The following is a 72,089-nucleotide window of genomic DNA, read 5'->3' as shown; positions in this document are numbered from 1 at the left end:
TGTGATTATGTGTGTGGTATATATGTGGTATGTACATTGTGTGTGTCCTACATATGTTATATGCATATTGTGTGTGTTGGGTATGTGTGGTCTGTTTAGGGATTATGTGTCATATATGAATTGTGTGTGTTGTGTGTGCAGCATGTGTAAGTGTGGTGTATGTGTAATATGTGTGGTATATGTGAGGTGTGTTGTGGTATGCACCTGGAGTGAGTGTGGTAGATGTGTTGTGTGTGGTGCATATGTGGTGTTTGTTTGGTGTATGTGTCATCCTTATCTCTCCTCTTATTCTGAATTGCAGCCTTGCTGGATAGAGAAATTTGTCTGCAGATTTTTCCCATTCAGCACTTTGAATATATCATGCCACTCCCTTCTGGCTTGGGAAGTTGCTGCTGAAAAAAATCCGCTGATAGCCTTATGGAATTTCCCTCGTATGTTACTGTCTTCTTCTGTTTTGCTGCTTTTAAGATTTTTCTTCATTGCTATATATTTTTTAATTTTTTTTCTTTATTTTTGAAAGAGACAGGGACGGGGGAGGGGCAGAGGGAGAGGAAGAGAGAATCTTAAGCAAGCTCCATGCTCAGCGTGGAGCCCAACGTGGGGCTTGATCACAGGACCCGGAGATCGTGACCTGAGCCAAAATCGGGAGCTGGATGCTTAACCAACTGAGCCACCCAGGCACCCGACCACTATATTTTGCCAAATGAATCACAATATGTCTCGGTGTTGGCCTGCCTTTGTTGATTTTGTTGGGGGTTCTCTGTGCCTCCTGGATCTGGATATCTGTTTCCTTCCCCAGATTAGGGATGTTTTCATCTATTATTCCTTTAAATAAAGTTACTGCCCCCTTTTCTCTCTCTTCTTCTTCTGGGATTCTTATAATATTACATTTGATGGAGTCACTGAGTTCCCTAAGTTTCTTCTTTTGCATAATTCTTTTTTCTATCTCTTGTTCGGCTTGATTACTTTCCATTATTCTGTCTTCTAGGTCATTAATTTGTTCCTCTGTGTTTTCCAGCCTGCTGTTAATTCCATCAAGTGTGTTTCTCATTTTGTTTATTGAACATTTTATGTCTGTTATGTTATTCATTATCTATGTGTTAAGGGTCTCACTCATGTCTTCCAGTCTTTTCTCAAGTCCAGTGAATATCCTTATAATCATTACTTTAAATTGTCTATCAGACATGATACTCGTATCTGTTTTGTTTAGGTCTCTGGCTGTCGCCTTGTGTGGGTCTTTCATTGGGGATAAACTACTCTGTCTTCTCATTTTGTCTAAGTCTCTGTGCCTGTTTCTGTGCATTAGGAAAGTCAGCTAGATCTCCTGTTCTTGAGGGTAATAGCCTTAAGTAGAAGAGAACCTGTAGAGGCCTGCCACGTAGTATCCCCTGTTCCCCAAGACCTGGCACTTCTGGGAGTGTCTCCAATGTATGTTGCATGTGCTCTGCTGTTTTGTCTTGGCTGCTTTAGCCTTTAGACCAGTCATCTGGAGATATTCTCTTTGCCTTTTGTGAAGTGTTTGGTCCCTGACCTAAATGTGCATTTTAACTGGGTGTGCCCTGCTCTGTTTGTGAAATGAGATCTGTCACTACTGCTACTGAACTGAGGGTAAGCAAAACACCCATGTCAGGGGACAGGGTTCGTGCAGGGGTTTGGGCAGGTCTCCTGTGGGATTGGGTCTGCCACACTAAGACAGGGATGCATGACTGAGGAGGGGGGGTGTCTCATCAAAGTGCACAGTGGCGGGGCTTGTTATAAACATGTTAGGTAATGAGTGTGGGCATTTATTTGATTTTTGCAGGTGGCCCTGTGCATTGGCTGACAGGTAGGAGAGGGGAATGGAGCCAGCTAGTTCCTTTGTTCCTGGAAGGCTGTCTCTGAGATATGCTTTGAGTTGCATGAATAACCTCCTCAGTGTGTGCTCCAGGCATTCCTCAGATCCCTGTTGCCATGTTGTATGGCCATGGGATATTTGCCTGCCTTCTCTGCAAGAGCACAAAATACCCTCTAGGCTCTCCCTGAGCCAAACCTATGGACATTTAGAACACCAGCTTTAAGCCCAGCTGGTTGCCAGAACTCACAAAATTTGGTCCCTCTCACTTTTCAAGCCAGTTGCTATGGGAATTCATTTTTCCTGTGTGCTCCCCTGTGTGTTTTCTATCTCTTACCCTTCTCTGGGACCATGGCTCACTCCCCACTGCAGCGGCCATGATCTATTTCTCTCCCAAACCATGTCTCCGTGCTCCTTCCTTCTTCAACATGGCCTCCTCTCTACCTTCACTTGTGGAGTTTGTTCTTTCAGACTTCAGGTCGATTTCTAGGGTATTTAGAAATGATTTGATAGTTATCTGGTTGTATTCCTGGGAAGAGGTGAGTCAGGGGCCTTGTACTCCACTACCATCTTCCAACCAACCTCAATAAGGTGGATTGAGATGGAACATACCTCCACATAGTAAAAGCCACGTATGAAAACCTCACATTTCTTTAATTGTATTGTTGGATTTTTGGTCTTGACTTGTATAAGTTCTTTACGTATTTTGGATACTATCTCTATATCAGATATGTCACTTGTAAATATCTTCTTTCATTCAGATGTCTGTCTTTTAGTCTTGTTCGTTGTTTCCTTTGGTGAGCAGAATCTTTTCTATTTTTATTTAGTCCCAACAGGTTACTTTTGCTTTTGTTTTCCTTGCCTCGGGAGACATACTAGTTATACTAGAAAGACGTCGTTATGGCCATTGTCAGTGAGATTACTGCCTGTGCTCTCTTCTAGGATTTTTGTGAGTTCGGGTCTCACATTTAGGTCTTTAATCCATTTTGAGCTCATTTTTGTGCATGGTCTAAAAATGTGGTCCAGTTTTATTCTTTTTTTTAAATTTTTTAAAAATTTTATTATGTTATGTTAGGCACCATACAATACATCATCAGTTTTTGATGTGGTGATCCACGATCCATTGTTTTCGTATAACACCCAGTGCTCCATGCAGTATGTGCCCTCCGTAATACCCATCACCGGGCTAACCAATCCCCCCTCCCCCCTCCCCTCTAAAACCCTGTTTGTTTCTCAGAGTCCATAGTCTCTCGTGGTTTATCTCTCCCTCCGATTTCCACCCCCCTTCATTTTTCCTTTCCTTCTCCTAATGTCCTCCATGCTATTCCTTATGTTCCACAAAGAATTGAAACCATATGATAATTGACTTTCCCTGCTTGACTTATTTCACTTAGCATAATCTCCTCCAGTCCCATCCATGTTGATGTAAAAGTTGGGTATTCATCCTTTCTGATGGCTGAGGAATATTCCACTGTATATATGGACCACATCTTCTTTATCCATTCATCTGTTGAAGGGCATCTCGGCTCTTTCCACAGTTTGGCTATTGTGGACATTGCTGCTATGAACACTGGGGTGCGTATGGCCCTTCTTTTCACTACATCTGTGTCTTTGGGGTAAATACCCAGGAGTGCAATTGCTGGGTCATAGGGTAGCTCTGTTTTTAATTTTTTGAGGAACCTCCACACTGTTTCATTCTTTTGCATGTAGTTGCCCAGTTCTCACGACACCATTTGTTAAAGAGATTTTCTTTTTCCCTTTGCATATTCTCACCTCTTTTGTCAAAGATTAATTGACCATAGAATTGTGGTCAATTAATCTGCATTCAGTGGAATACTATTCAGCCATAAAGAAAATAATAAAGCCTTGCCATTTGCAAGAACATTTCTGGATCTGGGGAGAATAATGCTAAGCAAAATAAGCCAGTCAGGAAAAAGGCAAATACCATGCAATTTCACTCATATGTGGAATTTAGGAAACAAAAGAAACAAACAGAGGGTAAAATTATAGCCAATCAAAAAGCAGACTCTTAATTATAGAGAACAAACTTATGGGTACCAGAAGGGAGGTCGGTAGTGGGGATGGGTGAAATAGGGGAAGAGGATTGAGAATACACTTACCTTGATGAGCATGAGTAATATATGGAATTGTTGAGTCATTATATCATATACCAAAAGCTAATATAGTGCAGTGTATTAACTACACTGTAAACCAAATCAAATCAAATCAATTCAATTCAAACAAATATAAACCACACAGATAACATCATACCCAATGGTGAAAACCTGAAAGCTTCTCCTCTGAGATTAGGAGGAACACAAGAATGCCCACTCTCACCACTTATATTCAGTATATACTGCAAATCCTAGCTGTAGCAATCAGATGAGAGAAAGAAATAAAAGGCATCCGTATTGGTGAAGAAGAAGTTAAAATGTCACTATTTGGAGATAACATGATACTATACATAGACAACCCTAATGACTCCACCAGAAAACTGTTGGAAGTAATAAACGAATTCAGTGCATTGGCAGGATACAAAGCTAATACATAAAAGTTGGTTGCATTTCTATACACTAGTAACAAAATTGCAGAAAGACAAATAAAAAACAAATTTCATGTACAATTTTGACAAGGAAAAATAAAATACCTAGGAATAAACTTAACCAAGTAGGTGAACTTCATATACTCTCCAATATATAAAACCTTGATGAAAGAAACTATAGACATCATAAGCAAAGGGAAAGATATTCCATGCTGATGGGTTGGAAGAATTAATATTGTAAAAAATGTCTTTACTAGCCAAAGCAAACTGTGGAATCAAGATATCCTACAAAGATATAAAATATCCACTTCAAGAAATACTACCAACCTGTACTACAAAATAAAATGGTACTGGAACAAAAATAGATGCATAGATCATTAGAACAGAATAGAAAACCCAGAAATAAACACATATTTATATGGTCAATTAATCTATGACAAAGGGAGCAAGAATACACCCAGGGGAAAATCCAGTCTCTTCAATAAATTCTGCTGGGAAAACTGGATAACCACATGTAAAAGAACGAAAGTGGAAAACTTTCTTACACCATAAACAAAAACAAACTCAAAATGGATTACAGAACTAAATGTAAGATTTGAAATCATAAAACGTCTAGAAGAAAACAGGCAGGAGTAACTGTTTTTTAAATTTAATTTTATTTTATTGTGTTATGTTAGTCCCCATAAAATACATCATTAGTTTTTGCAGTAGTAACTTTTATGTTGTTTTTTTAAACATAATATTATTTAAAATTGCAGTATAGTTAACATACAGTGTCGTATTAGTTTCAGGCTTACAATAAAGTGATTCAGCAATTCCATACAGCACCCAGTGCTCATCAGGACAAATGCACTCCTTAATCCCATTGCCATTTTTACCCATCCCCCGCCACCTTCCCTCCTGTAACCATCTGTTTGTTCTCTGTTTAAGAGTCTGATTCTTGGTTTGCTTCCCACTCCATTTTTTTTTCCTTTACTCATTTTTGTTTGTTTGTCTTTCAAATTCCACATATGAGTGAGACCATACGGCATTTATTTTCCTTGAAACTCACTTGTTTCACTTAGCATTATACACTCTGGATCCACCTATGTCACTGCAAATGACATGAGTACATTCTTTTTGAAAGCTGAATAAGATTCCATTGCAAATATACCATATCTTCTTTATCCATTCATCTACTGATGGACACTTGCACTGCTTCCATGATTTGGCTATTGTAGATAATGCCGCTATTAATGTATGGGTGCATGTATCACTTTGGATTAGTGTTTTTGTATTTTGAGGTAAATACCCAGTAGTGCAATTGCTGGATCATAGGGTAGTTCTATTTTTAACTTTTTCAGCAACCTCCATACTGTTTTCCAGGGTGGCAGCACCAGTTTTGATTCCCAACAACAGCACAAAGTGTTCCTTTTTCTCCACATCCTCACCAACACTTGGTTTCTCGTATTGTTAATTTTAGCCATTCTGACAGACGGGAGGTGGTATCTCACTGTAGTTTTGATTTGCATTTCCCTGATCATGAGTGAGGCTGAGCATGTTTTCATGTGTCTCTTGGCCATTGGCATGTCTTGCTTGGAGAAATGTCTTTATATATCTTTTGTCTTTTATTTTTTAATTGGGTTATTTGTGTTCTGAGTGTTGAGTTTTATAAGTTCTTTATATATTTTGGATACTAACCTTATACTGGATATGTCATTTGGAAATACCTTCTCTCATTCAGCAGGTTGCCTTTTAGTTTTGTTGATTGTTTCCTTCATTGTAAAGAAGCTTTTAATTTTGATGTAACCCAATAGTTTATTTGCTTCCCCCCCCCCGCTTGCCTCAAGAGACATATCTAGAAAAAAGTGGCTACAGCCAATGTCAGTGAGGGTACTGCCTCTACTCTCTTCTACGATTTCTATGCACTCAGGTCTCAGATTTAAGTCTTTCAGGCATTTTGAGTTTATTTTTGTATATGGTGTAAGAAAGGGGTCCAGTTTCGTTCTTTTGCATGTAACTGTCCAGTTTTCCCAACATTAGCTGAAGAGACTTTTTCCTTTGCATAATCTTTCTGGCTTTGTGGAAGATTAATTGACCATATAATTGTGGGTTCATTTCTGGATTTACTATTCTATTCCATTGATCTACATGTCTATTTTATACTAGTACCATACTGTTTTGATTACTACAGCTTTGTCATATAACTTGAAGTTCCAAATTGTGATACCTCCAGCTTTGCTTCTTGTTTTCAAAATTGTGTTGGCTATTTGGAGTCTTTTGTGGTTCCATATAAATTGTAGGCATATGCAGTACTGTCATGTGGTTGAAGATAAACAATGTTTCCTAATGTAAGTCCTCTGAAAATGTCCACACTATACATAGATATGAGTATAGTGGGATTTTTTTTTTTCAGTGTTAGGGGTTTTTAGCAGATTGAAAAATTAAAATAAATCTTACTATCTACAAAAAAAATTGTAGGATTTTTGGTTACAGTTTTGTGGAAAACATTGTTGCCGTTTCGATAAGGGTTGCAATTAATCTGTAGAGTCCTTTGGCTAGTATAGACATTTTAACAATATCTGTTCTTCCAAACCATGAGCATGGAATGTCTTCCCATTTCTCTGTGTCACCTTCAATTTCTTTCATCAGAGTTTTATAGTTTTCAGAATACAGGTCTTTTATCCCTTTGGTTAGGTCTAATCCTAGTTATTTTATTATATATCATGCTATTTCAAAGGGGATTTTCTTTTTAATTTCTCCGTCTGCAGCTTCATTATTAGTGTACATAAATGCAATGGATTTCTGTACATTCATGTTGTGTCTTGAAACTTTTCTAAATTCATTTATCAGTTGTAGTGCTTTTTGGTGAACTCTTTTAGAGTTTTCTATGTATAGTATCATGACATCTGCAAATAGTGGAAGTTTTATTTCTTCCTTACTGATTTGGATGCCTTTTATTTCTTTTTGTTGTTTGATTGCTGTGCCTCGGACTTCCAGGGCTATGTTGAACAAAAGCGGTGAGAGTGGACATCCTTGACTTGTTCCCAACCTTAGGGAGAAAGGTCTCAGTTTTTCCCCATTGAGTATGATGTTCGTTGTGGGTTTTTCATGTATGGCCTTAATAATGTTGAGGTATGCTCCCTCTAAAGCTACTTTGTTGAGGGTTTTTGTCATGAATCGTTGTTGTACTTTGTCAAATGCCTTTTCTGCATCTATTGAGATGATCATATCTTTTTTTTTTATCGTTTCTCTTAACGTATTACATTGATTGACTTGTGAATATTGAACTACCCTTGCATCCCAGGAATAAATCCTACTTGATACTGGTTAATTATTTTTTAATGTATTGTTGGATTCTGTTTACTAGTATTTGGTTGAGGATTTTTGTGTCTCTGTTCATCAGAGATATTGGACTGTAGTTACGTTTCTTTTCTTTTCTTTTCCTTTCTATTCTTTTCTTTTCTTATGTGGTTTCTCCATCTAGTTTTGGTTTCAGGGTGATACTTGCCTCATAGAATGAATTTGGAAGTTTTCCTTCTTCTATTTCTTGGAATAGATTGAGTAGAATAGGTATAACTCTTCTTTAAATGCTGGGTGATATTTGGCTATGAAGCTTTCTGGTCCTGGACTTTTATATTTGGGGATTTTTTTTTGGATTGCTGATTCAATCTCCTTGCTGGTGATTGGTCTGTTCAAATTTTCTATGTCTTCTGGCTTCAGTTTTCTTAGGTTATTGTATCTAGGACTTTACCCATTTCTTCTAGGATGTCTAATTTGTTGGCAAATAGTTTTTCATAATATTCTCTCACAGTTGTTTGTAATTCTGTGGTGTTCATTGTTTTTTCTTCTTCATTGGTGATTTCTTTTTGAGTCCTTTCTCTTTTTTTGATTTTCATGATTCTAGCTAGAAGTTTATCAGTGCTCTTGATCTTTTCAAAGAACAAATTTGTGGTTTCATTGATGTGTTCTATTGTTTTTGTTTGTTTGTTTGTAATCATTTATTTCTGCCCTTATCTATTATTTCCTTCCTTTTGCTCGTTTTGTGTTTTGTTTACTGTTCCTTTTCTAGTTCCATTAGTTGTAAGATTAGGTTATTTGAGATTTTTCTTTGTTTGTTTCTTGAAATAAGTCTGTATTGCTTTAAACTTCCCTCTTAGAGCTGCTTTTGCTGCATCCCAAAGATTTTGGACCGCTGTGGTTTTATTTTCATTTGTTTCCATGGAAATTTCAATTACTTCTTTGATTTCTTGTTTTAACCATTTTTACTTTAGTAGTCTGTTATTTAATCTCCTTGTATTTGTTGTTTTTCTGGATTTTTTTTCTTGTGGTTGATTTCTAATCTCATAGCGTTATGGTGAGAAAAGATACACGGTATGACCTCAATTATTTTGAATTTGTTGAGGCTTTTTTTGTTTTGTTTTGTTTTTACCTAATATGTGATCTACTCTGGAGAGTATTCTGTGAGCATTTGAGATGAATGTGTATTGTGTTGTTTTAGGGTGGAATGTTCTGAAGATATCTGTTATATCCATCTGGTCCAGTGAGCCATTTAAAACCACTGTTTCCTTGTTGATTTTCTGTTTGGATGATCTGTCCACTGATGTAAGTGGTGTGTTAAAATCCCCTAATATTATTATAGTGCTACCAATTAGTTCCTTTATGTTTGTTATTAAAAGTTTTATGTATCTGACTGCTCCCATGTCAGCTGCATATATCTTTACAATTGGTAGATCTTCTTGTTAGGTAGTCCCCTTTATTAATAAATAGGGACCTTCTTTGTCTCTTTTTACAGATTGTTTTTTTTTCAATTCTATTTTGTCTGATACATGTATTGCTATTCTGGCTTTCTTTTGACATCCATTTCCATGATTAAGTATTTTTCCATCCCCTCACTTTCAATCTGCAGGTGGCTTTAGGTCTTAAATGAGTCTCTTGTAGGCCACATATAGATTATTTTTTATCCACTCTGTCACCCCATATCTTTTCATTGGAATATTTCGTCCATTCATATTCAAAGTGCTTATAGATAGACATGTGGCTTTTGCCATTCTGTTACTCGTTTTGTGGTCGTTTATGTGGTCTTTCTCTGACCCTTTTTTGTTTTTCTCTCTTTCATGGTTTGCTGGTTTTCTTTCAGTGATATACTTGGTTTTCTTATGTGTATTTTTTCTGTATCTATTACTGTTTATTTGTCTTCTGCATATAGCAGTGTATATTAAGTTTGAACTTAATATTTACTATTCTCCCATCCACATTTCAGATATTTGGTATCATATTTTATATCCTTTTATTTTGTGATTTCCTAACTGATTTTGTTTTGGTTTGTTTTTGCATTTGTGTTTCTTATTTTTTTGACTTTTACGTATGGTTTTTGTTTTCCACCCACAGAATCCCCATTACCATTTCTTGTAGCACTTGTTTAGTCACGTGGATTCTTTTAACTTTTGTTTGTCTGGGAAACTCTTTATTTAACCTTCTATTCTGAATGATAGCCTTGCTGGATAAAGTATTTTTGGCCGCAGAGTTTTTGCTCTTGACCCTTTGAATATATCATGCCATTCCCTTCTGGCCTGTGAAGTTTCGGCTGAAAAATCATCTGATAGCCTTATGTGGTTTCCTTTGTGTGTAACTGTGCTCTTTTCTCTTGCAACCTTTAACATTCTTTCTTTATCGGCTATTTTTGCCCACCTTAATTACTATGTGTCATGGACTTTGGTTGAATTTGTTGGGAGCTCTCTGTGCTTCAATCTGTATCTCTGCTTCCCTTCCCAAATTTGGGAAGTTTTCAGCTCTCATTTCTTGAAATACATTTTCTGTCCTCCTTTCTCTCTTCTCTTTCTGGGATCTTTATATTGTGAATGGTATTACGCTTCAAGGAGTCACTGAGTTCTCTAAGTCCATTCTCCTTATGTAGTATTTCCTCATCTCTTACCTCTTCAGCTTGATTGCTTTCCAGTACGCTGTCCTCCAGTTCACTGATAAGTTCCCCTGCTTCCTGTAACCTACTACTTGCTCCATCTGTTGCACTTTTAACCTCATTTATTGAGTTCTCTGTTTCTGATATGTTATTTTTTATCTCTTTGTCAAGGGCCTCACTGATGTCCTCCATGCTTTTCTGAAGTCCAGTGAGTATTTTGTGATCATTACTTGACATTCTACATGTGTCAGGGTTATTACTTATTTCTCTTTTGTTCAGCTCTCCTACTGTGATTTTATCTTGTTCTTTTATTTGGGACGTGTTTCTCTATTTCCTCATTTTGTTTACCTCTCTATACCTGTTTCTGCGTGTTCGGAAGGTCACCTATACCTTCTGCTCTTGAAAGTAGGGGCTTTATGAAGGAGAGGTCCTGTAGTGTCCTGCCGCACAATGTACCCCACTCACCTGAACCTGGCTCTTCAGGGGAGTCTCCTATGTGTGTTACTTGCATCCTTCTATTGTGTCTGAGTTGTCTTCTTTCAGTCCAGATGTCTGCACTGACTTTGCTGTTTGGGGTCTGTGCTTGCTGTCTGTGATGTTAGTGAGATGCACACAGGCTGGATCTGAGGGGCTGTGACTACAGAGGGGCTGGGGGCAGAATGATCTTGTTAACAAAATTTGCACTGAGCCACCAGGCTAGGCCAGATCCCCCACAGCTGGGTGAGCACGCAGCAGACAGTTGTGGTAGCTGGAGGTGCATAGCATCTGTGCACACAGCAGCTGGGTGGGGCATGTGTGGCATCATAAAAAAAAAAAAAAAACAAAAAAAACCTCTGCATTTAGTCATGGAGTTTGTTCTGGCAGTCTTTGGGGTGATATCTGGTTGTAAATGTGGCACATGGTGAGCTTGGTTTCCTCCTACTCTGCATCTTCCCAAGCCTCTGGTGGTAATACTTTTATATAGGCGATCACAACATTTTGTGAGCTATCCCTACCCAGGCAAGGGAAATAAAAGCAAAAACAAAGTATTGGGAAGACGGGAAAATAAAAACTTTTGCACAGCGAATGAAACCATCAACAAAATGCAAAGACAAGCCACTGAGTGGGAGAAGATATTTGCAAACAATATATCCAGTAAGGGGTTTATATCCAAAATATAGAAATAACTTTAAAAACTCAACACCAAAAAAATCCGTTAAAAAATAGGCACAGGGCATGAATCCACCTTTTTTTTTTTCCTGAAAAGATAATACAGAGGGGCAACAGACATCCATGTAAGTCACTCAACATCACTAATCATCAGAGATATGAAAATCAAAACACAATGAGTTATTTCCTGACACCTGTCAGAATGAGTAGAATCAAAAGGACCAAAAACAACCACTGTTGGTGAGGATTTGTGGGAAAAGGAACCCTTCTACATTGTTGGTGATTGGTGCAGCCACTGTAGAAAATAGCATAGAGCTTCCTCACAAATTAAAATTAGAAATGGCATATGATCTAGTAATTCCACTACTGGGTATTATTTAAAGAGAATTAAAATATATATGCACTTCTATGTTTATTGCAGCATTATTTACCATAGCCAAGATATGAAAGCAGCCTGTGTCCACTGATAGACAAATGGATAAAGAAGATATCCATATACAATGGAGCATAGCTCAGGCATTAAATAATTATAATAATAATAAGATTTGCCATTTGTGACACCATGGATGTACCAAGAGGTGGGTAGGTAAAATTAGTCAGAGAAAGACAAATACCATATGATTTCACTTACATGTGGAATAAAAAAAATAACTTGAATAAACAAGCAGACAGACAAAAAGCAGAAACAGGCCCATATATTCAGGCAACAATGATGATTGCCAGAGGGGCATGGGGTGGGGGGAGTGGGCAAAATGGGTTAAGGAGAGTGAGCGATGCAGCCTTCCAGATGTGAAATAAGTAAGTACTGGGAAAGAAAGGTATAGCACAGGGAATACTGTCAATGGTATTATAATAGCATGGTACGGTGACAGATGGTATCTACACATGTGGTGAACATAGCATAAAGTATAAACTCTATACATCCCTTTGTTGTACACCTGAAACAAATGTATTATTATGTGCCAACTCTACTTCAATAAAAACAAACAAATAACTCATAGCATTTCTGTACGCTAAGAACAAATCACCTGAAAAGGAAACAAAGAGAATGATTCCACTCACAACACCATCAGAAACAGTATTTAGAAATAAACTTAACCAAGGTAGTGAAAGAGCTCTACACTGAAAACCAAAGACATTGATGAAAGAAATTTTAAAAAGACCCCCCCCCCAATGGAAAGGTATCCCGTGTTCATGGAACAGAAGGATTAATATTGTTATAATGTCAATACTACCAAATAATATCTATGGATTCAATGCAACCCCTATCAAAATTCTGATGGCATTATTTTTTTACAGTAGAAGACACACTCTTAAAATTTATATGGAACTACCAAAGACCCTGAATAGCCAAAGAATCCTGAAAAAGATCAAAGTGAGAGACATCACACTTTCTCATTTCAAGCTATACTAAAAGATGTTGAAATCAAGACTTTATGGTACTGGCCTAAAAACAGACACACAGATCAATGGAACGGAATTCAGAGGCCAGAAATAAACCCAAACATATTCGGTCAACCAATATTTGACTAGGGAGCCAAGAATACTCAAAGAAAAGATACTCTCTCCAATAAACCACTCTTGGGAAATGTCATATTCACATGTAAAGGAAAGAAACTAGACCCTTGTCTTACACCACCCACACAATTTAACGCAAAGTGGATTAAAGGCTTAAATGGAAAACCTGAAAATATGAATCTCCTAGAAGTAACCATAGGGGGGAAAAATCCTCAACATGTGTCATGGCAATGAGTCTTTGGGGGTGTGTTACCTAAAGGACAAGCAACAAAATCAAAATTAAATGAGTGGGACTACCTCAAAATAAAATGCTTCTGCAGAGCAATAGAAACAATAAAAACAAAGTGAAGTGACAACCTACAAAATGGGAAAAATATATTCGCAAAGCATATATCTGAAAAAGGTTAATATCCAAAATATATAAAGAATAACTACAACTCAATATCAAAACAACAAATTATCCAATGTAAAAATGGGCAAAAGACCTGAATGAACCTTTATCCAAAGAAGATATATAAATGGTCAAAAAGCACATGAAAAGATGCTCAACATCATTAGTCATTCGGGAAATGGTGATCAAAACCACAATGAGATATCACCTCACACCTATTAGAATGTCCATCATCAAAAAGATAAGATATAACAAATGCTGGCATGGATATGGAGAAAAGGGAACCTTTGTGTACTGCTGGTGGGTTAACCGGTACAGCCACTATGGAAAGCAGAATGGAGGATCTGCAATAATTTAGAAATAGAACTACAGTATTGTCCAGCCATCCTGCTTTTGAAAATATGTTGAAAGGAAATGAAAACACTAATTCAAAATGGTATACACAGTTTCATGTTTATAGTAGCATTATTTACAACAGCTAAAATATAGAAACAGCTTAGGTGGCCATCAATGGATGAATTGATAAAGAAATTATCATATTATATATGATATATACATATCATATCACATATCACATATATATCATGATATATATGACATTTGTGTAATATATGTGTGTGTGTATGTGTGTGTATATATATACTATGATATATATCACATATATTATATGTGTATACAACATGATACATGCAATGATATATATACACACACTGCCCAAGGGACCAGTTCCTATCTCACCACAAATGGAGTGCTGATAGGACCGGTTTGACTAGTATGCCTTGGGGGGGCGTGTTACGGGGTGGAGAACAAAGGAAAAGAATCATGATTTTTTGCAGTTGGAATGGTTTCTGTGAAACTGAGAAGGCTCAGAATCTGAGGCCACTCTCCAAGGAAGGATGGTAGGAAAGGTAGAATGTTTTCAACATCCTTAAATTTCAGTGTGCAGCCCAAGGGACCAGTTTTCAGCACACCTAACTGGGGAGTGTGGACAGAACTGGAGGAGTTTCAGGGCAGCAGCTAAATACAAAGAGAAAGGAGTAGGCAATGTGTGGTGCCTATCACAGCTGTATGAGAAAAGAAAAAGGCTCAGAACTCAAGGCTTCTACACAGGGCAAGAAGGAGAGGTGTGGAGTGTGCCTCCAATATCCCGGCCCCATTATTATGGCAGTCAGACGTCAGAGAGAGCAAGAGATTATGGGCTCCTGAGAAAGGAAAGAAAGCAGTATATCCTTCCAGTTGAGGATCTATACACACAGGTCCAGAGCAGAGACAATCATAAAAGAAATTAGAGGTCTCCTAGTATGTAATAGAATAGAAACCAAACTAATGAATGAAGTTCTTTGCATGTCAATGCAAGTCCATAAAGACTGGGGCAGGTAGCTGTTTCATCAAAGATGCACACAACATTGGTAAGTAATAATCAACACAAAGAACAGGGAAACATGACACAATCAGAAGAACGAAATAGACCTCCAGTAACCAACCTTAAGGAAATGAAGAGTCGTGAATTACTTCACAAAAAAATAAAAATAAAATATGTGTTCTAAAGAAGTTCAGTAAGTTACAGGAGAACACAGACAACTAAATGAAATCAGGAAAAGAATACATGAACAAAATGACGATATCAACTAGGAGATACAAAGTACAAGAAAGTTTAAGAAAGAAAAGAACAAAATAAATTCTAGAACTGAAGAAGACAAAACAATGAACTGAAAAGTTAATAGAGAAGTTTCAACAGCCAACTTTTTAAAAATAAATAAATAAATTCAATTAGTCAACATATAGTATATCATTAGTTTTTGATGTAGTGTTCAGTGGTTCATCAGTTGCGTGTAACACCCAGTGCTCATCACATCATATGCCCTCCTTAATGCCCATCACCCAGTTACTCCATTCCTCCACCCACCTCCCTTTCCGCATCCCTCAGTTTGTTTCCCAGAGTCAAGAGTCTCTCATGGTTTGTCTCCCTCTCTGATTTCTTCCCATTCAGTTTTCCCTCCCTTCCCCTATGGTCCTCTGCACTATTCCTTATAGACCACATATGAGTGAAACCATATGAAAATTGTCTTTCTCTGATTGACTTATTTCACTCAGCATAATCCCCTCCAGTTCCATCCATGTCGTTGTAAATGGTAGGTATTCATTCTTTCTGATGGCTGAGTAATATTCCATTGCATATATGAACCACAACTTCTTTATCCATTCATCTACTGAAGAACATCTCGGCTCCTTCCACAACAACCAACTTAATCAGAAGAAAAATCAGCAAATTTGAAGACAGGTCATTTGAACTTATCCACTCAGAGGAGCACAAAGAAGAAAGAATCAAAGAGTGAGCAAAATGTATGTGACTAATGGGATACCACCAGCGCAAACAGTATACATACTACAGAGATCCCAGATGGGGAAGAGAGAGTCAGAAAGATTCTGTAAGGAACTAATGACTAAAAACTTCCCAAATCAGTGGAGGAAAAAGGGCATTGAGATTCAAGAAGCCCAAAAGTCCTCAAATAAGATGAACTTAAAACATACACAAAGATATAATTAAACTGTTAAAAGTCCAAGTCAAAGAGAATTTTGAAAGCATCAAGAGAAATGTGATCTATCATGCACAAGGGACCCCCATAAAATTTTTGGTGGGTTTCTCAGCAGACACGTTGTAAGCCAGAAGGTGTGTTATGATACAGTCAAAGAGCTGAAAGAAAATAAGCTGCCGACCACAAACAGTATACCTGACTAAACTATCCATCATAAATGAAGGAGAGTAAGACTTCCCCAGACACACAAAAAAAGAGGGAGTTAGTCTACTAGACCTGCTTTACAAGAAATACTTAAGGGAGTTAAAGTTGAAAGAAAAGGATGTTACACAGGAACATGAAAACATTTGAAAATATAAAACTCATCGGTAAAAGTAAATATATGGGCATATTCAGAAAACTGTAAAATTTGAGTGGTGGTTTGTTAATCACAAGTTATTCTGCTAAAAATTAAAATACAAAATAGTAGTAATAACAATAACCGCAAAAATTTGTTAAAAGAGGAACATATAGAAATATGTAAATTGTGGCATCTATTACATAGAGTTTAGGGGGGATAAAAGTTCAGTGTTTGTATGCAACTGAAGTTAAGATGTTATCAGCTTAAAATAGACTGCTATAACAGGAGATATACTATTATGTAAGCCTCATGGTAACCCAAAGAAAGTAAGTACAGAATATACATGAAAGGAAAAGGTGAATAAATCAAAGTATATCACTAAAAAAAGATGAACAGATCGCAAAGGAATACAGCAAGAGAGGAAAAGCAGGAGAAAGGAACTACAAGGTTGATGGAAAACAACTAACAAAGTGACAATACTAAGTCCTTACCTATCAATACTAACTATAATCCTAAATTATTAAATGCCCAAAGAAACACATAGATCATGGAACGGATAAAAATCATAAAACAAACAAACAAACAAATTCCACAAGATCCCATTGTATGTTGCCTACAAGAGACCCATTTAGATTTAAGAACACATGGGAGCTGAAAGTGTAGGGATGGGAAAAGATATTCCATGCAAATGGTAAACAAAAGAGACCAGAGATGATTGCAATTACATCACACAAATTAGTCTTTAAGTAAAAAATGATGACAAGAGACACAGAAAGATCATTATGTAATGAAAAATGGAATAATTCACCAGGAAAATACAATAATTAAAAATACATATGCACCACATATTTTGTGCTAGAGTACCTAAATATATCAAACAAACACTGACAGATCTGAAAGAAGAAATAGGCAGCGATACAATAATAGTAGAAAATTTCAATTTCTCACTTTCAACAATGGATAGACTAGGCAGCGAGAAAATCAACCCAGAAAGAACAAATGGACGAAAGAGAAACACAAAGAATATGCCACAAAACAGCAGCAGAACATACATTCTTCTCAAACATAGAATATTTACAGAACACATCACATGTTAGGTCACATAGGAAGTCTTAAAATATTTAAAGAGAAAAATCATACCAAGTACGTTTTGTGACCACAAAAGAATGAAACTAGTAATCAATAACAGGAGGAACAGTGGAAAATTCACAAACATGTGGAAGTTAAGCAATGCAGTCCTGCACAAAAAACGAGTCCAAAAAGAAATCAAAAGGGAAATCAGAAAAAAAACTACTGCAACAAATAAAAACGCAACATACCAAAACTTATGAAATGTTACAAAAGAAGTTCTTGCCATTTGCAACGACATGAATGGAGCTAGAGATTATGATGCTAAGTGAAATCAGTCAGAGAAAGACAAATATTATATGATTTCACTCATATTTGGAATTTAAGAAACAAAAAAATGAGGAAAGGAAAAACAAATGAGAGAGAGAAACCAAGAAACAGACTATAGAGAACAAACTGATGGTTACCAGAAGGGAAATGGGTGGGGAGATGGGTGAAATAGGTAATGGGGATTAAGGAGTGCACTTGTTGTGATGAGCACTGGGTGGTGTATGGAATTGTTGAATCACTGTATTGTAAAACTGAAACTAATATAACGCTGTATGTTAACTATGCTAGAATTAAAATAAAATAAAGTAAAATAAGATGAAATGAAATGAAATGACAGAAGTTCTTTTTTTAAGATTTTATTTATTTATCTGAAAGAGACAGAGAGAGAGAGCATGAGAGAGAGTGAGCACGTGCACGCACGTGCACGAGAGAGAGAGAGAGAGAGAGAGAGAGAGGGCAGGAGCAGGGGGGAGGGGTAGAGGGAGAGGAAGACTCCCCGCTGAGCAGGGAGCCCGAAGTGGAACTCTATCCTAGGACCCTGGGATCATGACCTGAGCCAAAGGCAGATGCTTAATGACTGAGCCACCCAGGCACCCAAAATGACAGAAGTTCTAAGAAGGAGGTTTATAGCAATAAATGCCTACATTTAAAAATAAGAGAAATGTCAAATAAAGAACCTGAATTTACATCACACAGAACTAGAAAAAGAAGAACAAATTAAGTCCAAGGTTATAAGAAGAAAGGAAACATTAGAGCAGAAATAAATAAAGTGGAGAGTAGAAAAGCAAAAGAAAAAAGTCAATGAAACCAGGTTTTCATCTTTTGAAGAGATAAAGCAAATTGACACAATAGGTAGACTAACAACAAGAACAACAAAACAAAGAAGACTCAAATAAAATAAGAAATGGAAAAGGAAACATTACAACTGATGCCACAGAAATATAAAGCATCAGAAAAGAATACTGTACTATGAACTATGAAAGAAACATACAACTTACCAAGGCTGAATCAGGAAGAGATAACATATCTGAACAGAACGATAACAAGTAAGGAGACTGAATCAGCACTCAAAAACTTGCCAACACAATGACATTAGCTAGATAGTAGAATAGAAGGACCTCTGTTTATATCCTCCCTCAGCAACAGGAATTTGATAGGCATTCAGGGAGAAAAGTGCATTTGTGAGAGCTTTGGCATAAAAGAAGGAGATTGTGAAGTTCAGGTAGAGTCCAAGACCAAGGAGACCTACTCTGAGAAGTCAGACCTGCCCCCAGCTGTCTGAAATTCTAACTATGATGTTGGTTACTGATCTGGAAATAGATCCATACCCTTGTAGACTCAGCTACAGCCCTGTTTGGCATTGGTACTGCCACCAGCACCATAAGCCAAGGGTCCTGGGTGGAGTCAGGCTCACCAGTGTTTACAGTAATAAGCCAGAAGACTTTGGGCCTGGCAGTGTAACCTGAAGTGGCCTGTGACCCAGCTCTAGGCCCTCATGGCTGCAGTTCAAGGGTCCCTGGAGGTAAGCCCACTCAACTCAATCTGACTACAGATCCTGAAATGGTCCTGTAACTAGGCACCAGCCTCTCCCAGCTGTGGTCAAGGAGAACTCCTGCCTGTCCAAGGATGTGATGGGAGCCACACCTACCTGATCACCTGGTGATAAGCCCACAGTCAAAAGACCTAACTTCAGGCCCTGAGGTGAACGCTTGTCCCAGTGCCACCCTAGTGAACAAAGTCCTGGAGGTGCTCCAGTCCACCTAGGGACCAGACAGGTTTTATGCCTGCCTGAGTCTCTGGTAAGAAGCCTGCAAAGTGAGAACCCACTGCAGATGCAGCAACAACCTCATGACTCAGCAACAACACAACTGTGATTCCAGAGGTAATATCATCTGCCCAGAGAACTAATAGGATAAACCTTTACCTGCCAAAAGCAATCTGTAAAGACTGGAAGAAGTGTTTTCTCCTTCAAATACGCAGATACCAATGACATGGATCATGAAGAATCAGGCAAATAAGACATCATCAAGGGAAAAATCATAAAGATCCAGTAAGTGGACTCAAAGAAATGAAGATCTATGAATTGCCTGACAAATAATTCAAAATAACCTTTAAAAACCCCTCAACAGAATGGAAAATGATGCAGATTGATAATTAAATGAAATCAGGAAAAGAATGTATGAACAAACTGAGATTTTTAACAAAGAAATAGAAACCATAAAAAGAATCAAGCACTAATCCTGGAGTTGAAGAATACATGGACAGAACTAAAAAAAAAAAAAAAAAAAAAAAAAAATCAATACACATCTTCATTGGCAAACAGCATCATACAAAACAGAGACAGACAACTGGAAGGAATGAAATTAGTTGGTTAAAGGAATGAAAAAAAATGAAAAAGTGAAGGAAGCTTCCATGAATTGTGGGACACCATCAAGTGTACGAATATTTTCACCATGGGAGGGAAAAAGGAGAATGAGGGGGGTGTCAGAAAGCTTATTTATAGAAATAATAGCTCAAATTTCCAGAATATATGGATAGATATGGACATCCAGGTACATGAAGCTCAGAGGACAACAAGTACAATCAACCTGGATAAGATTACCTGAGATATATTGTAGTCAATGTGTTAAAAATTTGATTTACAAAAGTAGAAATTAAAAAAAAAAAAGTAAGAGAAAAATAATTCATCACATGCAAGGGAAAACACATACATCCATCAGTGCATTTCTCAGCAGAACCTTTGAAGACTAGGAGGGAATGGGATGATATACACAAGAAGGGGAAAAAATGATATATTAATAAAAAATACTGCCAACCAAGAATCCTATACCTAGAAATATTGTCTTCCAGAAATGAGGAGAGATAAAGACTTTCTCAGACAAACAAAAGCTGAGGGATTTCATCACCATTAGATCTGCCTTATGAGAAACACTAAAGTCAGTTCTTCAAGTTGAAAGGAAAAGATGCTAAGTAAAAACATAAAAACTACAAAACATAAAATGTACTAAAATTATGAAAACGTAAACCTCTAAAAGTCACTGGTAAGGTAAAATATAGAGTCAAATTAAAAATACTCTAATACACTAATGATGCTGCTTAAGTCACATTTATCTCTAGTATAAAAGTTAAAAGACAACAGAATTAAAAATAACCATACTTAAAATAGTTTGTTAATGTATGCTCAACTTAAAAAGATATAAAGTGTGATATCAATAGTAGGAAATGTGGGGAGAGGAGAAGTAAAAGTGTAGCTCTATTTTATGCTATTGGAGATAAGTGTTTATCAGCTTAAAATAGACTGTTATATTTATAAGATGTTCAAAGCGGGCCTCATGTTAACCACAAAAGAAAAAATCTAGTAGATATACAGAGGTAAAGAAAAAATAATAACAGTGTATCACTATAAAAGCCAAAGAGGAAGACAGCAAGAGAGGTGGTGGTGGGGGGAGAAGGTCAAAACTGTCAGAAAATTAATGAAAAAAATGTCAATGGCAAGTCCTTACTTATCAGTACTTACAATAAAGGTAAATGAATTACATCATCCAATCAAAAGACACAGTGTGAATGAATGGATTAAAAAATAAAGTTTCAACAATATGGTGTGCACAGAAGACCCACTTGAAGGACAGCCATGGCCTGAAAGTGAAGGGATGGACAAATGCAAATAGAAACCAATAGAGAGCAGGAATGGCTATCCTTTCATCAGATAAAATAGACTTTCAGTCAAAATCAGTGACAAGAGACAGAGAAGGTCCCTATATACTTATAAAGGTGTCCATTTATCAATAGGATATAACGACTGTGACCTGGAGGATATTATGCTAAGTGAAATTAGCCATATAAAGACAAATAGTACACGATTTCACTTATATGTGCAATCATAAAAGGTGGTACTCATAGAATCAGAGCATAGAAAAACAGTTACCAGGCACTGGGCAGAGGGATAGGGGAAAGAGGCCAAAGTTGGTCAAAGGGTACAAAATTTCAATTATATGATAAATATGCTCTATGGATATAATGTACAGCATACTGACCAGAGTTAGTAACATTGTACTGTATCCTTGAAATTTCCTAGAATATACTTTACATGTTCTCACCATACTGAAAAAAGATAATCATGTGAGGTGATAGATGTATTAATTAGCTTGCCCATGGTAATCATTTCACAATGTATATATGTATATCAAACCATCACATTGTACACCTTATATATATATATATACACTTTTAATGTGTTACTTATACCTTGGAAAACTGGTGGGGGGAAAAAGAAGTACCCAACAATGAAAGCCAAGAACAAGATGGCTTCACTGGGGAATTCCACGAAACATTTAAAGAAAAATATAATACCTATTCTTCCAAAACTCCTCTAAAAATGGAGATTAGGAACCACTCTGAAACTCATTTTTTGAGGCCAACATTGCGCTGACACCAAAAACACTACGAGAAGATAAACCTACAGGCCATTACCCCTGATGAAAATAGATGCGAAAATCCTCAACAAAATACTAGCAAATGAAACTCAGCAGCACATTAAAAAGATCATACAGTACGACTAAAGGAGATTTATCCCTGGAATGCAAGAATGGTTCATCTTGTGCAAATCAATTAATGTGATACATCACATTAACAGAATGAAAAGTGAAAATCATATAATTATGCCAATAAATAATGCAAAAGCATTTGTTGAAATTCAGCACCCTTTCATGATAAAAATTCTTAACAGAATAGATTTAGAAAGATTGCATTTCAAACATAATAAAGGCTATGCATGACACACACTATTATAATAGTTTCAGGTGCACAACATAGTGATTGGACAATTCTATACTTTGTGCAATACTCACTACAATCAGTGTAGTTATCATCTGTCATCATTAAGCATTATTATAATATTATTAACTATATTCCCCATGACGCATTTTCTGTGTTTGTGACTTATTTATTTTATAACTGGAAGTTTGTGTCTCTTAATCCCCTTCATCTTTTTCACTCACCTTCCCACTACCCCAACCCCCAGCAACCACAAGTTTGTTTTCTGTATTTATGAGTCTTTTTCTAGTTTTGTCTATTTGCTTGCTTGTTCATTTATTTTGTTTTCTAGAGTCCACATATAAGTGAAATCATCTTTCCCTGGATGATTTATTTCACTTAGCATAATACCCTCTAGGTCCATCCATGTTGTCACAAATGAAGAGATCTCGTTCTTTTTTAAGGTTGAGTAATATTGCATTATATATGCATAACATTTCTTCCTTTTTCTGGAGGGGGGGCACTAAATACTCTTTTTTTTGGTAAAAGTTTTAAGTTCCAGGTAGTTAGCATACAGTGTAATATTAGTTTATAATAATATTAGTTTATAATATTAGTGTATAATACAGTGAGTCAACACTTTCCTACAACACCAGGTGCTCATCACAAGTGCACTCCTTAATACCCATCAGCTATTTAACCGATTCTCCCACCCACCTGCCTCTGGTAGCATCAGTTTGTTCCTCTATATTTAAGAGTTTGGTTTTTGGTTTGCCTCTCTGTCTCTTTGTTCTCTCCCCCCCTTTGCTCATTTGTTCCTTAAGTTTCCACATATTAGTGAAATCATATAGTATTTATGTTTTTCTGACAGATTTACTTTACTTAGCATAATATGTTCTAGTTCCATCCATGTTCTTGCAAATGGAAAGATTTTGTTATTTTTTAAGGCTGAGTAATATTCCATTGTGGAGATATAGATGATACAGATATAGATATTGATAAAGAAATATATCTCTAGATAGATGATAGATGATATAGATGATAGATAGATGATAGATAGATAGATAGATAGATAGATAGATAGATAGATAGATAGATAGATGATAGATACCAGAACTTCTTTATCCATTCATCAGTTAATGGACACTTGGGCTGCTTCCATAATTTGACAATTGTAGATAACGCTCTGACAAACATCCAGGCACATAGGTCCCTTTGAATTAAGATTTTTGAACTCTTTGGGTAAATAACTAGTAGTGCAATTGCTGGATCACAGGGATGATTTTTAACTATTTTTAACTTTTTCAGCAACCTCCATACTGTTTTACAGAGGGGCTGCACCAGTATGCTTTCCCACCAACAGTACAAGAGGCTTCTCCTTTCACCACATCCTCACCAACACCAGTCGTTTATGTTGTTGATTTTAGGCATTCTGACAGGTGTGAGGTGATATGTCATTGTAGTTTTCATTTGTATTTCCCTGATGATGAGTAATGTTGAGCATCTTTGCATGTGTCTCTTGGGCATCTGGATTTCTTCCTTGGAAAAATGTCTATTCATGTCTTCTGCTCATTTCTTAACTGGATTATTTGTTTTCTGGGTGTTGTGTTTGAAAAGTTCTTTATGGATTTTGGATACTCACCCTTTATCAGATATGTCATTTGCAAATATCCTCTCCTATTCCATAGGTTGCCTTTTAATTCTGTTGATTGCTTCCTTCACTATACAGAGGCTTTTTATTTGGATGATGTCCCAATAGTTTATTTTTGCTTTTGTTTTCCTTGCCTCAGGACACATGTCTAGAAAGAAGTTGCTACAGGCAACGTCAAAGAGGTCACTGCCCGAGTTCTCCTCTAGGAATTTTATGGCTTCTGGTCTCACATTAGGGTCTTTCATCCAGTTCGAATTTATTTTTGTGTATGGTGTAAGAACGTGGATCAGTTTCTTTCTTTTGCTTGTTGATGTCCAGTTTTCCCAACATTATTTGTTGTAGAGACTGTCTTTGCACCCCCCCATTGGATATTTTTTTCTGCTTCATCAAAGATTAATTTACCACATACTTTTGGGTCCATTTCTGGGTTTTCTCTTCCATTCCATTGAACTATGTGTCTATTTTGTTCCAATAACATACTGTTTGATTACTACAGGTCTGTAATATAACTTGATGTCTGGAATTGCGATGCCCCCGGCTTTGTTTTTCTTTTATAGGGTTTCTTTGAGTATTTGGGGTCTTTTGTGGCACAAATTTAAGGGTTGTTCTAGCTCTGTGAAAAATGCTGGTGGTATTTTGATAGGGATTGCATTAAATGTGTGGATTGCTTTGGGTAGCATAGATTTTTTATTAACTCTTGAGAGAGAGAGAGAGAGTGGGAGGGCCTGGGGGCAGAGGGAAAGAGAGAATTTTAAGCAGGCTCCATGCCCAGCACAGAGCCTGACAGGGCTTGATCTCTCAACCCTGAGATCAGAACCTGAGTCACAGTCAAGAATTGGATGATTAACTGACTGAACCACCCAGGCACCCCAGATTAGTAAGGGAATTTTAACGATATTTGTTCTTCCAACCCATGAGCATGAAATGTCTTTCCATTTCCTTGTGTCATCTTCAATTTCATTCATAAGTGTTTTATAGTTTTCAGAGTACAGGTCTTTCAGCTCGTTGTTTAAGATGTCCTAGCCACAGCAATCAGACAACAAAAAAGAAAGGAAAAGCATCCGCATCCATGTTGGCATGGAAGAAGACAAACTTTCACTCTTTGATATTCTGTATAGAAAACCCAAAAGACTCCACCAAAACAAAACAAAACAAAACAAATGAACAAACACACAAAAAAAAATACATGAAAGGATACATAATTCAGTCACGTTGCAGGATACAAAATCAATCTACAGGAATTTCGCATTTCTATACACCAATAATGAAGCAACAGAAAGAGAAATTAAGGAATCAATCCCATTTACAATTGCACCAAAAACTATAATATACCTAGGAATATATCACATCTTCTTTATGCATTAATTTAATTAATTTATTTCTTTTTCTTTCATAACTGTATTCAAATTATAGTTAGTTAACATATAGTGCAATATTAGGTTCAGGGGTAGATTTTAGTGATTTGGAGAAAACTCTTCTGGGGGGAGGCAAGATGGCAGAAGATGAGGGGACCTCGTTTCGTCCGGTCCCTTGAATTTAGCTAGATAACTATCAAATCATTCTGCACAACTATGAATTCAACATGAGATGTAAGAAAAGAATTCCCGGAATTCTACAAATAGAAAAGCGACCACCTTTTGCTAAGGTAGGAGGTGCGGAGAAGTGAATGTGAGGGGATCTACCTGAAGATAAATGGTGGGGAGTGGGAGGAGGAGCCTCTGTAAGCCAGCTACCAGAAAGTGATATAGCCCTAGAGCACAAAATCTGAACCCTTAGAAATCTGCTCCAGTGAGAGACATCCCTGCCTGAAAGGTGCTCACTTGGTGAAGTGGGGCAGAATCTTAGGTGGGACAGTGTGGTCTCAGGATCCACAGAGTCACAGAAATAATGGGGGTGCCTGAGCCGGTAGAGTTCCCAAGCATTGGAGCAGGGAAACTGGTTATGGTCAGAGAGCCCGGGAGGGGCTCTCAGCTCAGTTTGCCATAAAACACAAGCTGCAGCTTGATTGGGTGACTGCTCTCTGTGTGGGGACCCTGCAATGGACAGAAACACGGTGACGCTCCACCTTCCCCTGGGAGGAACCATGCTGGTGTGCACTGCAGGAGACTGCCGAGTTTGGCACCCACAAAAGTGAAGACCGCTTATCCCTAAGAGTTTATTGAAGAGAGGGGACCGTGATCTTTCAGCTTTGGGGCTGGAGATCAGGGTGCAGCCACTTTTATTTTCATCCTCTAAAGAGGTGTGGAAAGCCTTCAGGGAACAAAAGCCACATGGAGCAACCAGCAGTTTACACTGAGCCTGGCCCCCTGGCAAGGGGCGGTGCAACTCCCCCCGGTCAAAGACACCTGAGAATTAGTGCAGCTGGTCCCTCCCCAAGAAGACCGGCTGGAAGAACAGAGGAACATCAAGTTTACAGCACACACAGGAATGCAAAACGCCAGGGCTAGGGGAAAATAGTATATAGAATATGAGTTTTATCTTTTTCCTCATGATTTGTTTTTCCTTCAGTTTAGAATTTTCCTCTTTTTTTTTTCTTTTCAAATGGTTTTTTATTTTATCAACTCTTTGTTTTTAAGTCTTTTTAACTTTAATTTTCTACATTTACAGTTTATAGATATATTCTTCATTTCTGGCTTCCTGTCACTGTGTTCAATTTGATTTTTGTACATATATAAGTTTTGCTTTCTTCACAATTTTGGGATTTAGGGTCTTCTAACAAACAGAACAAAATACACACAGCACCAATTGGATCACCCTGTTTTGACCACCTGGAAGATTATTAGCTATTCTCTACCAGCCCCCCTTATTTTTTCATTTCTTATTTGGTTTCCGACATCTCCAGATTTGTCTAGTGTGTACTTTGATTGGGCCGTTTCCGATTTTGCTCTCTCGTTGAGAGATTATTCTCTGGGCAAAATGAATAGAAGGAGGAATTCACAACAAAGGAAAGAATCAGAGGTCATACTCTCTGCCACAGATCTAATCCATATGAATATAAGTAAAATGTCAGAACTAGAAGTCAGGATAATGATTATAAAGTAATTAGCTGTGCTTGAAAAAGTCATAAAAGACACTAGAGAATCTCTTAGTGCAGAAATAAAATCTAATCAGGGCAAAATTAAAAATTGATCAAACTGAGATGCAGTCTAAACTGATGCTCTAACAGCTAGGGAAAAAGAGGCAGAAGAGAGAGTAAGTGACATAGAAGAAAAATTGATGGAAAGGAAGGAAGCTGAGGAAAAGAGATAAAAACAACAAATGGACAATGTGGGGAGGCTTTGAGAAATCAGCGATACCATAAGCGAAACAATATTAGAATTATTGGATCCCCAAGGAAGAAGAAAGAGAGAGAGAGAGAGGTACAGAAGCTATATTTGAGCAAATCACAGGCGAGAACTTCCCTAATCTGGTGAAGGTAACAAGCATTCAAGTCCAGGAGGTAGAGAGAACCCCCCTCAGAATCAATAAAATTAGGTCAACACCCCGACATACAATAGTGAAGCTTGCAAATTTCAGAGATAAAGAGAAAATCCTGAAGGCAGCGTGAGAAAAGGGGTTCTTAAACTACAGGGATAGAAATATTAGGCTGGCAGCAGACCTATCCACAGAGAACTGGCAGGCCAGAAAGGGCTGGCGTGATCTATTCAGGGTACTAAAAGAGAAAAACATGCAGCGAAGAATACTTCATCCAGCAAGGCTGATGTTGAGAATGGAAGGAGAGATAAAGAGCTTCCAGGCCAAACGGAACCTAAAAGAATTTGTGATCACTAAGCCAGCCCTGCAAAAAAATATTAAAGGGCAACCTGTAAGCGAAGAGAAAGAGCCCAAAAGTAACACAAACAAGAAAGAAACAGAGACACTCTACAGAAACAGGGACTTTACAGGTCCACAATACAATGGCACCAAATTCATATCTTTAAATAGTTACTCTGAATGTAAATGGGCTAAATGCTCCAATCAAGAGACACAGGGTATCAGATTGGATAAAAAAGCAAGACCCATCCACATGCTGTCTACAAGAGATTGATTTTAGAACTAAAGACACCTCCAGATTGAAAGTGAGGGGGTGGAGAACCATTTATCATGCAAATGGACCACAAAAGAAAGCTGGGGTAGCAATCCACATATCAGACAAATTAGATTTTAAACCAAGGACTGTAGTAAGGGATGAAGAAGGACCGTATATCATACTGAAAGCATCTATCCAAGAAGATCTAACAGTTATAGATATTTATGCTCCTAATTTGGGAGAAGCCAATTATATGAACCAATTAATAATAAAATTAAAGATACACTATGATCATAATGCAATAATAATAGGGGACTTCACCACCCCACTCACAGCAATGGACAGATCATCTAAGCAGAAGATCAACAAAGGAAGAAGCCTGTTGAATGACACACTGGACCAGGTGGACTTCACAGATATATACAGAGCATTCCAACCTAAAACATCAGAATACACATTCTTCTTGAGTGCACATGGAACATTCTCCAGAATAGATCGCATACTGGATCACAAATCAGGTCTCAACTGATACCAAAAGATTGGGATTATCCCTGCTTCTTTTCTTTTTTTTTTTTTTAAAGGATTTTATTTATTTATTTGACAGAGAGAGACACAGCGAGAGAGGGAACACAAGCAGGGGGAATGGGAGAGGGAGAAGCAGGCTTCCCGCCAAGCAGAGAGCCCGATGCAGGGCTTGATCCCAGGACCCTGGGATCATGACCTGAGCCAAGGGCAGACGCTTAACGACTGAGCCACCCAGGCGCCCCCCTGCTTATTTTCAAACCACAGTGCTTTGAAACTTGAACTCAATCACAAGAGGAAATTTACAGGGAACTCAAACACTTGGAGGTTCAAGAGCATCCTACTAAAGAATGAATGGGTCAACCAGGAAATTGAAGATTTCTTTTTTTAATCATGGAAACAAATGAAAATGAAAACACAGCTATTCAAAACCATTGGGATGCAGCAAAGGCAGTTGTAAGAGTGAAGTACATTGCAATTCAAGCTTTTCTCAAAAAATAGAAAAGTCTCAAATACTTATTTCACTTAGCATAATCCCTTCCAGTTCCATCCATGTTGATACAAATGGTGGGTATTCATCCTTTCTGATGGCTGTATAGATGAACCACATCTTCTTTATCCATTCATCTGTTGAGGGGCATCTCGGCTCCTTCCACAGTTTGGCTATCATGGACATTGCTGCTATGAACACTGGGGTTGCTGGGTCTTAGGGTAGCTCTACTTTTTTAACTTTTTTGTGGAAAATCCCTACTGTTTTCCAGAGTGACTGCACCAGTTTGCATTTCCACTGACAGGGTAAGAAGATCCCCCCTTTCTCTGCATCCTTGCCAGCAACTGCTGTTTCCTGAGACGTTCATTTTAACCATTACAAGTGGTGTGAGGTGGTATCTCATTGTGGTTTTGATTTGTATTTCCCTGATGCCAAGTGATGTAGCGCACTTTTCCACGTGTCTGTTGGCCATTTGTGTGACTTCTTTGGAGAAATTACTGTTCATGTCTTCTGCCCATTTCTTGGCTGGATTTTTTTGGAGGGGGAGGTGTTGAGTTTGATAAGATCATTATAGATCGTGGATACGAGCCCTTTATCTGTCATGTCATTGGCAAATATCATCTCCCTTTCTGTTGGCTGTCTTTTGGGATTTTTTTTTATGTTTCCTCCACTGTTGAAAAGCTTTTTATCTTGATTGAAGTTTCAATAATTCGTTTTTGCATTTGATTCCCTTGGCTGTGGAGATGTGTCTAGCAAGAAGTTGCTGTGGCCAAGGTTGAAGAGGTTGCTGCCTATGTTCTCCTCTAGAATTTTGATGGATTCCTGTCTCAAATTTAGCTCTTTCATCCATTCTAAGTTTATCTTTGTGGATAGTGTAAGAAAATGGTCCAGTTTCATTCTTATACATGTCACTGTCCAGCTTTCCCAACAGCATTTATTGAAGAAACTGTCTTTTTTTCCATTGGATATTCTTTCCTGCTTTGTCGGAGATTTGTGGACCAGAGAGTTGAGGGTCCATTTCTGGATTCTCTATTCTGTTCCATGGATCTATGTGTCTGTTTTTGTGCCAGTACCATACTCTCTTGGAGATTACAGCTTTGTAATATGGCTTGAAGTCAGGATAGTCACGGCAGCAGCTTTGGATTTCTTTTTCAACCTTCCTTTGGCTATTTGCAGTCTTTTATGGTTCCATACAAATTTTAGGATAATTTGTTCCTGTTCTGTGTAAAATGTTGATGGTGTTTTGAGAGGGAGTGCTTTGAATGCATAGATTGCTGTGGGTAGTACAGATTTTTTAATAATATTTGTTCATCCAATCCATGAGCATGGAATGTTTTTTCCATTTCTTTGTGTCTTCCTCAATGTCTTTCATAAGTTCTCTATAGTTTTCAGTGAACATATCCTTTACCTCATTGGTTAGGTTTATTCCTAGGTATCCTATGCTTTTTTTGGTGCAATTGTAAATGGGATCGATTCCTTGGCTACCCTTTCTTCTGTCTCATTGTTAGGGTTTAGAAATGCACCTGATTTCTGTGCATTGATTTGATATCCTGCCACGTTGCTGAATTCCTGTATGAGGTCTAGCAATTTTTTGGGTGGAGGCTTTTGGCTATTCCACATAGAGTATCATGTCATCTGCAAAGAGTGAGAGATTGAATTCTTCTTTGTCAATTTGGATGCCTTTTATTTCTTTTTGTTGTCTGATTGCTGAGGCTAGGACTTCTAGTACTATGTTGAACAACAGTGGTGAGAGTGGACATCCCTGAGGATTTCCTGACCTTATGCAAAAAGCTCTCCGTTGTTCCCTGTGGAGGAGGATATTCGCTGTGGGCTTTTTGCACATGGCTTTTAGGATATTGAGGTATGTTTCCTCTCTCCCTACACTGTGGAAGGTTCTAATCAAGAAAGGATGCTGTATTTTTCAAGTGCTTTTTCTCCACCATGATATGATTCTTGTTCTTTCTTTTATTAATGTGGGGTATCACATTGTTTGATTTGCAGATGTTGAACAACCCTTGAAGCCCAGGAATAAATCTTACTTGGTTTTGGTGAATAATCCTTGTAATGTATTGTTGGACCTTGTTGGCTAGTACCCTGGTGAGAATTTTGGCATCCGTGGTCATCAGGGATATTGGTCTGTAATTCTCCTTTTTGGTGGGGTCTTTGTCTGGTTTTGGGATCACCATAATGCTGGCCTCATGGAATGAGTTTGGACGTTTTCCTTCCATTTCTATTTTTTGAAACAGCTCCAGAAGAATGGATGTTATTTCTTCTTAAGAGAGTCAACCCATCAGAAAGATAGAGCAAAATTATATATGCACCTAACAACAGAGCACCAAAATACATGAATCAAAAACTGAACTAAATGAAGGGAGATATCCACAAGTCTACAATAAGAGTTGGGGTAGTCAGTATCTCATTTTCAATAATAGAGCAATTACATAATAAACAAGGAAATAGAAGAGGTGAACAGTGCCATAATGAACTAGACCTTAAAGTGATCTATAAAACATTTTACCCAGCATGAACAGAATGCACATTCTTCTCAAGGGCACATGAAATATCTCCAGGATAGATCATATCATAGACCATAAAACAAACCTCAGTAAATTTAAGTGGACTGAAATCACGCAAAGTATGTTTTCTGAGTCCATGGAATGAAATGAGAAATCAATAACAGAAAGTCTGAGGAACTCATGAACATGAATTAGACACACTTTTAAATGGCCAATGGGTCAAATAAAAGATCACAAGGGAAATTAGGAAATCCTATGAGATGAATGTTGGGAGATTTTTGATTACTGATTCAGTTAAATTTCTTTGCTGGTGATGAGTCTGTTCAGGTTTCCCATTTCTTCCTGTCTCAGTTTTGGTAGTTTATATGTTTCTAGGAGTTTATCCATTTCTTCCAGTTTGCCTAATATGTCAGCATATAATTGCTCATAATATACTCTTATAATTGTTAGTATTTCTCCAGTGTTGGTTGTGATCTCTCCTCTTTCATTCACGATTTTATTTATTTGGGTCCTTTCTCTTTTCTTTTTGATAAATCTGGCTAGGAGTTTTTTGATTTATTAATCCTTTCAAAGAATCAGCTCCTCGTTTTGTTGATCTACTGTTTTTTGTTTTCATTTTCCCTATATCATTGATTTCTGCTCTAATCTTTATTATTTCTCTTCCCCTGTTGGATTTAGGGTTTATTTGCTGTTCTTTCTCCAGCCCCTTTAGGTGTATGGTTAGGTTGTGTATTTGAAACTTTTCTTGCTTCTTGAGGAAGGCCTGTATTGCTATATTCTTCCCTTTGGGATGCCTTTGCTGCATCCCAAAGATTTTGAACTGTCGTGTTTTCATTTTCATTTGCATCCCTGTATTTTTTAAAATTCTTCTTTAATTTCCTGGTTGAACCATTCATTCCTTAGCAGGAGGTACTTTACCTTCCATGTATCTGTGGTCCTTCCAAGTTTCCTCTTGTGGTTGACTTCAAATTTCATAGCATCGTGGCCTGAAAATATGCATGGTATCACCTCATTGTTTTTGTACTGGTTGACACCTGATTTCTGACCCACTTTGTGATCTATTCTGGAGAATGTTTCATGTGCTCTTGAAAAGAACGTGTATTCTTCTGTTTTAGGATGAAATGCTCTGAATATATCTGTTAAGTCCATCTGGTGCAGTGTGTTTTTCAACACCCTTGTTTCCTTGTTGATCTTCTGCTTAGATGATCTGTCCATTGCTGTGAGTTGGGTGTTAAAGTATAGCCAAAATATGGAAAGAGCCCAGATGTCTTTCGACTGATGAATGGATAAGATGATATGATACACACACACACACACACACACACACACACACACACTGGAATATTACTCAGCTATCACAAAGAGTGAAATCTTGCCATTTGTATTGATGTGGATGGAACTAGAGGGTATTATGCTAAGCAAAATAAGTCAGTCAGAGAAAGACAAATACCATGTGATTTCACTCATATGTGGAATTTAAGAAAGAAAACAGATGAACACAGGGGAAGGGAAGGAAAAAATTAAAAAAAAAAATCAGAGAGGGAGGCAAACCATAAGACGCTCTTAACTATAGGAAACAAACTGGGGATTGCTGGAGTGGAGGTGGGTGGGGGATGGGTTAACTGGGTGATGAGCATTAAGGAGGGCGCTTGATGTAATGTGTCCTGGGTGTTATATGCAACTGACGAATCACTAAATTCCACCCCTGAAATTAATAATACCCTATATGTTAACTAAATTGAATTTAAATAAAACGTTTTTTTAAAAAATTAAAAAAAAATGTAGTATGGAACGTACAATGAAATGCTATTCAGCCTTACGAAGGAATAAAATTCTGATACATGCTGCAATGTGGATGAACCTTGAAGAAATTATGCTAATTGAAATAAGCCAGATACAAAAGGACAAACACTGTATGATTCCACTTCCATAAAGTACATAGTATAGTCAAATATATAGAGACAGAAAATCATACAGTAGTTACCAGGGTTTGGGGGTAAGGGAGAATGGAGATTTACTGTTTAATGGGTACAGAGTTTCAGTACGGGACCATAAAAAGTTCTAGTATTGATGGTTACACAACAATGTGAATGTATTTAATGCCACTGAACTGCACCCCTAAAAAATGGTTAACATGGTAAATTTTATGCTACATATATTTTGCCACAGTAAAAATAAAGCATAATTGACTCTTTAAACAAAAATTATAACAATGTGCTGTAAGGTTTGCAAAATATGTAACAGTAATATATATGGCAACATATAGAGCATAAACAGAAAGAGCATATGGGGAGAAAAGGAAGCTTACTATTATGAAATTTTAACAGTACTCATGAAGTGGTATGATGCTCCTTGATGGGAGATCATGATAAAGCAAGGCTGTGTATTATAAACCCTTAAGCAACCACTAAAATAGGAAATTAGTTTTAGCTACTGTGCCAACAAGAGAGATAATTGAAATCATAAAAGATATTCAATTATTCAAAAATAAGTTTAAAAAAGAGGGAAACGATAACAAAGGAAAGATTGGAAAGACAGCGTTCAAAAAGTGTGCTGACTAAAATAAACATAGTTCAAATATTAAGACACAAATAGTTTAAAAACAAATGTAAAATTTTATATATACATACATAAAATATTAACAGTAATCAAAAGGAACCCCGAGCAGCTATATTAATCTCAGACAAAGCAGACCTCAGAACAAAGAATATCAACATGTTTGCAGCAGATCATGTCATAATGATAAAGGGGCCAACTCATCAAGAGGACATAAAAATCCTGAACATTTCTGCATCTAACAGAGGCTCAACATACAAGAAGCAAAAAACTAACAGAGCTACAAGAAAAAACAGTAAAATCCACAATTATATTTGGAGATTTCAATAGTCCTCTCCCAGTAATAGAACAATAGGAAGAAAATCAGCAATGAGGTAGAAGAACTGAGCAAGGCCATCAATCACATGAAACATATCGGCACTTATAGAATACTTCATCTACAGAAAGCAGAACACATATTATATTTAAGGGTATGTGGAATATTCACCAAATTAAATCATATCTTGGTTCACGAAACAAGCCTTACAGACTTAAAAGAATGGAAATTTCCTCCCCCCACCCCGCAAAAAAAGTATGTTCTCAGACTATGTTGAACTTAATAACAGAAAAATCTGCTAACATTTGGAATTAAACAGCACACCACTAAGTAACCTGTGGGTCAATAAGAAAGTCTCATTTGAAATTAGAAACTAGTTTGAACTGAGCAATAATAAAAATACACTATATCAAAATTTGTGTGATGCAGCTAAAGCAGTGTTTACAGAGAAATATGTAGGATTAAATGCTTATGTTAGGAAAGAAGAAGGGACTCAAGTTAGTAATGTAAGATTCACTCCTAGGGAAGGAGAAAAAGAGGAACGAGGTGAAGTCAAATCTAGCAGAAAGAAGAAAATAAGATAAAAGCCAAAATTGTTCATTTGGGGTGGAGGATGAGGCTGGCTGGACAGCTGGCTCCTGCTTCTGAGGGGAGAGGGGTGGCTGGAATCCTGGTTGTGAGAGATGAGGGACTAGAGGTCTGGAATTTGGGGTCTGTTAGGGAAAAAAGAACTGAAGATCTAGACTTGTGGATGAGGAGGGTTGGGACAGATTGCTGAGATTCCTGAGTCCCCAGGGGGAAGGGAGGTCTGGAGGCCTGGTCTCCTGGGTCTGAATGGGGGAAGAACAGGGGATTTGAACTTCTAGGTCTGATGTAGGAGGAGCTGGGCTTGGACTCCTGCTCCCTGAACTCTTTGTCTTTCCCAGCCCCAGCAAAAGAGACCCTTGCTTTGCCTGGCAGCCCCCGGACAGGCTGAGAGAGGCCACCATGGCAGGATCCCTTCTCTTGCCCCTGCAGATCCTACTACTGACCTTAGTCCTGGGATCTGCTGGCCAAGAAGGTGACAAGACTGGGGAGAAGATTATTGATGGAGTCCCATGTACAAGAGGCTCCCAATCCTGGCAGGTGGCCCTGTTCAGAGGCAATCAGCCCCACTGTGGAGGTGTGCTGCCCACTACACGATGAGTGAATACAACGTGCACATGGGCAGTGATCAGCTGGGTGATTATAGAGCTCAGAAGATCCGGGCCACGAGGTCATTCCACCACCCGAGCTACTCCACTCAGACCCACGTTAATGACCTCATGCTTGTGAAGCTAAGTAGATGAGCCAGGCTATCATCGAGTGTGAAGAAAGTCAACATGCCCTTCTGCTGTGAACCCCCTGGGACCACATGCACCATTTCTGGCTGGGGCACAACCACCAGCCCTGATGTGACCTTTCCATCAGAACTCATGTGCACGGATGTCAAGCTCATCTCCTCCCAGGATTGCAAGAAGGTTTACAAGGACCTACTGGGAAAATCCATGCTGTGTGCTGGCATCCCCAACTCCAAGACCAACACCTGCAACGGTGACTCAGGGGGACCACTGATGTGCAAAGATACCTTGCAAGGCCTGGTGTCCTGGGGAACTTTCCCTTGTGGCCAACCCAATGACCCAGTGTCTATACCCAAGTCTGCAAGTATGTCAAATGGATAAATGAGACCATGAGAAAGCATCGCTAATCTCTGCATACCTCCCATCTCTCCATCCATATGCCCTCAACAAGAAATTCAAAGAAATAAGGACGTGATGAACTGTAGTCATATTTGACCTTACCTTTCCTCAAAGACGTATTAAAACCTCAACAATACGTCATATGTAAACCAATCAAGTTAGCAAAGATCTAAAACGAGCATGAAACACAAAAACGTCAGTGCTGGTAAAGACACAGTGAGACCAGCACTCTCAACCGGTGGGATTGTAAATTGTGCCATTTTCATGGAAGGCAGTTTGGCATGGTGGATTGAGACCCTTATTTACCAGGTTGTTGACCCTGTGATTCTAGTTGAGGAAGATATTACCCCCCACCCCCAAGAAAAATCCAAAGTGTGGAGCAAGGTTTGAAATCATCACAACATTATTTATCTTAGCAAAACAGTGGAAACACTGAACGTGTCCCAGATTAGTGGATTGTTTATGTAAACAATAGGCCTGTTTGGGACAGGGGTATTAGGAGGCTGTTAAGGATAATAAATTTGCAGAATTGTTAGTGTTATGCAAGAATGTCTGTGTTATATGATGGAACAAGAAAAAAGAAAGACACAAACGTTTGTGTGACTCTAGCCGTGTAAAATGAAATGTTTACAGGATAAAATCTGAAAAGACAAAAAAAAAAAGATAAAAGCCAAAATCAAGGTGACTTGAGATCGAAAAACGATAGAGGAAATCACTGAAACAAACGAGAAAACTTGTATTTAACTTGGAGAAGATTAGTAAATTGGTAAACCTCTGGCAAGCCTGACAAACATAAAAGGTATGAAAATATAAATATCAATATGAAGAATGAAAAAAGAGATGTTGTTATAAACTTGGAAACGTTAAAACAAAATATTGCAAACAACCTTATGATGAAAACTGGAAAATTTGGGTAAAGATGGACCAATTCCTCGAGGAACAGAAACTACTAAAATGCCCCAAAAATCAAGTAGATAACATGAATATTCCTATAACTGTTAAATAAATTGATTTTGTAGACAAATACATTCTGAAAAGGAAAGCTCTGTGTACTCATGGTTTCATTGGGAGATCCTTCCGAACAGTTGAAGAAATAATACCTACTGTATACAAACTTGTGCAGAAAACTGAAGAGGAAGGAATACTTCAAAAATCCACAACTTATTTTAAGAGGCTGAAATTACCCTGGTACTAAGATCAGATAAAGACATGACCAAAAATGAGATCTGCCGTCCAATACCCTTAAAAAACATGGATGCAAAAAAAAAAATGTCAAAAAATGTTAGGGGATCATATCCAGCACAATATTATAAGGAATGATACACCACGACCAAGGGAAATATAGGCCATTTCAATATTTGGAAATTAATCAATGTAATGCACCATATTAACAGATTAAAAAAGAAAAAAAAAACACATGAGTATCACAGTAGATGCAGGAAAAGCATTTGACAAAGTGCAACATGCATTCATGATTAAAACTCTCGTTAAAGTAGGAATTGAAGGGTACTTCCTCAAACAGATAAACACATTTACAAAAAAACCTACAGCTAACATTACACTCAACGTTAAATTACTGAATTACCGAATGCATTGTGCCTGAGATCAGGAACAAGGTAAAGAAGTTCCTAACATCGCACTGAAAGTCTGAGCCAATGCAATAAGTCAAGACAAAGAAATAAAAATGCATACAGTTTGGAATGGAAGAAGTAACATGATTCTCACTCACAGTCAACATGATCGTCTACATAAAGAGGAAAAATAATCTACAAAAGAACTTCTAAAACCAATAAGGGAGTTTAACAAGGTGGCAGGATACAAGGTTAACACACCAAAATCAAACTTATTTCTACCCTAGAAATGTCTAATTTTATGCAAAACAATGAACCTCACATATGCTCGACATTTTATGAAGAAATAAACTCAAAGTGGATCAAAGGTGTAAATATAAAACTACGAAACTTTTAGAATAAAGCGTAGAATAAGACATAATAAATTAGGGATAGGCAAGGACTTCTTAGATGCAACATAAAAATAATGATCCATAAATGAAATAATTGATAAATTGGGCAAATTTGAGATTGAAAACTTTTGTTCTACCAAAGACACTGTTAAAGAAGGAAAGAATAAACTTCAGCCTAGAAGAAACTATTTGCAAATCAAATATCTGAAACAGGATTTGTATGCAGAATATATAAAGAACTCTCAAAACTCAACAATAAGTAAACAAACAACCTAGCTGTAAAGTGAGCAACAGACATTGCAGCTTCAAGCAAGATGATATAAGGATGGCACATAAGCACGTGAACAGTGTTCAACATCATTAGCTATTAAGAAAATGCAAACAAAACTAGCCAACCCACACCTTTTTGGATGACTAAAATCACACATGCACGTGCTTACACACACACACACACACACACACACACACACACACACACACAATTACCAAGAGTTGCGGATGTGCTGCCAGTGTGAATGCTAAAATTTGGGGCCATCCTGGAACATGGCTTGGCAGTTACTTCTAAATTTACAACCTGGCACTTAACATATGATCCCACAATCCAACTCCCGAGTTTCTAACCTGAAAACCTGAAAATTTATGTTCACCAAAAAAGCCTGTGTGCAAGTGTTTATAGCAAGTCTATGCATAATTCTACAAAAGCTGGAAACAACCTAAATGCCTTTCAATGAGTGAACTTTCAGTGAGTGAATGGATAAAACAAATCATGGTACACCCATACAATTAAATTGAATGGACTGTTATTGATGCATGCAACAACTTGGATGGATCACAAAGTGCTGCATGGTTTAATATGTATATGAATATATACTTATATATATATATATAAACACATATATGTATAATTCTCAAAGTGACAAATCCATACTGATGGAGAATACATCTGTGGTTGCTGGGGGTTGGGGCCAAGGTGGTGGTGGTGATGGAATAGTTCTGTATACTCATTGTGGTGATGGTTACACTAATCTATACATTTGTTAAAATTCATATAATTTTATGCCAAAAGGAAAATAAAATTTGAAAAAGCAAAAATTTAAAAACTATGCACATACACACATACTATACCACTACACACCTATTAGAATGGCTGTAGTTAAATGTGTTGATTTTAGGGGCGCCTGGGTGGCTCAGTTGGTTAAGCGACTGCCTTCGGCTCAGGTCATGATCCTGGAGTCCCGGGATCGAGTCCCACATCGGGCTCCCTGCTTGGCGGGGAGTCTGCTTCTCCCTCTGACCCTCCCCCGTCTCATGTGCGCTCTCTCTCTCTCTCTCATTCTCTCTCTCTTTCAAATAAATAAATAAATAAATAATCTTTTAAAAAATGTGTTGATTTTATCAAGTGTTGGCAAGGATGTGAAGGAACTAGAACTTGAATGCACTGCAGGTAGAAAATGTAAAATGTTACAAGTACATTGGCAAAGGGGTTGGCAGCGTTTTAGTCCATATAGGCTGCTATAACAAAACACCACAGACTGGGTGGAAATGCAGTTGTTACAGTTCTGGAGGCTGGGAAGTCCAACATCAAGGGAGCCAAGATGGCTACCTTTTGTCAAGGGCCTTCTTCCTGGTTCATACCAGGTGCCTTCTCACTGTGTTCTCACTTGGTGGAAGGGGTGAGCTCGTTCTCTGGAGCCTCTTTTACAAGGGCATTAATGCCAATTTTGAGGGCTCTGCCATCATGACCTAGTCACCATCTAAAGGCCCCCCTTCTAACAACATCATATTGGGCATTAGGATTTCAACATGTGAATATTGGTTGGGGGGAACACAAACATTCACACCATAGCAGGCAGTTTCTTAAAATATTACACATACACTTATCATATGATCTGGTCATTCTAGTCCTAAGAAATTGCCCAAGAGGAAGGAAAGCATATGTACAGACAGAGGCTTATATAGGAATGTTCAGAGCAGCTTTATTTGGAATAACCAAATAGTGAAACATTCCTAATGTCCATCAACACATGAACTGATAACACAAAACCAGTGATATTTCCGTGTAATGGAATACTCCTAGTAATAAAAGGGAATGAGATATTGATACACACAATAACATCAATAGATCTCAACATGCTGAGTGTAAGAAGTCAGAAAGAAATGAGCAAACTAATGATGTACTATACCTTGGCTAATTGAATTAAAAAAAAAAAAGAAATGAGCATATACACTATGATTAAAGTTATTTAAAATTCCAGAAAATACTAATAAATATAGACACAAAGCAGATCAGTGGCTGCCTGGGGGGACTGGAAAAAGTGAGGAGAGGCAGGAGGCAGGGATTACAAAGGAGCAGGGGCAGGAAATTCATCCCATCAAAATGTTACATTAGTGGTCATCCCTTGGGGGGGCGGTGTGTGGAAGGAAAGGACAATAAATAGGATTACACAGAGTGCCTCCAAGTTACTGGCAAGATTCTAGTCCTTCACAAGGGCAGTGATCATGTATTCTGCCATATTAATGTACAAATTAGAAAAAAATAAGTTTTATACACCCTTCCGTATGTGTGAAGCATTTAAGAAAATACATGTAAACACCAGAATAATATGTCTATTTATATATATCATACAAACAATTGTAACTACAGAGTTATTTTATAGACCAGGGATTCGTAGAGTTTTAGAGATGGATGAACTACTATGATCATCAACTGCGAACCCCTCAGTGTACATCAAGAATAGTGAAGGTGTTATACATAAACAATGAATCATGGAACACTACATCAAAAACTAATGATGTACTGTATGGTGACTAACATAACATAATAATAAAGAAAAAAAGAATAGTGAAGGGACTTGCCTCAGGTCGAACAGCAAAGACTTAAGCCGCCTTACGTCCACAGGAGTGCTCTTTTCATGACTTCCTTTTTCCATCTCTTGAGCTAGCTCTCTTTCTGTGACTCCAGTTAAGCCCTCTGCCCCCACACTAATAAAAAACATGCCTACATGCATAAACATCTACCCACCTACCTACCTACGTATACACATGGCGAGCTGTTAATGTTGAATAACCCACTCTTGTGGGAGGGAGGCAAATTTGTAGCACGCACTTACCAATTTTTCTGATCTAATTTCTCCTATCATGGCTGATTTCAGACTACGAACATGATGTCACTGAATGCAGAATTTTGGAAGAGATGTGCCATAGAACACCATTTATAGTTTTATCACCATACAGATACAGTAGATGAAAATAGCCTCAAGAGCACAGATTAATAGTAAAATGTAGTAAAATAATTAGGAAAAAACACACTTTGAGGGTTTAGTACCTTTGGTTTTAATATAATTTATTTAACTGTAAGTCTGTATAATTTGATATTTACTAATGGTATGCTTGCCAACTGGTTCACAAAATTTCCTAAAATTTTAATGATTGACCATCACCAGCCACTTTGAGCTGACTCTAGCATACCACTGCTGCATAAATAAATTCAAACTTTGGTGTGTGCTTCAAAAGTTCCTTAGAGGATTTATTTCCTCCCCACCATAAAGCAAGCAGATTGAGCTTGCATGGCCCTTATTTGCAACATTTTAGAATTTGGAAAAATAGTGGGTTAATTTTATAGACCATTCATTTATCACCCTCACCAAGTAAATGGTAGAATTGAATAGCCAACATGTATGTAGAGTCCAAAATTTGAAATAAAGCAATTTGTGCCTACTCTATATAGGTGACAGATTGATGCTGAGATCACATTTCTCCAGATGTGTCTTCCTGTTTATTTAAAACTCTGTGTTCCATCCCTTCCTTCCTCCCTCCCTCCCTCCCTCCTTCCTTCCTTCCTTCCTTCCTTCCTTCTTTCCATTTGTCATGGTTTTCCAGAGGAAGACAACCAATAGTAAGTAGAGACAGATAAGAGAGATAGAAATAGAGATGGATAGATAGATAAATGATAGATAGATATAGATAGATAGATAGATAGAAAGATAGATAGATAGATGATAGATGATACATAGATGATGGATAGATAGATAGATAGATAGATAGCTTATGGATAGATGATAGATAGATGATAGATAGATAGATAGATAGATAGATAGATAGATAGATAGATAGATAGATGAGAGATAGATATTTTACAGAATTGGCTCACATGATTATAGAGTTGTAATAACAATTTTTGATATTCTGTAATAGATGTTTTGGCATCTTAGGGTCATGGGGCCATGTTAATGACCCAAGGTTGTTTTCACCTCAGTCGGACGCTTAACCGACTGAGCCACCCAGGCGCCCCTAAAAGGCTTATCATTTAAAAATAAATTTTTTTTCTGTTTCAGTCACAACATTGTGCTGACCCTGAGTCAGCAAAGTCCATCCAGGCCCATTATAAAAGGTGAAAACATTATCTACTGTGAAGAGTCAACAAGGAGCACACAGGAAGGTGTGCTCTTCAAGGAGGGAGCTCTTCAAGGATTCTGGGGCTCCTCACAAAAATTTATTTCTCACAGTTGTGGCAAAGGGTGTGCCCTGTGGACCCTCCCAGGGTGGGTGAATATGTCTTAAATGACAAATCTACTCCAACATTCAAATCTCCTTAAGACTTTGAATCCTTTCTTTGACACTAAACCAAGGGCGGGTCTTTCATTTTTAGTTCACTTACTGTGAACCGCATTTTGGATCATGTGTTTACCAACCACACAACATCTCAGAGCCCTTTCTGACTCTCTATGCTGCAACATTAAACGAAGCATCTCTGCTTAGTGGGCCCATGTCCATAAATTCACCCCAATCCAACTTTATGTTCCTTACACCATTATCCCACACCCTTAATATCCATTCCCACACATGTCTCCCTACTTCTGTCTGCATAAATTAGAAAAAATGTAGCACACCTTCTCACGGGTTACACTTTTTACCTCACCTTTAGGGGCCTGCTGGGACTTGAGTCTTGTTATAGGTCTAGAAGCAGAGAGAGGTGGTGGGGGATGGGTCCTGAGGAACACCAGCAGTGTCTTTCAAGGAAACTTCCTGGGGCTTTATGCCTTCCATTAGACTTTCCCCAGGCAATGCAAGGTTGGAGAGGCTCTGAGGAGAGTTTCTCCCCAGACTGGGGTTGGAGAGGCTGTGACTCATGAGACTTTAGGGGTTCAATGTTCCCAGTTTCATCAGGGTCTTCCCCCGTGTTCCCATCCCACTTTTAGAATTCCATTCCTTCCCAATCGATGCCTTCCCTTTAATGATAGATATATGGTGAGGTTAGGAATTCAAGTTCCATTGTAATTCAGCCATAGGATGAGATTCTCATAGGATAAAATTCTGGGTTTTGTTTTTCAGCAATTTCAGCCCTGTGGCTACAGGAGATAAGGTGTCTCTTTTCAGGGCAGACATTGAAGCTTTCGGGTCATTTATGAAGTGCTTGAGCAAGGAATTCGAATTTCTGAGCCCCTTTTCTTTTCCCACTTTGTCCAGTGACATTAGGAACAACCAACAATTTTCATTATACTCCTTAGTTTCACAAAAATGTTTTAAGGTATCATGTACATGGCCTGTCAGATCCTTGCCTCTTATCAGTATTTGATTAGGAGTATCCAATAGAGATATTTTGTGTATCTCTATTGCCACATCAGACCGTGGACTATCGGTGTGCTCTTTACTATTGGAAATAGAGTTATTAGTGTCTTTAAATATAATCAAATTACAGAGCCAACTTCAAAACTCCACAACCAAATCAGAAAACTCATCTTTAAGATTCTGTTCTCTAGAAACAGTTCCGGTGTCAAAATCTGCATGAGTCAGGGTTCTGCAGAGAAACCGAACCAATAGGATGCATGAATGTGTGTGTACGTGCACACGTGTGTGCGTGTAGAGACAGAATGACAGAGACAGAGAGATACAGACAGAAAGAGAGAAAGAGAGAGAGAGACAGAGACAGAGAGAAAATTATTTCAAGGAACGGGATAGGGAAGGCATTTATATTTCCTCCTTACATGACGGAAGACTATATCTCCCCCCTCGCCTCCCCACACACTCGCACTCTCTCTCTCTCTCTCTCTAAAATCAATCAACCGATAAATCTTAAAAACATAAGTGATAATGGATTAGACAGCACACCTTAAACCTGAATTAACCTCCATTTCATTGACAGCTTTTTAATAATAGGAATTATATAATACGCTTCACAGGGTAGATGGAGAGAAGTGCAGAGTAATAGACAGAACCTGATGATTTCAATGAAAATAATGCAATGGACACAGCAAATTAAACCTTAAAGTTGAATTAGTAATTCATATCATATTAATTTGTTTTTCACAAAGCCTTTCTTCTTGCATAAAATACACATAGAACCAGGAAAGTTTAATAGAGCTCCGTGATGGCTCCAAAGCACTTTCCTGTATATCATGCAAACAACAACAGGAGATTCGAGAGGGCATATTCAGTCCAACTCAGTGAATCTCATTGGCATCTTCGTGCCTGGTACTGTGCTAGCGACTGTAAGAAATCCACAGATGTAGCCACTTTGAGGGAGGTGGGGGAAGGCATATATTTAATCCCCAAGTACACATTTGTGGTGGCCCTTTATACAGTCAGCACTGTTCCAGGCACCATGGTACTCAGAGAGGAAACCGAGGGAAGAAACTTAATGTGTTCACTCTTTCTTTAAAAAAAAAAAAAAAGATTTATTTATTTATTTGAGAGAGAGAGAGCAGGGGGAAGGGCAGAGGGAAAAGGAGAGAGAGAATCCGAAGCAGACTCTCCGCTGAGCACAGAGCCTGACGTGGAACTCGATCTCAGGACCCCGAGATCATGACATGAGCCGAAATCATGTGCCGGACTCTCAACCAACTGAGCCACCTAAAGCTGCCCCTAAAGTGTTCACTCTTTAGTGAGCTTTAGTGAGCTTAGAATCTAGTGGGAATAATAGTGAGACAGAAAGCCTTACACATTAGGGAAGAAGTAGAGTAGCCATTAATCTTTGGGCTGTAATTGCAACCAGATTTCGAAGAAGAAAGAGATTGGGGTCGACTGGTGCATTTGGAAAGGGAGTGGGAGGGGATTGCAAAACTGAGATTCAGAAGGAAGATAGGATTTGTACAGACAGAGGAGAGGAAAGAAGGTATATTTCTAGGAGAATGAGGAAAAAAGTGAACACGGGCACAGAGATGGGAATGAGCATGGCAAATATGGGAAGCATCAAGAAGAGCTCTCAGGACATGAAAGAAAGAACTGTTGACAATATCATAGAACTGGCCTCGTGGGACAGTGGAGCATACAGTGGACTAAGAACCAGAGGGCCTGAATTCCCAAAGGTATTATCCTGGTTCTGCACTTACTACCTGGGTGTCCTTGGTTAGGTCAGTTAGATGCTTTGTGCCCTGGTGCCCTGACTTACTCACAGTCATGTGAGGATACTGACAGTAGCCTGCTTCTCTCTCAGGCTTGTTGTAAAAACCACAAGAGATGATGCCTGAAGACGTGTTTTTTTTTTTATTTAATTTAATTTTATTATTTATTATTTTTTATTCATTTATTTCAGAGTGAGAGAGAGAGCGAGCGCACAAGCAGGGGGAGCGGCAGGCAGAGAGAGAGGGAGAAGCAGGCTCCCCGCTGAGCAAGGAGCCTGATGCGGGGCTCAACCCCAGGACCCTGGGATCATGACCTCAGCGGAGGGCAGATGCTTAACTGAATGAGCCACCCAGGTGCCCCAAGAAGTGTTTTTTACATAGTAAAATAAAAATGAGGATCCCTTTCTTCCATTTGGTATTACACCGGCATGTCCAAGTAATGGCTCCTGAGTCTACAACAGGGTTCGTTTTCTAGTTGGTTGCAGGCAGAAGGTTACTGCATATGGGAACAGGGGCTGCTGATTAGTTGATATGAAGGCAATTTTTGCCCCTGAAGAGGGGCAGGCCCGGGAGCCTGAACACAGGGGAGACAGATCATCCATGCAAGAGGTGTTTCTTGGGTTCTCTGCTGGGTTGTATGACCTCTCTGAAAGAGGTCCCTGTTCTCTGACATCAGATGAAACAACTGACAAAACTGTACACGAAGGCCGGTGAGGTGTGGTGGAAAGAGACCTGGACCTGGAATGAAATCTATCTGAGATCAGATTTTAGATCTTGTTATCTCTGGGCCCCAGTTCCCTCATCTGTCAAACTGAAGTAAAAACAACACCTGCCCCACTTCCTTATAGAGTGGGTTGTTGCAAGGCTCAAATGCACAACATGTGAGAGGTTTCTGTAAACTCTAAAGTGGTAGGCCAACTTGGCTTATTTTCATTTTTCTTATTAATAAAGGAAAACTGAGTTTTCTGACCAGTTGCCATCTACTATTTTAGCGTGCTCTATCATCATTTCTGAAAGGTAATATTTCAGTAGAGCTAGCTGTATCTTACCACGGTATTAACACTGTAGTTAGGCTGAATTCTTGGGGTTTCCATATAATTAAGTCAGAACCCCAATTTAGGATGAAGATCACAGAGTTATAAACCATTCGGGGGTCGGGGTGTGTGGGGGGGAGTCTGGATCTGCAGTTAAAAACACAAGGCAAATTCGCTCAGTTCTATTTTACTCCACCTGATCATTTATTTGCTTTCTGTGGGCAAGAACACAGAGCTTGACAAGGTTTTCAGGATGTCCCAGTTAACAAAAGTGTTCCCACTCAGCTTCACTACCCTACAACCCTAACACTAGCCTGGATAAACCTGCACTAGTTTAGGGTCCTCTCAGTACTAGCATTCTAGCCCTGGCAGGCTTCCCCAATCCCTCTGCAGGAAAACAAAACAAAAAAACAACCCACAGTGGGCTTCTTTGACTGGGCCTTAATTTCATGTGGTTGTCATTTTGTCTGAAATTACACAAAATGCCTCAGCCACATACAGAGCTCACAAGGAGTTGGAAGAGGAACAGGGCTTTGTGAAAGTATTTAGAGAGTGCCCTTAGAAGGCTGGGAATATCTCCAACCAAGGGAGAGAGATGGAAAGTGGGTCCTCTCTCCCCACCCACTCAAACAAGCAAGAGAGTCTTCAAGAAGACCACTTCCTAGAGCTTCAAATGCACCCCTCTCCATGAGGGACCAAGAGGTGCTGTGACGTGGCACCTGGAGATCGAGGCAGAGTGCATCTGCCCCACCCCCCAGCTCAGGCAGCCTCTAGGACCCCACTGAGACGTCACCGCGGCAACCACTGTTTGGTCCTCGTCCTGTTGCCCCAGGAGACACCACAGGCCTTTCCAAGAGTCTCAGAGTGAAGCCAAAGAGTCCTGGGCCCCGACCCAAGACCCTTCCTTCCAGAGCGAGGCTCCTGCCTCCAGACCGAGGCCCTTCCCCCCTCCCTCTCCCCCCCATCACCGAGGACCAAATTTCCCTCAGGTTCTCCGAGAAAGGAGAACAAGGACAGCCTCATGAGTGAGGTGGGAGAGGTCACCCTCACGGAGGTGACCGCCTCCGTCTCGCCTCAAGCCACGCAGAAACTCCTGGTTTCCTTGGGAGGCGGAGATCCTCCCCGGGCACCAGTCGCAGGCAACCTCAGCGGAGATGCGATCCCCAAGGCCACCGCGGCAGCAGGCGCCAAGGGAAAGGTGCCCAGAAAGGTCATCGCCAAGAGGGTGCGAGGCTCCGTCAAGTGGTTTAACGTGAAGAATGGGTACGGTTTCATCAGCAGGCATGATACGCAGGAAGATGTGTTCGTTCACCAGACGGCCATCACCCGAAACAACCCTCACAAATACCAAAGCAGCGTGGGCGACGGCGAGACAGTCGAGTTCGACGTGGTGCAGGGTGAGCGGGGCGCCGAGGCCGCTAACGTGACCGGGCCAGCAGGTGCCCCGGTGCAGGGCAGCCGCTACGCTGCCAACCGCCCCCGCTTCCGCGGGGACTTCTACATTCGCTGCCGCGCACCGCCCCCACGAGGTCCCAGGGGCGCTGAGGAGGACGTCCACGAAGGTGAAGCCAGTGGCGAAGGCTTCATCGAGGCCCAGGGCCAGAGGCGCCGCCTGCCCGGCGGACCCCAAGACCAAAGGCTGCGGCGCTTCCCGTCGTTCCGCAGGACCTCCGCCGTGTCCCGCCGGCCATCGATCCTCGCTCCCACCAGCGACCCGAGGTCCACCCACCTGCCCGGGTCCGCCCCAGCCTCAAGGCCCGAGAACGCCCCGCGGCGAGGGCCAGGCCCCAGCTACCTGCTGAGTCGCCCTAGGGGCCGAGGCACCGCCGCTCCTGGTCCAAGACCCTCAGCGGGCATCTCTGAGGAGCTGGAGGCGGAAGACAAGGAAAGCGGGCCTGAGGCCAGCGGTCCGCAGCGGAAGCCCCCGCCACGCTACGGATCCTGCCGCCCCAACAACCCACGCCGCCGTCCACAGCAGGCGCCTGGTGCCCAGGGCCAGGACACCGTGGGAGGAGAAGGCAAGATCGGGAAGAGCCCTGCTGAAACACCCGCTTTTGTTGCTTTGGTTGCTTTGGTTGCTGTGGCCAAGAAGAGCAGCGCCGCTGAGGAGGAGGACGCCTTGGTCGCCGAAGTCCCCACTGCCACCCAGGCCAAGTAACAACAGCCTGGCTCCCTCCCCAGGGACTCCCAGGCCTGGGCTACAGGGGATGTCCCCTTAAGGAGATGATGCCCTTTAATGCAATGCAGTCCAAACATCCACCTTGACTGTTAGATTTGTGCCCTGAGAAAAAAAATACATGCCCCTTCCCCAAGGTTTGAGGAAAAACTACAAGATCTATATATTTCTAAATTCCCTCTTACCATCTGTGTTGGTAATTTCTGTACACAGACACACGCACACACAGACACACACACACACACACACACACCACACACACCCATGCACACACTTATTCTTTTAAAAGATCTGACCAGGACCACAGCTATTATTCTGTGTCACCAAGGGAATTAGTTGAAGTACTTATAAAAATTCTTTTTTATTTTTAATACAAAAACAAAGATGATCTGATATTGAAGATTATCTTACATTGCTGTGTGATGTTAACTCACCTGAGTGGTCATTATCTCAATAAATCACTTCATGTTGCTATTATCTGTTATTGTCTGATGTTTTAAAAAATCTTGTCACCACATAATTGTATTGAGGTAGTCCTTTCAGTTTGTTTCAGAACCAGTTTTAGCAAACATCATACCTATTGTTCTGTGTACAAGACATGACTGTAAGGCTAATTGTGGACTTACGGGGGGGGGTGAAAGACTCAAGGGTGTTCTAAAGGATTAGAACATTAGGGAGGGTATGTGCTATGGTGAGCGCTGTGAATTGTGTAAGACTGATGAATCACAGACCTGTACCCCAGAAACAAATAATACATTATATGTTAATAAAAAAAAAAAAAGAAAGAAAGTGGCTGCTAGAATTCCAGCCATCATGACAATGTTGTGTGCCTGATAAAAACGGCAATGCAAAAGGGAAAATAGGGGGCTTTTTCAGCTGAGTAAATCCCCCTCAAGCTGCATTCCCAGGAATCACCCCCAACACTTGTGGATATAATATTTTCTTTCACACAGCGAGGTGCCTGGCAAAAACTGAGGGAAGGGATAATGACTGTTGGTGGGGGCAAATGGCAAATCTGCTAGGGCCAGCAACAATTTGCTCCCCAAATAGCATACAGTGCGGCCATCCCTAAGCCTAAATTGGTTCCTATCACTTGCTAGAACAAAATCCTATAATGGCTTCTCTTTTCTCTAAGAATAAAATTCAATCTACCCACCTATGGCCCTGCATCATCAGATCCCTGACTAGTTCTTCGGACCTCGTCTCCTGCCATTCTCCCCTTTGTTCACTAAAGAATCACCACATGGGATTTTGTTCTGTTCATAAAGAATGCCCAACTCACTCCCTTCTGAGACACCAGGAAGTGGACTCTTACTTCATATTTCCATATGGCTGTCTCTTTCTCGTCATTTGGGACTGAGTCCAAAAGCCACACATCCCTCAACAGTCTAAGTATAGTAATAATAACTAGTCAATTTCTATCCCATTGCCTATTTGTCTGAAAGTGTCTTCTGTGTTCAATTTTTATTATCGCCCCCAACAGAATGTAAATTTCTGAGAGTAATAACTTGGTTTCTCTCGTTCACCTCTGTATTCCTACTTCCCAGGACAGGATGAGACACACACATTAGGTACTCAGCAATTATTTTTTGAGTAAATGATTGAATGCGTACACGACATGGTACGCATGGGGATTTACTCAGCTCACTTGCATCAGGGAAGCCAGCAAAGGTAAGATTTCTTACATCCTCTTAAATCCCTAATTTCAATATTTTCACAGAAACCTGAATTTAGAGAGCCAAGCAGGTGCAGCTTGGACTGGACACATCCTCCTCTTACTCAATTAGAAATTTCCCAATGATGTCCCAGAATAATTTTCAAGTTGGCTTACTGTGATAGGCCATGATGTGTGCAAAATTTTCACTAAGCTCCATTTTAGAGTGTTCAGAGAGACCAAGCAGCCTTCTTGGTGGTCCCATAATCTACCTAATTGGAAGTCATATCCAGATTTATCCCGGTATACTTTTACATAATCTGGTGTTTGTCATTAAAGTTTGCCCAAGGGTTCAACAAAATGATCCAGAGTAACTAGATTGCCTTTAACTTGTTTAACCGATCAAACTTGAGTGAGAGCAGTCTCTTTAGCATAGTGGCCAGCCAAAACATTTCCTTCTGCCTCATGGGCTTGTTCCCTAGTATGAACTTCCAGATTAATTGCATCCAAATTTTCCTGGAAAGGAGAAAGGCATCAGACACAAAGGTTGAAAGTGTTGTTTTGTTGTTGTTTGTTGTTTTTTTTCCATAGCATGACAAAATCATGAAACACACCAAAGGTTTATCTGCTGCCATGCCTCTGTTAGCCGTTGTATGTCTTGCTAGCTGACAGGCTTGTGTCAAGCCTTTAACTTTAGCTTGTTGTTCTGACTTGACTTCAGAAAAGAGATCGGTTTCTACAAGTTCTTGGGAAGTGGTGACTGCACAACCAGCTTGAAAATATTTTTGTTCTGTCTTAAGATGTGACCCACCTACAGAGACTTCTACATCTGGGCCTTGTCAAAGAGTTTCAAGGGGATCAGAGCAAGGTAGAGGAAGTTCTTGGGTTAAGGCGAGACAATGACGACGCTTTCCCTTTTCTGAAAAAGAGAGTAAGTTAGCTGGCATAAGGGTATGGCACCAACGGACCATGGTGTGCCCTGGATAGAAGCTGTAATTCATAGATAATTTCACAACAACTGTGGAAGGGAAGAAACGTTGGGCACTTTTGGTGAGGCATGGGGCACTGTTAAGCTGGAGACGTGACACCAAGATGAAACCAGAAATGTCTTCTACTAAGAAGACACCCAATGGGCCTTCTAATTTCCAGGTGTCTGTTAATGTGCCTGGAATCTGAGATCACAGGTGTTTGAAGCATCGATCCCATCCTGAACCCTAGCAGACTCTCCCTGGAAGGTAATGATTCACTTCTCACCTGGGTCTGTCCCCCCAGATTCTCCACAGTTTCTTAAGTATCATGAAATAAAACCACTGCCATGTGGTCAGTGCTTTCCACGCACCAGCCATGATACAGGTAATAACCCATTTATTCCTCACATTGACACTCTAGGAAGATACTGTTTGCCCATTTTAGAGATGAGTGGGCTCAGAGAAGCTGAGGGATTTTTCTGCGGTCACACAACTAGTGAGCAAGTAAGGGCTCTGAACTCTGAATCCAGTCAGTCTGAACAGTTCTTAAGTGCTCTGTGCCATCCACTGCCTGCTATACAGTGTCCCTGATTCACAACCAGTTTATGGTGGTGCCTTCTGCTCCTGAATTCTGTTGTTAACCTCCTTCATTGAGTCCACTACAAGAAGGGAAGAAATGTTAAATATAATGCCTCAAAATATTTTTATTTTGTAATAATTAAATATAATTTAATTTGTTAAATGAAAGTATATTTTAATAAACATTTAAATAATGTTTTTAAAACATCCTATGCACTTCTACTTCTGGGACAAATGAAGTAGACACACTTCTCTCAATTCCTGTCACTAAGTACAGCTAAACATCCTAGACATTATATATAAAACAAAGATAACAAGACTCTGAAAGGTATTGAGAAGAGGGCTGACCAGAGAGAGACCTTGGTACCTGTAAAACAACAGGTGGTAAGTGCCCTGGGGTTTCTGTTTGCCTCCTATATCGCGGACTGGGTGCTAGAGAAGGCAGCAATTTGGAATTGACAAGGGACACAGAGAAGAAAAGCCTGCTCTCACTAGCCAAAGGACCGATGAAAGGGACAGCCTAATAAGACAGAAAACTTTTAGATAATAACATCCCTACTTCAGCCAAACACCATAGAAAAAACAGTGGCCACCCTCCCACTCCTGCCAACAAACACCGGGTAAGGAGCTTAGATTTCTATCCTCACATAGCGGCAAGGGGGTGCCCAAACCTCCCCCCTCCTTGCTAGAGTGGTGTCAAAGAAAGCAGGGAGGAAAGCCAGGCCATTTGTTCACACCAAGCAAAAATGAAGTGACCCTCACCCTCCTCACTGAGATGGTGTCAGAAGGGGCTTACTGGAGATTCGTGACTTATACTACTGCTGTGGTGGGCAAAATAACGGCTCCCCAGGTGTGTCTGTGTCTTAATCCCCAGAATTTGTGAATGTTTTGTTACGTGTTGAAGTGGAATGAACACTGCAGATGGAGCTAACGCTGCTAAACAGCTGACCTTGAAGTAGGGGGATTTTTCTGGATTATCTAGGTGGGTCCAATGTAATCACATGAGCTCTCAAAAGTGTAAATGGGAGGGGCACCTGGGTGGCTCAGTCTTTGGGCATCTGCCTTCAGCTCAGGTCACGATTTCAGGGTCCTGGGGTCGAGCCCCGCAACGGGCTCCCTGCTCCGCGGAAGCCTGCTTCTCCCTCTTCCACTCCCCCTGCTTGTGTTCCCTCTCCCGCTGTGTCTCTCTCTGTCAAATAAATAAACAAAATCTTTTAAAAAAAAAGTGTAAATGGGAGGCAGAAGAATGGATAAAGATTCTGCACCCAGTTCCGATGTGTGGGGTTTTTTCCCCCCACACCAAGCACTTCTCCGACACCAGCTGGGTGTTCCACAATTCAACTCAATTCTGACACCGTCTACCTGGAGATAATGTCAGATTCCACAGGTTAAGGGTTCAGCTCTTCCCATCCACAATTCAGACTCCAGTCTCAAGTCCAGGTTGCCACCTGGGTTTCCGACCGGCTGGCAATAGATTGGATGTTCCAACAACCCCCTCTTTGGGTTCAATAGTGGCTCACAAAACTTTGGGAAACCTTTTACTTACTAGATTATGGGTTTATTATAAAAAGGTATAACTCAGGAACAGCTAGATGGAAGAGATGCATAGGGCAAGCAATGTGGGAAGGGTCAGGGAGCTTCCATGCCCTCTCCAAGTGTGCTACTCTCCCTGCATCTGCATATGTTCACCCACCCAGAAGCTCTCCAAGCTCCATTCTTTTGGGTTTTTACGGAAGCTTCATTGCACAGGCATGAATGATGAAATCATTGGCCACTGGCAGTTGATTCAACCTCTGGCGCCCCTCCCCTCCTGGGAGGTCAAGGGAGTGGGACTGAGAAGTCTAACCTTCTGATCACATGGTTGTTTCTCCTGGCAGCCATCCCTATCCTTAGGTGCTTTCCAAAAGTCCTTCATTAACATAAACAAAGACACCTTTATCACTCTCATCACAGGAAAGTCCAAGGATTTTAGGAGTCCCATGCCAGGAACAGAACCAGGGGCCAAATCCATATTTCTTATTGCAAATCACAATATCACAATGGGTGGGAGAGGTGCCATGTGAGAAAGACTTGACGTACCACGGCTGACTTTGAAGTTGGAGAAAAGGGGCCATGAGCCTAGGAACGTGGCAGCCTCTGGAAGCTAGGAACGGACCTCAAATTGCAGCCAGCAGGAAAAACAGGGACCTCAGTCCTACCACTGCAAGGAATTAAGTTCTGCCAACAACCCAAATGACCAGGAAATGGATTCTCCCCAGAGCTTCCAGAAAAGAATATGGCCTGCTGACACCTCGATTTTAGTCCACTGGAACCCCTACCAAAGTCTTGACCTAAAAACTGGAAGATGATAAACGCATGGTATTTTAAGCCACTGAATTTGTGGTCATCTGTTACAGCAGCAATAGGAAATAAATACAGCCTCTCAGGGGTAACAAGGCCCCCACTGCACATGTGCTTTCAGTGAAGGCCATATGGGGGGCAGTGATGAGGCACCTCCCTCCCCCAGGGTGTCAACAGAGGCCTCGTGGGGAACCAGGATTTCCACCCCCACCTGGCCATAGTGAGGAGGTGACCATCCTTCGCCTGCTGGTATGGTTTCAGAGGACGTCTGCTAAAAGAGAAGAATTGAATAATACAGAGAGCCTTATACCACCACAAATGTCCAGGATACAATTGAAAATCACTCACCATGCCAAGAACCAGAAAAAGCTCACTGTGAATGGGAAAGGCAATCAACAGATGCCAGCACCAAGATGACACAGATATTAGAATTATCTGACAAGGGGGTACCTGGGTGGCTCAGTCCTTAAGTGTCTGCCTTCCGCTCAGGTCATGATCCCAGGGTCCTGGGATCGAGCCCCGCATCGGGCTCCCTGCCTCGCGGAAAGCCTGCATCTCCCTCTCCCACTCCCCCTTATTGTGTTCCCTCTCTCACTGTGTCTCTCTCTGTCAAATAAATAAATAAAATCTTTTTTTTTTTTTTTAAGAATGATCTGACAAGGACTTTAAAGCAGCCATGGTTAACATGCTTTAGTGAGCAATTACAATCACTTAGAAAGAAATGGAAAAACAAAAATAGAAAGTCTCAGCAAAGATAGAGAAGACAGAAAGAAAACCTCAGTGGAAACTTCAGAGCTGAAAAACTAAAATAGTCAAAATGAAAAATTAATTAATTAAAAACTCGGTGGATGGACTCAGTAGCATAACGGAGAGAAAAGAATCAGTGAACTTAAAGACAGAACAATAGAAATTACACAGACTGAGCAAGAGAGAGAAAATAAACTGGAAACAAAAATGAACAGAGCCTCAGAGACTATAACCAAAGATATAAATTTTTAACATATTTTATTTAAATGCAAGTAGTTAACATACAGTGTATCATTAGTTTCAGATGCGGAGTTCAGTAATTCATCAGTTGCATATAACACCCAGTGCTCGTCACATCATGTGCCCTCTTTACTGCCCGTCACCTAGTTACCCCATCCCCCCACCCACCTTCCCCTCCAGCAACCCTCAGTTTGTTTCCCGGAGTCCAGAGTCTCTCATGGGTTTGTCTCCCTCTCTGATGTCTTCCCGTTCAGTTTTCCCTCCCTTCCCCTATGATCCTCTTCACTGTTTCCTGTAACTTTTATGTTATTGGCATCTCAGTGGATTTCTCCATCAGAAACTGTGGAGGCCAGAAGAAAGTGGTATACTATTTCTCAAGGGCTGACAGAAATGACTGTCATCTCAGAACCTCATAAATGGTAGAAATACCTTTTAGGAATGAAAGAGAAATAAACACAGTCTCCGAAAAACGAAAACTAAGAATTTGTTGCCAGTGGACCTACCTAAAAATGGCTAAAGGAAGTTCCTGAAACAGAAAGTAAATGATGAGGAAAGAAATCTTGGATCTTCAGGAAAAAAAAGAAAAAGAACAAAAGAAAGAGTATAAAGAGTATTGATAGGGGCAAATGCAATAGACTTTCCATCTCCCCGTGAATTTTCTAAATTATATTTGATAATTGAAGCAAAAAAGCATAATGTTGTCTGTGATTCTCAATGTACAAAAATTATATGAAATTGCAATATTTTGTTAACCATTTTGTTATAGAGATGATGAATAAATTGAATTCAATACATTGAATACCTACTACACGTTAGGAATATTTTCTGTTATCTCTAATTTTCTTTGTCTTTTGTGATGGTAGAGGTAGTCCTACTTTGCAGACGTGGAAACAGAGGCTTTGCGCTCCAGTGTGTGTGTGTGTGTGTGTGTGTGTGTGTGTGTGTGTGTGCGAGTGTGTGTTTGTGGTGTGAGTGGGGGACAGAGGGGTTGGGTGCTCTGCTAAGCAAGGTTGTTCGTTAAATGACTTAAGATGTGCTATGGTGAGGGCTGTGAATTGTGCAAGACTGTTGAATCACAGCTCTGTACCTCTGAAACAAATAACACATTATATGTTTTAAAAAAAAAAAAGAAGATAGCAGGAGGGGAAGAATGAAGGGGGGGAATCGGAGGGGGAGATGAACCATGAGAGACAAGGACTCTGAAAAACAAACTGAGGGTTCTAGAGGGGAGGGGTGTGGGGGGATGGGTTAGCCTGGTGATGGGTATTAAAGAGGGCACGTTCTGCATGGAGCATTGGGTGATAGACGCAAACAATGAATCAAGGAACACTATATCAAAAACTAATGATGTGATGTATAGTGATTAACATAACATAATAATTTAAAAAAATTTAAGAAAGATGAACTGGGAAGAAGGCAAGGCATAGATGAAGAAATAGGTATTTGTGAGTATTCAAGAGCTTTAGCACACTATTTGTGTATACACCTCTTATATGTGTATATGTGGTGATCACTAGAGACCATCTTTCTGTCTCTCTAAGAAAGCAAGAGTTCAACAGGTATCTGGTAAGGGCGGGACACCTGTAATTTTCCCTTTTCCGTAAAAATCAATGGAGCATGGATTATCTGCATTTGTGTGGCAGTGGCAGTTTTGAGGCCAATAAAACAAAAAAGCAAAAACAGAAAACCCACTTTGCTGTGGTTGGATTTCTCTTGTTATAGAAGATGACCAAAGCCTCATAAGTTTAACTGTTCAATGTAAGGGGCCACATGTGGCTACTGTTTATGAATCTACCTTGGAAGACAACGTGGAATAGTGGAAAGCCCTTGTAATTTATAGTCAAAGTGACCTAGATTTGTATCCTCAATCCAGAAATCACTAGCTATGCCATAAGGGAAAGATTACCTAACTGTTCTGATTCTCATTTTTCCCATTTCAAATGAGGATGTAAGAGTGCATACTTGGTATGGTGTTTCTGAGCGTCAAGTGAAAAAAATGCATAAAAAGTGCTTGGAATGTTAAAGCTGTTCAGTAAATGTTAACTTCCTGCTCTACCACAACCCTCCCACCTCCAACTCAAAACAACTGAGTTTAGCTCTTTGTAGTGACATCCGTTAAATTGTGTTGCGATCTTAAATTGCTCTAGAGAAACACTGGTTTAGAGTAGAGCAGTCTGTGAACAAGTATTTACTCATGGCATCATACCTGATTCGGCAACTTTGGAGAGCAGGTTAAAATATCACGGCTGAACTTGTCAAATAGAAATAGCATACATGACTTCCAAACCACTAGAGAGGTAGAAAAGAACGCTCGGTCCACCCAATAGAAACTCATTCAGTCCAATAGAAAACAAAACAAAAAAAGAGAGAATAACACACGAGAAGCATAGAAAAAAAAATCACGATAAATAGGAAGCAGAAATAAGATGACAGAAACAACTGTATAGATAGAGATTACTAGGGAACATTCACAATGGAGTCATACGATCTTTAAAAGAGGTGTACGTAAACCATAAGGACACCAAAGAGTTAAAAGTATAGCTGTGAACATATTTTTTATTTTTATTTCAGTTCTTCAATGATTAAAAAGAGGAATTCAAGGTACATAGATAGCATTTCTAATTATTGTGTGTATAATTCTGAAGCCACAAAATACACATATACCAAAAATTCACTAAAATTGACAAATTCACTAAGTGGGAACTTCTAGTATATCTCTCAGTAACTGATTGATAAAGAAAACAATAACTATTAGTAATGATAAGGGAGATTTGAAGAACCGTATTAAAATCTTGATTTAATGGGTATGTATAAAATGCTAGGTCCAACAATTAAGAGAATATATATATATATAATTTGGAAGCATGAGTGGAACATTTAGGAAAAAAAACTGATGATATACTAGGCCACAAATATATGTCAGCAATGATCAAAAAGAGTTGTTAGGGTGCAAACCACTTTCCACTTCAGGAAAAACATCTGGACACGATGTAATTGACTTAAAAAAATAATAGCCCAAGGAAAACAGAAACAAACCACTCAGGGATGGAACATGTAAAAATACAACCTGAATCAAGTGATAAATGTGACCAGCCAGTGATAACTTGTGATTATTAATCATAATGGAAATTAGGAAATATTGCACCCGAATGGTAATGAAAAAGGTACCTATAAAAACTTGTGGGATACACCAAAGTGTTAGTTTGAGGGGCATTTATAACACCAAATGCTTATATCAGGGAAGAAGAAAACACACAAATTAATGAGCTAAGAAACCAAAATATGAAACTGGAATGATAATAACAGGATAAATACAAGAAAGTGGAAGGAAGGAATATTTATCAATATTAAATAAAGAGAACGCAAAATCCACAAAGAAGTTCAAGCAAACCAAATGTTTCCTGTTAGAAAATGCAAATTAAATCAATAAATGTCCAGCAATGGTTTTTCAGAGAGAAAGAGAGAGACAGAGACGGAGACAGAGAGACAGAGAGAGACAGAGAGAGCACACACAGATAAAAGATAATTAGGAATAAGAGAAGGCGTCATGGCTGCAGATATAATAGGTATCTTTGTAAGTAGCATACTGCTTAATTCGCATTAATTTGAATACCTAATTTTTAAACTTAGATGAAATAATTTTCTCAACCTACCAAAATTAAATCAAACAGAAATAGCCTGTTTAATCCATCATAAATATGAAATTCTAAAACTTACATTGGTCGAGCTCCTGAAAACTCGTCCATGGCCTCAAATATGATCATTAACTTTAATTGTCTGTAAGAGCAACCCTGTCTGGAACTCACAGTTTATCTACTTACTAAGTCACATCAGGCCACCCATACCCCATACATTTGGGAACCTGATCCCCAATCTTGGATTCTATCCTTTTACAAGCTGATATGATTAATTACTTCAGAGTACTCATAGGATACTTCCAGCTTTATCACACGGATAACGAGCTGCATTTCCAAAACACTCAGCTAAACAGCCTTTACGTGATCTGCAACCTGGAAACTTGGTCTTCTGAAACGGGCATCAGAAAAATCTGCCTTCAGTGAAGGGAGGGGGAATCGGAGGGGGAGACGAACCATGAGAGACTATGGACTCTGAGAAACAAACTGAGGGTTCTAGAGGGGAGGGGGGTGGGGGGATGGGTTAGCCAGGGGATAGGCATTAAAGAGGGCACGTTCTGCATGGAGCACTGGGTGTTATACGCAAACAATGGATCATGGAACACTACATCAAAACCTAATGGTGTAATGTATGGTGATTAACATAACATAATAATAAAAAAAAGAAAAGAAAAATCTGCCTTCAAGCCTAGACTGGAAAGAACAAAATTCCAATGTCATCTTCGTGCTGCTTATACATGGGCCCTTTTTTTTATTAAAAGGTTTTATTTATTTGAGAGAGAGAGAGCATGAGCAGAGAGAGGGAGAAGCAAACTCCGTGCTGAGCCGAGAGCCCAATGTGGGGCTCGATCCCAGACCCTGAGATCATCACCTGAGCCGAAGGCTGACACTTAACCGACTGAGCCACCCAGGTGCCCCTACATAGACCATTTATACAGTCCCGTGTTTTACACCTTCTGATGTCTGTGTCCATCCCACCTGCATCTTTCTCCTTTCTCCTTTATAAGCCATTGTTTATGTAGGTCCCTTATATCTTTCAACATGTGCCCTAAGACTACTAGCCTCTATTTTTTTTTCACAGACTGCTAAATCTGTCTCAGGGACACCACTGAAAGGGGACATAACAGAAAATTTTGTGTAGTGAATTGTAGTTGCGTTTCAGTGCCACCTCCTTAAGATAGGCAGAGACAGAGAGAGACTAAGAAAGATCTAACCAAGCCAGAGGTAGAAATGGGAGTACCGTTGAGGAATGATTATATCTGCCATGAAGGTGTGAGAAAACTTGGTCTTTCAACCAGATCTCAAATGTTGAAAATGAGTTGGTGTTTTCAAGAAATGGGAAAAGTGTCATAGGGAGATGATTCTAGATATTGAAAGAGGTAGAAAAACAAGAATGCTAAAATGTAACCTGGGAACTTAAGCTATTCCCCAAAGCTAAATATTTGTGTGCCTATGGAAAATAGAGGCATGAGCACCAAAGCAGATGATTTACACACATACAGATTTGAAAATGGCTGTGTAACTTAATGCTATTTAAAAACAAAAGTTAAAGAGCAAATCAAAGTCTGTGGGAGAATTGGCCAGTTTATCACAGAAAATGGTTTCACAGTCTGATGTGATAAGCTAGTTTTAGGAGTTAAATTAGTGGACAAAATTGAGACCAATATGTAATTCTCCAAAAGGGAATGGTTACTAAATATTTTAGATGGAGTAGCATGGATTATATTCTCGAAAGTAATGGTAACGAATTCGCATAAAAAGGCCCCTGCTCTGACATAAATCTCTGAAGGTACGGTTAATGGGAGCACTAAGCAGTTGAATGCTATGGCCCAGGGCCGGGCATGCTCAAGAAGAGCTAGGTGCTGCTGGGGAGGAGGCAGTGGGGCTAGCAATGGCAGACCCACCACCAGTCAGGGCGGCCTCAAGCGGAAGATAGGCCCAGGAGGTCCCCACGCAAAAGTGCCCCGCCGGAAGTGTGCCAGAGACAGTTCAGGGTCAGTTTATGAGGCACTCTTCTTGAGAGGGGAAAACAGTGATGTGCAGATCCGTGCACTTGGAGAGGAGTGGAATTTACACAGGGTCTACTTATGCCAGTCAGGGTACTTTGCTAGCATGTTCAGTGGTGCTTGGCGGGAAAAAGCCATGAATACTATAGAGTTGCAGATGCCTGATGACAACATTGATCGTGAGGCGATGCATGAAGCTTTAGGTTCTCTGTACCGAGACACCATGCTCATCACACCTGGTCGAGTAGTAGCCATTCTGGCCACGGCCAGCGTGCTGCAGATGGATGGGCTAATTCAGCAATGTGGGGAGGTCATGAAGGAGACTGTCAGTGCCCAGACTGTGTGCAGCTATTACTACTCTGCTGAGAGCTATGGCCTCCAATGCATCAAGACCATGTGTCTCCAGTGGCTGCTGGATAACCTGGTGACCCAGCATAGTGAAGATCTGTTGCGAGAAGTCAGCCCGGAACTCATGAAAGAGCTGGTTGCCTCTTCAGAGCTCTTGGTTATGGAGGTGGAGATGGACGTGTACACCATGCTAAAAAAGTGGATGTTCCTCCAGCTGCAGCCAACATGGAGGGGCCCCCACAGAGCCTTATTACCTGGTGCTGATTTGTGGTTTACCAGGTCTAGGGGCGAGTGAGAAGGCACCCCTTTCCTGGAGACCAAGCAGGGCAGAGACTTCGTGCCAGTGTTCCAGCAGCTGCGGCTTGCCTACATAATCTGTGATCTGCCATCAGCGTGCATAATCGACCAGGATGCCCTGATCCCTGCTGCATGGCTTACCCCAGTATACAGAGAGCAGTGGCTTGCACTGCTCCAGGCTGAGCAGACAAGGGAACTTGGGCCCATAGACATCTACCTGTCTGATCTCCAGGGGAGCAGCATGCGCTGTGGGGGCAAGCTGTGCAGGGATGAGCAGTGCAATTGGCGATGGGCCAGTTTCAACTTTGGCTGGGACCTGGTGGTGTGCTATACCAACCGGCGCATCATTTTCCGGTGCAGTGCCCTGAACAAGTCCCGTGGCCTGGGTGTAAGCTTACTTTGGCAGAGAAAAGTGGCATTCCTCCTGCGCCTGGCCTCCTTGGACAGGGCTGGAAGAGCTGTTTTCAGGAAGGACACAGAATACCAGATGCTTTCCTTGAGAAAGGATCAAGAGCTAGAGATAGTGAACCTGGAAAACCAAGAGGTGGTCTTCCCCATATGTGTGGCCTGTAACTTCCTGTACCTCCCACATGAGGAATGCTGCCCAGAGCTTAAACCTGTAATCCCAAAGCTTACAGGTCTGTGAACTATAGCTGGTAACATTTGAGACTGTTTATGGGCACATATGAAGAGGACACATTTTTAACAAAATGTTTTAACAAACATTGGTTCTAGAAATCATCTCTGCTATTAATGTGGCAACCCGTCCTTGTGATTTACTATCCATTGACCCCCACATCATTTCTGCAGAGACAAAGACCGACTGACTTCAGAGAGAAACTGTGAACCTACTTACTGTACTACTCTTAGCGAAACTCTCTTAAAACATGCAATTCCTTTAGTTTGATTAAATGGATATGAAAGGAATACATTCACTTCTCTTTCAGTTGGTGTGTACTTGGTGTGAGCTGCCCTGTTTCACTCATTACCACCACTGCAACTGGTTTCATTCAGATTGCTCCCCCTTCCCCATTTCCTGCCACTGAGTGTAGTCCTTGGTTTCCATGGTCTCTCACTATGTGAACATGGCCAGACTACACTGAAGATCTTCTTTTTGTTGGTTGTTCCTCAACCTAATACTATTTTGATGTTAGTTAGACTTTAACTTCCCTAGCATTTTAACCCCAGAAAGACATTTCAAACTTTATAACATCTTACATTGGAGGCGGAGTGAAAAGAAGCTGTTTGATTCTGTGAGGATATTCCTTTACTAAATAAAGTTATTTTTTTCTCCTTGTGGCACACAGTCATGAATTATTTATGCACCAGAAAGAACTCTTTAAGCAAGTTGATGGCCTTTGCTCTTCAGAAATATTTGGTGTTCAAATTGTATTTGGCATAACTCTTCCCCACTTAAGAGCAAGTCTGGTAACCTCTGGAACGGAATGCCTTTGAATTGCAGTGGGAATTATTTGGCATCTGGAAATGGGATCAAAAGATGAGGAGTCCAAGCTAGTAATTAAAAGGGTAAGGTAGAAAGTGTTTTTGTCAAGAAAAAAGAAATGTACTAGTTGTGATTTAAATATGTTGGTTTCTAATTACTGCTAATCTGAAAGCTACAACCATCCCATTCCCCCCCAAATGGCCTAATTGTTTGCATTTTCCTGAGTGATTTCTTGTAGTTAAAGAAGGTCAAATAATTGAAAATTCTGTTTAGTAATTCATACAAATAATAGGTAACATGCTTGGAAGGAATGTGAAAAACTAGTATAAGATGAACAAATAAATAAAAAGATAACAGATTTAATGTTTTACTTAGTTCAAACCAGAATTTTTCTGGCTGGTTTATTGTTCTCTTCCCAATTATATCTTATCCTTTGTTATCCAGTGAACAAATTTTTTTACTGTTTGTTTATTTATATATTTATTTATTTATTTATTTATTTATTTATTTATTCTTTAAGGAGGTTTGAAAGGCTTCGTTATCCCAAACCCACATACTAGTGTTACATAAGTTACATGAAATGACCTAATCAGGAAGCTGCTATTCACACCCTTTGATGTTTGCCTTTTTCACTCTGTGTTCCCTTATACTCTGTATCCTAACAACTACTAACAAGAGACTTCATTTCACTTTTTTAAATAACTAAAGTTGGGGAAAGAGTAATGATTCAGCAGAAAAGTAAGAGTTTTTTTTAATCTGTTAACAATTTCATTTCCTTTATATAAACTTTCCAAACAATTTCAGATAACTTGTTTCTTGAACTGAATGCCAGGATGCCATTTCACCAAAAAAGAGGTATCCTCACTTGGGAAATTCAGAGATTACTTAGCTAGAAATGCACCTTAACTGAGAGATCTACTTGTGTTTTCCTACCAAACTAGTTTTAAATCCTTAAATTTCTTTTTGCAGTTTCTAATAGAAAGCTGTTTAATAATGTTCAAATAGTAATGGCTTAAATACTCTCATTAAAACATTTAAACTCTCAGAACCCCTGGCTGCTGCCATTTGCCAGCTTATGCCATTTATCCATTATCTGTCTTTGCTTTAATTTTTTTTTTCTTTTCGATGGCTACTCTTGAGGAGGAAAGCTTTCCACATTAACATTCCCTTTTTTTTTTACAGCCTCCCGGTAAAGGAAAGGGGAGATGGGGAGACAGGACTAGATATATAGTCATGGTAATGCTATGTGAAACAATCAAATAAATGATAGCAAACTAAATGTCACACCAAAGGAGATAAGATCTATAGGGTGTAATGCAGTCCTTGACGATGATACAGATATAACCCTGTCCCTGTATTTCCCTCTATGTATATGTGTTTCTGTTTCTCTGTCATTCCCTATCTCTGTCTCTATTGTCTGTGTCTGTTTCTGCATCTTGATCTATCTCTGTCTACCTTTGTCAGTCTTGGTGTCTACATTTTGTCAGTCTCTGTCTCTGTCTTACTGTCTATGTCTCTATCTTTCTGTTTCTGTCTGTCTCTGTCAATCTGTGTCTGTAAAACTTTCTGGGCATCTTATCCTTCTGTCTCTTTTTCTGAATCTCCCTGTGTCTCTGTCCTTCTTTGTAAATGTGTCTCTTTCTCCATCGGTCTCTCTCTATCTTTCCCGTTCTGTCTCGGTCTGTCTCTGTCTCATTCTGTGTCTGACTGTCTTTTTCAATCCCTCTGACATGATCTCTAACTCTTTCTGTATGTCTTTCTCATTCTCTCATTGTCTTTCTGTCTGTTGTCTGTCTCTCAATCTGTCGCTGTTTTTCTACTTCTATCAGCTCCAGCTTGTCTCTGTATCATTCTCATTAACTCTTACTGTCAGCCCAATTGTATGTGTGTCTGTATATCCCTGCCTGTATCTGTCTGTTTTCCTCTGTCTCTATCTCTATCTGTCTCTGGCCTCCCCTTTCTATGTATTCCAGGCTACCTGTCCTCCTTTTTTCTTTAAGGGGTGTGGGTATGTCCCTGGACTGTCTCTGTTTGTTTGACCAGACATCTCTGTCTGTCTGTCAAGCTGTCCTGGCTCTAGCTTTTACTACACCTGGCTTGGTTAGATCTTTCTTAATCTGTCTCTGTTTCCGCCTATCTTAAGGAGGTGGCACTGAAACGCAACTACAATTCAGTACACAAAATTTTCTGTTATGTCCCCTTTCAGTGGTGTCCCTGAGACAGATTTAGCAGTCTGTGAAAAAAAAATAGAGGCTAGTAGTCTTAGGGCACATGTTGAAAGATATAAGGGACCTACATAAACAATGGCTTATAAAGGAGAAAGGAGAAAGATGCAGGTGGGATGGACACAGACATCAGAAGGTGTAAAACACGGGACTGTATAAATGGTCTATGTAGGGGCACCTGGGTGGCTCAGTCGGTTAAGCGTCAGCCTTCGGCTCAGGTGATGATCTCAGGGTCTGGGATCGAGCCCCACATTGGGCTCTCGGCTCAGCATGGAGTTTGCTTCTCCCTCTCTCTGCTCATGCTCTCTCTCTCTCAAATAAATAAAACCTTTTAATAAAAAAAAGGGCCCATGTATAAGCAGCACGAAGATGACATTGGAATTTTGAAGAAAGATCTATCAATGTGCTACGAAAACCTAGCTTTTTAAGAGGAAAATAAAAAGGAGGGGGGAGGTGTGTATATCCATAGGGTCCGCAGGAAGGTGCTCACCAAGTCTCAACCACAGAATTAGGAAATAAAGCTGCCCGATGAGAGTTAAAATAGCAAAATGCACCTATTCTAGAAGCACATGACCCAAACCATGGGATTAAGCAACATTTTGAGTTGGGGTGAGCCAAAGAAACACATTGAAATAAGTGGATTGAAACAAAACCCAAGGTTTCAATGACATCACCTTTTTGGCTAGTAACATGACTCCTAAGACATTTATGTTTTATGAGCCCACATAAGGTTCCACCTTTTCCTTGTCCATTCAGCTATTCGGGCCTCAATGCCCTTCCTTTTATTTACAATAAATCTCTTGAAAGGGGTATATCATCTTCCCCGTGTTCCAAGGTTTACTTGCTTGACTTCAGTCACCATCTAAATGTTATAGACTCTCAAATTCATAGCCCATGCATGGACTTCTCCTTTGACCCCAGGCCTATATCCAACAGTCTGCCCCACAACTTGGAACTCTCACAGTTGCTGCAATCTACAAAGGAACAAAATAGAGTTTATGGTCCAGGAAACAAGATTTTTTATGGTTTTTAATTTCAGTATAGTTAACATAGAGTGTTATATTAGTTTCAGGCATACAATATAGTGATTCAGCAATTCTATACATTACTCAGTGCTCATCATAAGTGTACTCTTTAATCCCCATCACCTATTTATCCATCCTTCCCCCCCACCCCCCCACCCCCCCCACACGTCCTCTCTGGGAACCATCAGTTTGTTCTCTATAGTTAAGCGTCTGTCTTTGTCTTTCTCTGACTTATTTCGCTTAGCATTTTAATCTAGGTGTAGCTTCCTCCCTCATTTGAATAAATTGATAGAAAACATTGACAGTGGTAAAGAGAGGATAACCAAGACTTTTGCTGAAAGTTATACTTCCTCAAGGGTTCAATGTCTTATAGAGTGTAAAAATATATAAGGGGTGGAGGAATATTTGTCTGTTCATGATGTTCTGAAGACAAAGAATTTTTTTCTAGTAGACAAGAGAACTGAAATTTACCCCATATTTAGACAATAAATAGCTAACTGATATTATGACCAGTCTTTGAGAATGATTTCTTCTGACAGTGCAGGTGAAAGTTGAGTTTAGACCTTGAACACGTTTTCCACATCAATTGTTGTGATTAGTTCCCCAAGTTAGACACCAAGGGATGATTTCACTCCATATTGTAGCAAAATTCAGCTATCAAATTTGATCTGGGGCCTAGAAGCAAGCGGGGTTATATGATGCAGTGGAAAGGATGAAAACAGCCTAGGCAAAGTCATGCTAAGATTTGAATACCTAAAAGATTCTCGATTCTCTGAGACGTCTTCATCACATGAACCCAATGCATTACACTTGTGATACCTGTCAATTAAAAAAAAAATAATAATAAAAGTAAGCTATTAGCAACTGATGGTTTTGATTAGTGTGTTTGAAGTATGTGGGATTTTTATGAAGCACTGTGGCTCTAAGTGAATTAAAAATTTCCAAGCAGGGCGCCTGGGTGGCTCAGTCGGTTAAGCAACTGCCTTCGGCTCAGGTCATGATCCCAGGGTCCTGGGATCGAGCCCCACATCGGGCTCCCTGCTCGTCAGGGAGTCTGCTTCTCCCTCTCCCTCTGCCGCTTCCACTGTTAGTGCTCTCCTGCTCTGTCGTTCTGTCAAATAAATAAATAAAATCTTAAAAAAATATATCGCCAAACAGTCATGAAGAGCATGTTTTGGGTGAAGGCAAGTGGTCGACTATGGTCCACCAGCAGGAGAGGAGACTTCCTCTAGAGCTACATTCTCCAATATAGTGGCCACTAGTCGTATGTGACTACCAAATTTGGTTAAAATTAAATAAAATTGAAAACTCAGTCTCACTAGCCACATTCGAAGTGCTCATTAGCTGCACATGAATAGTGGCTGCTGCACTGTGTACAGGGCAGAAGTAGAACATTTCTATCAGCATTGTGAGTTCTGTTACATAGTGCTGTTCTATAATCAGTTGCCCCAGGTGAATTTGCCCTTTCCTTCTACTTCTGAATATATAGGTCATCTGGATAACCACTAAGTGGGTTGGTGATGTTTGTGGGGGTGGAGAGGAGTTAGAAAAATGGAAGTACAAAGTGGTCACGTTTAGATTTATAAGGTCTCATTTGTCTTCATTGTGCTTGCTGAGATGCTATGATGGCTGGGGACAGGGCCTGGGGAAAGTTGGTAGCCATCCAAAGGCCATTCATTCTGAAACGCTGTGCTGTGGAACTTGAGGAATTTGGGTCTTGCCTTCCGTGGTCCAGACGGCATCAGCTGGTGGTCAGATCATCATCTCAAACTCATTGTCCAAAACTCAACTTTGTGTTCCTTCCTCCATTCCACTAGCATGGAAATCCATTTTCAATATATTTTCTGTTTGATTTTTTTTTTCTTTTACTGTTCTTTTTGTTAGTATCTCCAGCATCACGCCAGCCCTCTTCTCAGTCTCGAGACTTTGGAATTGCCTATTGAGAGGATACAAAGTAAATGTCTTTGTAAACAGAAAATTACAAATATTAGCATGTGGGGTTATTGTAGTGATCATATTTTATTCTTCATTTTGCTTGTCATCAACATCAACATAACACAATATGTCAATGCCTTCCTGCTAAAGACTACCAGGAGAATACATTTGTAGTTGAACAAGTTGGGCTTGTTACTCATTGCAGTAAGAGAGAAAGCATACGATGGGGAAATGTGAGCCATGTATGTAAGAGGGTGAAATAAAGGGCATATTAAAGGATTTGGGCTTGTGTGAGGTCATTTGGGTGACGGTTTAAGAAAGCAGAGTTTTGACTGGGTTTGGATGCTGTCAGGAAGAGAGAGTATCCCCATGATTATTTGAATACACCTCTTGTATAGAGAGAACAGACTAGAGTGAGCTTAAACCTGTAATTGGTACAAACAAACGAACAAAGGGCAAAAAAACGCAACGGACAAGATAATCTAGCAGTCATTCATATTAGCTGGGAGAGAAATATATGATGGTTTGCCCAGTGATCTTACTTTTGTCTGTGCTTAAAAAATATATGAATCGGCCTTTGCTTTGTCTCATTTTATGATGGCCTCAGAGTGACCTTGTCCAAAGGTGTGAGATTTTTAAATGTCCAGTGGGAGAACAACATGTCTTAGCCTGGATGTCAGGAGCATTTTTTTTTTCTTTTGTAGTGCCCCCATTTGACCAAAGACATTAAGTTACAAGGCATTAATCCATTTTGTCTAGATTTTCACCATTGCTCTGATTTTGCCGATCAGGAGTTTGTTTAGAAAATGTAGTCTGTAACTGGTCATGGGTCAGTCTCTCCTGCTCCTTTTGTTGTACGATGCATAGCTGAATCCTCTGATGTGACACTGGCTGTGCAGTAGCGTTTAGGGCTCTGGATAGGATGCACTGGCCAACTGTAGAACAAGCAATCACACAAAACACAATGATTATTAGTCCTTGAAACAAGTCTTGAAGTCCAGGGCCTAGATTATAAAACCTAGGCAATCAATGTACCTGGGTCTGGTTTAGAGAGCCCCATGACTTTTGTTAGAGTCAAAGACAAGTTTTTGAGCCATCCTTGCTGGTCATTATTATCCTTAATGTGGGAATTGCAAGTCACATAGCATATATGAAGTTATTTTTCCCGGGAGTTTCTTAAAGACACTGGCTTGAATGTTTCTGGATAATTTCTTTTTCCCCCAGGGAAACAAGATCCACTAGAATGTTTAGTTTTAGGTATCTAAAAGTCTCTAACAATTATCCTGAATGCATAGGATAAGTTAGCATATGCCATATGGGTGTTTATATAAAATGTTATATATGAAGTAGTACCCCAGCGTGGCGCAGACTGTATTGGGAGTACAGGTATCACTTACCACAACAAGTGAAAGCCAATTTTGTGTTCCTTGAGATGGGCAATGTATTTAGCAGAGTTCATCAGTTTCACAGGGCAGGTTGACTATCGGGGACAGACATGCCTACCAAGAACAAAGTGACTATTGGGGCCAGAATGGGGCCCCAGTATTGGAGCCTACTCCTGACTAAGTAAGCCTTGCTGATAGAATTATAATGACCACAGCAGGAGCATTTTGTTGACCGCAATGAGGTCAAGATCCAACTGAAGTTTGAGATTAATGCTATAAGGGAAACTGACAAAACAGAAAGGTCTTCAAAAAGAAATCTGCCTTTAGGAGTGTTTAAAAGAAGCAGCGTTTGTTTTGTTTTGGTTTGGTTTGGTTTGGATTGTTTATCAACAGGGTCAGATGGGAAATGTCAGATGTTTTTTCTCAAGTGGCAGGAGGAGAGCATAGGAGTTAAAAAACGTGATAGGATAAAGAAGGATTAAGATAAGGGAAGGTCATAATAATGGTCTAGAAGACATCACAATGTAATAATGGGTAATACTAATAGTAGACTAAAGAGGGAGGAAAAAGTATTGGAGTATCAGCAAGTTAAACTTATTCTGTCGTCTTGGGAGAACCTGTCCAGTTCTGAAGCCAGCATCGCCTGAAAGATTGCTACTAATCCTCAGCTTAATGTCTTCAGATGGAGTGGTTATCCAGAAGACAGGGGGATATGATGGGAAACATTAATTCAAACATCAACACCTCAGAGTTTTACTGATGTTAGTTATTAAGGTACTTGAGAAGATTTTTTTCTTTCCAGTCTAGGCTTGAAGGCAGATTTTTCTTTTCTTTTTTTTATTATTATGTTATGTTAATCACCATACATTACACCATTAGGTTTTGATGTAGTGTTCCATGATCCATTGTTTGCGTATAACACCCAGTGCTCCATGCAGAACGTGCCCTCTTTAATGCCTATCCCCTGGCTAACCCATCCCCCCACCCCCCTCCCCTCTAGAACCCTCAGTTTGTTTCTCAGAGTCCATAGTCTCTCATGGTTCGTCTCCCCCTCCGATTCCCCCTCCCTTCACTGAAGGCAGATTTTTCTGATGCCCGTTTCAGAAGACCAAGTTTCCAGGTTGCAGATCACGTAAAGGCTGTTTAGCTGAGTGTTTTGGAAATGCAGCTCGTTATCCGTGTGATAAAGCTGGAAGTATCCTATGAGTACTCTGAAGTAATTAATCATATCAGCTTGTAAAAGGATAGAATCCAAGATTGGGGATCAGGTTCCCAAATGTATGGGGTATGGGTGGCCTGATGTGACTTAGTAAGTAGATAAACTGTGAGTTCCAGACAGGGTTGCTCTTACAGACAATTAAAGTTAATGATCATATTTGAGGCCATGGACGAGTTTTCAGGAGCTCGACCAATGTAAGTTTTAGAATTTCATATTTATGATGGATTAAACAGGCTATTTCTGTTTGATTTAATTTTGGTAGGTTGAGAAAATTATTTCATCTAAGTTTAAAAATTAGGTATTCAAATTAATGCGAATTAAGCAGTATGCTACTTACAAAGATACCTATTATATCTGCAGCCATGACGCCTTCTCTTATTCCTAATTATCTTTTATCTGTGTGTGCTCTCTCTGTCTCTCTCTGTCTCTCTGTCTCCGTCTCTGTCTCTCTCTTTCTCTCTGAAAAACCATTGCTGGACATTTATTGATTTAATTTGCATTTTCTAACAGGAAACATTTGGTTTGCTTGAACTTCTTTGTGGATTTTGCGTTCTCTTTATTTAATATTGATAAATATTCCTTCCTTCCACTTTCTTGTATTTATCCTGTTATTATCATTCCAGTTTCATATTTTGGTTTCTTAGCTCATTAATTTGTGTGTTTTCTTCTTCCCTGATATAAGCATTTGGTGTTATAAATGCCCCTCAAACTAACACTTTGGTGTATCCCACAAGTTTTTATAGGTACCTTTTTCATTACCATTCGGGTGCAATATTTCCTAATTTCCATTATGATTAATAATCACAAGTTATCACTGGCTGGTCACATTTATCACTTGATTCAGGTTGTATTTTTACATGTTCCATCCCTGAGTGGTTTGTTTCTGTTTTCCTTGGGCTATTATTTTTTTAAGTCAATTACATCGTGTCCAGATGTTTTTCCTGAAGTGGAAAGTGGTTTGCACCCTAACAACTCTTTTTGATCATTGCTGACATATATTTGTGGCCTAGTATATCATCAGTTTTTTTTCCTAAATGTTCCACTCATGCTTCCAAATTATATATATATATATTCTCTTAATTGTTGGACCTAGCATTTTATACATACCCATTAAATCAAGATTTTAATACGGTTCTTCAAATCTCCCTTATCATTACTAATAGTTATTGTTTTCTTTATCAATCAGTTACTGAGAGATATACTAGAAGTTCCCACTTAGTGAATTTGTCAATTTTAGTGAATTTTTGGTATATGTGTATTTTGTGGCTTCAGAATTATACACACAATAATTAGAAATGCTATCTATGTACCTTGAATTCCTCTTTTTAATCATTGAAGAACTGAAATAAAAATAAAAAATATGTTCACAGCTATACTTTTAACTCTTTGGTGTC

General features: G+C 39.6%; 1 protein-coding gene and 2 pseudogenes across 1 annotated transcript; all 3 read left to right on the top strand.

Annotated features, from left to right (window-relative positions):
- The first annotated feature begins 35,404 nt into the window (after positions 1–35,404).
- LOC148163100 (kallikrein-7 pseudogene) lies at positions 35,405–36,143 on the top strand (annotated as a pseudogene).
- An 11,350-nt stretch (positions 36,144–47,493) lies between these two features.
- Positions 47,494–48,630, top strand: LOC148163099 (Y-box-binding protein 3-like). The gene is made up of 2 exons (XM_088029007.1): positions 47,494–48,510; positions 48,565–48,630. The coding sequence occupies exons 1-2, from the start codon at positions 47,494–47,496 to the stop codon at positions 48,628–48,630; spliced, it is 1,083 nt and encodes a 360-aa protein (XP_087885133.1).
- Positions 48,631–60,609: 11,979 nt separating this feature from the next.
- LOC148163098 (germ cell-less protein-like 1) lies at positions 60,610–62,108 on the top strand (annotated as a pseudogene).
- Positions 62,109–72,089: the final 9,981 nt, after the last annotated feature.

Source organism: Eumetopias jubatus, unplaced genomic scaffold (genome assembly GCF_037043125.1).
Source record: "Eumetopias jubatus isolate StellerSeaLion01/CBP00866 unplaced genomic scaffold, mEumJub1_p1.0 scaffold_11, whole genome shotgun sequence".
NCBI classification, from domain to species: Eukaryota; Metazoa; Chordata; class Mammalia; order Carnivora; family Otariidae; genus Eumetopias; species Eumetopias jubatus.
The sequence above is the reverse complement of the archived record's forward strand: the minus strand, read 5'-3'. Positions and strand labels throughout refer to the sequence as shown.

Coding starts and splice junctions, on each gene's coding strand:
- LOC148163099 (XM_088029007.1), top strand. CDS start 47,494: ATGAGTGAGGTGGGAGAGGTCACCCTCACGGAGGTGACCGCCTCCGTC. Junction 48,511..48,564: donor GCAAGATCGGGAAGAGCCCT/GCTGAAACACCC, acceptor GTGGCCAAGAAG/AGCAGCGCCGCTGAGGAGGA.